Source organism: Epinephelus fuscoguttatus, linkage group LG18 (genome assembly GCF_011397635.1).
Source record: "Epinephelus fuscoguttatus linkage group LG18, E.fuscoguttatus.final_Chr_v1".
NCBI classification, from domain to species: Eukaryota; Metazoa; Chordata; class Actinopteri; order Perciformes; family Serranidae; genus Epinephelus; species Epinephelus fuscoguttatus.
This window is the reverse complement of record NC_064769.1, coordinates 40,928,138-41,000,226: the sequence shown is the minus strand read 5'-3', so window position 1 is coordinate 41,000,226 and position 72,089 is coordinate 40,928,138. Positions and strand designations below refer to the sequence as shown.

General features: G+C 42.1%; 4 protein-coding genes and 1 long non-coding RNA gene across 9 annotated transcripts; 3 read left to right on the top strand and 2 right to left on the bottom strand.

Annotated features, from left to right (window-relative positions):
* Window positions 1–4,128: 4,128 nt before the first annotated feature.
* Window positions 4,129–5,413, top strand: LOC125906312 (uncharacterized). The gene is made up of 2 exons (XM_049604906.1): window positions 4,129–5,072; window positions 5,121–5,413. Exons 1-2 carry the CDS (start codon window positions 4,525–4,527, stop codon window positions 5,392–5,394), a joined length of 822 nt encoding a protein of 273 aa, XP_049460863.1. The 5' UTR covers window positions 4,129–4,524; the 3' UTR covers window positions 5,395–5,413.
* A 17,059-nt stretch (window positions 5,414–22,472) lies between these two features.
* On the top strand, window positions 22,473–45,317 carry fer (fer (fps/fes related) tyrosine kinase). 2 transcript variants are annotated; one of them, XM_049604825.1, is made up of 20 exons: window positions 22,473–22,799; window positions 23,590–23,748; window positions 26,803–26,934; window positions 27,041–27,214; window positions 27,308–27,407; window positions 27,506–27,689; window positions 29,538–29,675; window positions 29,781–29,900; window positions 34,508–34,630; window positions 34,765–34,966; window positions 35,127–35,225; window positions 37,568–37,771; window positions 39,833–39,955; window positions 40,058–40,114; window positions 40,246–40,364; window positions 42,589–42,683; window positions 42,768–42,891; window positions 43,164–43,318; window positions 43,665–43,787; window positions 43,939–45,317. In XM_049604825.1, the coding sequence occupies exons 2-20, from the start codon at window positions 23,680–23,682 to the stop codon at window positions 44,073–44,075; spliced, it is 2,478 nt and encodes an 825-aa protein (XP_049460782.1). In that variant the 5' UTR covers window positions 22,473–22,799; window positions 23,590–23,679; the 3' UTR covers window positions 44,076–45,317. The 2 variants fall into 2 exon arrangements, with proteins under 2 accessions (XP_049460782.1, XP_049460781.1); XM_049604824.1 differs by having other exon boundaries at window positions 37,565–37,771.
* On the bottom strand, window positions 35,729–37,471 carry LOC125906323 (uncharacterized). Of its 2 annotated transcripts, XR_007451773.1 has the most exons (4): window positions 37,200–37,471; window positions 36,870–37,143; window positions 36,452–36,744; window positions 35,752–35,809 (listed from the first exon to the last, which is right to left on the bottom strand). It is a non-coding gene; the product is annotated as an uncharacterized LOC125906323 (long non-coding RNA). The 2 variants fall into 2 exon arrangements; XR_007451772.1 differs by lacking the exon at window positions 36,452–36,744 and having other exon boundaries at window positions 35,729–36,073; window positions 36,934–37,143.
* cdc26 (cell division cycle 26 homolog) lies at window positions 45,061–52,062 on the bottom strand. The gene is made up of 3 exons (XM_049604919.1): window positions 51,929–52,062; window positions 48,002–48,104; window positions 45,061–45,825 (listed from the first exon to the last, which is right to left on the bottom strand). The coding sequence occupies exons 2-3, from the start codon at window positions 48,080–48,082 to the stop codon at window positions 45,619–45,621; spliced, it is 288 nt and encodes a 95-aa protein (XP_049460876.1). The 5' UTR covers window positions 48,083–48,104; window positions 51,929–52,062; the 3' UTR covers window positions 45,061–45,618.
* On the top strand, window positions 51,988–70,349 carry prpf4 (PRP4 pre-mRNA processing factor 4 homolog (yeast)). 3 transcript variants are annotated; one of them, XM_049604838.1, is made up of 15 exons: window positions 51,988–52,096; window positions 53,221–53,424; window positions 55,951–56,137; window positions 56,238–56,325; window positions 56,964–57,043; window positions 57,158–57,251; window positions 59,516–59,610; window positions 59,711–59,769; window positions 59,969–60,092; window positions 60,204–60,293; window positions 60,457–60,579; window positions 67,222–67,329; window positions 69,337–69,455; window positions 69,914–70,020; window positions 70,110–70,349. In XM_049604838.1, the coding sequence occupies exons 2-15, from the start codon at window positions 53,265–53,267 to the stop codon at window positions 70,194–70,196; spliced, it is 1,521 nt and encodes a 506-aa protein (XP_049460795.1). In that variant the 5' UTR covers window positions 51,988–52,096; window positions 53,221–53,264; the 3' UTR covers window positions 70,197–70,349. The 3 variants fall into 3 exon arrangements, with proteins under 3 accessions (XP_049460795.1, XP_049460794.1, XP_049460797.1); XM_049604837.1 differs by having other exon boundaries at window positions 52,020–52,096; window positions 53,233–53,424; XM_049604840.1 differs by having other exon boundaries at window positions 52,036–52,096; window positions 53,230–53,424.
* Window positions 70,350–72,089: the final 1,740 nt, after the last annotated feature.

Below are 72,089 nucleotides of genomic sequence, written 5' to 3'. Positions count from 1 at the left end.
CCTCTTTGTTTAATTTTAGATTTAAATAATTTAGGTGGTCGGGGGACAGACACCGTTTGTATAAAACTATGAAGACTATGGCTGGGTAACTGAACTAGAAGCTCAGAGAAGCGTGTAGGACTGCGACTCTGAGTCCTGGTCTCAACTCTGGGTTGTCAGGGATTTAAATTACTAATAAAGTTTGCCAGGTTCCTAGAAATGAGAGCAGCTCCATCCAAAGTGGGATGAATGTTGTCTCTCCTAATAAGACCAGGTTTTCCCCAGAAAGTTTGCCAATTATTAACGAAACCCACATCGTTTGCTGGACACCACCTGGACAGCCAGCGATTAAATGATGACATGCGGCTAAACATGTCATCACTGGTCAGATTTGGGAGGGGTCCAGAGAAAACTATGGAGTCCGACATCGTTTTTGCATATTCACACACTGAGGCAATATTAATTTTAGTGACCTCCGATTGGCGTAACCGGGTGTCATTGCCGCCGACGTGAATAACAGTCTTACTGAATCTACATTTAGCTTTAGCCAGACGTTTTAAATTTGATTCTATGTCGCCCGCTCTCGCCCCAGGGATACATTTGACTATGGCCGCTGGTGTTGCTAACTTCACGTTTCTCAGAATAGAGCTGCCAATAACCAGAGTTTTATCCTCAGCGGGTGTGTCGCTGAGTGGGGAAAAGCGGTTGGAAACGTGAACAGGCTGGTGGTGAGCCGTGGGCTTCTTGGAGCTGTGCTTCTGGCGAATCAGAACCCAGCCTCCCGGCTGAACGGGAGTTACCGGAGGACAGTTAGCAGAGGCTAAGGCTAGGCTATGTGGCTCCGCACCGGCTACAGGGGGCTGGCTAACTACCGCAGCTACTGAATGGTTTTCCATGGTGCAAAGCCGCGCTTCTAATTCACTAAGCCTCGCCTCCAACGCAGCAAATAAGCTACACTTATTACAATTACCACTGTCGCTAAAGGAGGCAGAGGCATAACTGAACATTTGGCACACCGAGCAGGAAAGAGCAGAGGGAGAAGCCATCGCTAACTTTAAAGCTAATGGAGCTACCAAGGCTAGTAACGTGCAAACAACAGCTAAGAGCTTAGCGAGAAAGTCGTAGAAAGGAGGAGAGCTATAAGTGCTTAAACAGAACCAGTGTGGGTTAAGACTGGAAGTAGACGTTAAAGCAACTGAAGTGAGAAAACAGGCTACTAGAATTCACCAGAGCAGTACGGAGACGCTGTCACAGAAACACCGGAAATGACACAACTCGCTTACCGCAATATGTCAGCACGTCCTGTCGGAACAACTGAACACAACTGATCCATCAGCCACCTCCATCCGCCACCTTCATCAGCCACCTTCATCAGCCACCTCCATCAGCTGCCCCCATCAGCCACTTCCATCAGCTGCCCCCATCAGCCGCCCCCATCAACCACCTCTATCAGTTTTGTAATTGTTATTTGTAGAGTCTTGGCTTGCTCTGCTTTTATGTTTGTGTTGCTATGTTTACCTGTTACTATATTTTTATCTTATATCTTAAACTGCATGCAATGATATTGTTTTAAACTTCTAACTTTTTTATTACTTAGGCTGCCAACTCAGATCTGGCCAGGGACTGTGGATGAAAACTAGCCTTTTGGCTAATTCCGGTATATTTACAGTTCACTGTTCACTAATATGCATTGTCCCTGATAAATAAACAAATAAATAAAATCAGCTGCCCCATCAGCTGCCCACATCCCCCACCTCTATCTACTGCCTCCATCAGCCACCTCCATCAGCTGCCCCATCAGCTGCCCACATTCCCCACCTCCATCTACTGCCTCCATCAGCCACCTCCATGTACTGCCTCCACCAGCCACCTCCATCAGCCACCTCCATCAGCTGCCCCATCAGCTGCCCACATTCCTCACCTCCATCTACTGCCTCCATCAGCCACCATGTACTGCCTCCACCAGCCACCTCCATCAGCCGCCTCCATCAGCCACCTCCATCAGCTGCCCCATCAGCTGCCCACATCCCCCACCTCCATCTACTGCCTCCATCAGCCACCTCCATGTACTGCCTCCACCAGCCACCTCCATCAGCCACCTCCATGTAGTGCCTCCACCACCACCTCCATCATCCATCTCCATGTACTGCCTCCATCAGCCACCCACCTCCATCAGCCACCTCCATTAGTTAAAGAAGTGTAAGTATCCTAATTATATTGTATGCTTCACCACAGTTTGATTGTTTTTTTGTTTTTAGGTGAAAAAGATTAAAATGACATGTCAACGACCTGAAACGTCACTCTTTAATAATCTTCGTCTTTATTTCATCAACAAATGTTTTACACTTCCATATTTTCTGATTTTATTCGACATTGTTAAGATTTCATTTAGAACTCCGTCATACTCAACCCTTCAGAATAAAATACTTCCTGAAAATCAGAACAACTTTCTGTGAAGACGGAGAAACTGGATCAAATATAAAACATGTATTAAACACAGAAACGTGTCCGTCAGGTTCCTTTGATTATATTCAGACATGACGTCACCACCTGTCAATTGATCACAGATCAATCACATCTGTTCACACTCCTGTAATGTGTGATGTCACAAACCGCATCACAGCCTCTTGGCATTTTGTGTCGTTGTCATGAATAAAAGAGAAAGAAAAGTAAAAAACAAACATCACAGTTCAGCAGCGACAATTTTAATGTTTATAAACATTTATTAATATTCATTAATATTTCTACTGTTGGTCGTCACATGATACGACTGATGAAAACAACCCATAATAATGATAATAATCATCATCATCATTATAATTATTATTGTACTTCTAATACTTCTACTACTAATAATAATATTATTATTAATATATAATAACGAAAGCAATGACAATAATAATAATAAACATATTATAGTTATTGCATCTTTTTTCAGTGTTTTTTATAATTTTTTGCAAAAACGTGTAAAAAATAACGAAAAATACTTTGCATTTTATTTCTAGTAAATTTTTCTTTGATCCAATCATCAGCTCCTCCATGTTCCTCTTGTTGTTGTTGGCACAAAATGGCCGCCCTGAGGCTTCTTCAACTTTATTTCCATTCATGTATTTCTTCTTCTTCACTTCCTTCTCTGCTTCCTTGTGTCCTTCCTTGTTTCCTCAGTGAAAGGAAGGAAACATCAACGTGAGGTAACAGGAAGTAAAAGAAGCCAATCACAATGCTCCTGGCGTGGTGACATCACTTCCTCCTCCTGCAGCGGTAGCAGCAGGCCGCACACCTCCCCTGCCCCTCCTCCATCTCCCCTCCAGCCTCCTTCACCACGTACGGGGGGGGGGCGGAGCTCGACACGCCGTACGGGTTCCCGTTGTCACTGCTCAGAGCTCCCGGATTGGCTATCACCATGCCACCATCATCGGAGGTGTGGAGCTTAGCCCGGGGGATGGTCACCTGACCATACGGGTTGTCAGGGGAGACGTTGATGTTTGATGACATGGCGATGCGTCACAGCAGGGTGGAGCTAAAGATGATCAATTAACCAATCAAACAGCTGTCCAATCATAGACGAGCTCTGAAGAGAAGAGACAGAGAACTAAGTGTGAGGTCAATGCTGTCACAAAGAAAGATCAGATGCAGACTTTCTGTAAACATGACTCCGCCCCCTCTGCCTCGTTCAGAAAAATTCAGTCTCATTTTGAACGTGTCCTGATCGTCTGACCTCCATAACACCATAAAAACATGTTATCTCCGCAGCCATCTTGACCAGCCTTTACTGTGTACGATCAGTGCTGCTGGTCACCCGACAAACATCTGCACTGTACCTGTGGGTCAGCTTTACACAGGACTTACATCACACCCTACATCACATCCTACATCATAACCTATACCACACCTTACATCACACCCTACATCACATCCTACATCATAACCTATACCACACCTTACATCACACTCTACATCACAACCTACATCATAACCTACACCACACCTTACATCACATCCTACATCACACTCTACATCACATTCTACATCATAACCTATATCATAACCTACACCGCACCTTACATCACACCCTACATCACATCCTACATCATAACCTATACCACACCTTACATCACACCCTACATCACATCCTACATCATAACCTACACCACACCTTACATCACATCCTACATCACACTCTACATCACATCCTACATCATAACCTACACTGCACCTTACATCACATCCTACATCACACTCTACATCACATCCTACATCATAACCTACACTGCACCTTACATCACATCCTACATCATAACCTACACCACACCTTACATCACATCCTACATCATAACCTACACCACACCCTACATCACATCCTACATCATAACCTACACCACACCCTACATCATAACCTACACCACGCCTTACATCACATCCTACATCATAACCTACACCACACCTTACATCACATCCTACATCATAACCTACACCACACCTTACATCACACCCTACATCACATCCTACCTCATAACCTACACCACACCTTACATCACATACTACATGACAACCTACACCACATCCTACATCACACCCTACATCATAACCTACACCACACCTTACATCATAACCTACACCACACCTTACATCACACTCTACATCACACTCTACATCATAACCTACACCACACCTTACATCACATCCTACATCATAACCTACATCACACCTTACGTCACACCCTACATCATAACGTACACCACATCTTACATCATAACCTACACCACACCTTACATCATAACCTACACCACACCTTACATCACACCTTACATCACACTCTACATCATAACCTACACCACATCTTACATCACATCCTACATCATAACATACACCACACCTTACATCACACCCTACATCATAACCTACATCACACCTTACGTCACACCCTACATCATAACCTACACCACACCTTACATCACATCCTACATCATAACATACACCACACCTTACATCACACCCTACGTCACACCCTACATCATAACCTACACCACACCTTACATCACATCCTACATCATAACCTACGTCACACCTTACATCACATCCTACATCATAACTTACATCACACCCTACATCATAACCTACACCACACCTTACATCACATCCTACATCACACCCTACATCACACCCTACATCATAACCTACACCACACCTTACATCACATCCTACATCATAACATACACCACACCTTACATCACACCCTACATCATAACCTATACCACACCTTACATCACACCCTACATCACATCCTACACCACATCCTACATCACACCCTACATCATAACCTACACCACACCTTACATCATAACCTACACCACACCTTACATCACATCCTACATCATAACCTACGCATGCCTTACATCACATCCTACATCATAACCTACACCACACCCTACATCACACCCTACCACCCGGTTTAATTCACGTCAACCGGATAAACCATCAACGGCATGTCAAGGGACTATATTCAACTTATCTTGCATTGTAACATGCATTATGACAACTTAATAAGGTTTATGTTTGTTTATAAATGAAGTGGAGGAGCCTACAAGTGTTTTGTTTAGTTTGTCTCAGAGGCTGCAGAGGGAGTCCGCAGCTCCGCTCAGCTCAGCTGTCTGCTGCTGCTGCGAGAGATCAAATTTCATTGGGGGCGGGGAAAAGTACAAGGGAGTCAACAGTCATTCAGTTTGTTGCCCTAGCCAAAGATACTGGATTACTACTGTACTATACAGTATATACTATACTGTACTATTACTACTATTATTACTGGTTTATCCACCGTCTTTGCCCTAACATCTTGGGCCCAATTCCAATCCGGCCCCTAAAGACTCGAGCCCTGAATCCTCACTGACTTAACTGACGTCAGCTGTAAGTGATTGAGTGTGAGAGTCTGAAAGGGCTCCGGATGCTACAAATAGGAATGGGACAGCACTTATCCCCCTCTCTACAAAATGTTGTTGACACTGGCAACTCTGGGCGTGATCGTTTATCGGTTATTGTCAGCATATATTCCACACACAAAGAATATCTATAGATAGATAGATATTCTTTGTGTGTGGAATATAACCACTGGTATTCCTCTGACTTCGTGTGTGTTTATGTACCATCTTAAATCCTTGTTAATGTAATGTTTCATTGTTTATCTATCTGTTTTTTCGCTCTCCTTCCATAATGTTACCGTTTGCATATCTACCGAACGTGTTTTTTTTTTTTTATAACACTTCTGGTGTTCTGAGGGCAACCCCTGTATTTCACGTCACAACGCTTTGAACTGTGGGTAATTTCCTTACCGTAAGTCCGCATCGATGCTGACCTACGGTAAGGGGGCATAAAGGGCTCACTCACTGACTCACTGACTTGACGATTTGACAGTGGGACAGCCCTCACACACTCACGCACTTCACATGAACGCGCCTCTAAGTCAGTGAGTCTGTAAGGGATCGGATTGGAATTGGGCCCGCGTGTCCTTCTGCTTTTTCTTCTTCTTGTGTAACCTTGTGTGTATTGGCGGTTAATACAGCATTACCGCCACCTAGTGGATTGGAAGCGCATTACAGCCATAATGGGCTTATATATATATAACTTACATCAGAGTCTTTATCACAACTTACATCATAGTCTACGTCATAACTTACATCATAGCCTACATCACAACTTACATCAGAGCCTACATCATAACTTACATCAGAGCCTGCATCACAGCTTACATCAGAGTCTATATCACAACTTACATCAGAGCCTACATCATAACTTACATCAGAGTCTATATCACAACTTACATCAGAGCCTTCATCAGGTCCTACATCATAACTTACATCAGTCTACATCATAACTTACATCAGAGCCTACATCAGAGTCTATATCACAACTTACATCACAGCCTACGTCATAACTTACATCAGAGTCTATATCACAACTTACATCAGAGTCTATATCACAACTTACATCAGAGCCTACATCATAACTTACATCAGAGTCTATATCACAACTTACATCAGAGCCTACATCAGGTTCTACATCATAACTTACATCAGTCTACATCATAACTTACATCAGAGCCTACATCAGAGTCTATATCACAACTTACATCACAGCCTACGTCATAACTTACATCAGAGCCTGCATCATAACTTACATCAGAGTCTATATCACAACTTACATCAGAGCCTGCATCATAACTTACATCAGAGTCTATATCACAGCTTACATCAGAGCCTACATCATAAATTACATCAGAGCCTACATCATAACTTACATCAGAGCCTACATCATAACTTACATCAGAACCTACATCATAAATTACATCAGAGCCTACATCATAACTTACATCAGAACCTACATCATAAATTACATCAGAGCCTACATCATAACTTACATCAGAACCTACATCATAAATTACATCAGAGCCTACATCATAACTTACATCAGAGCCTGCATCATAAATTACATCAGAGCCTACATCATAACTTACATTAGAGCCTACATCATAACTTACATCAGAGCCTACATCACAACTTACATTAGAGCCTACATCATAACTTACATCAGAGCCTACATCACAACTTGCATCAGTCTATATCACAACTTACATCAGAGCCTGCATCATAACTTACATCAGAGTCTATATCACAACTTACATCAGAGCCTGCATCATAACTTACATCAGAGCCTACATCATAACTTACATCATAGCCTGCATCATAACTTACATTAGAGCCTACATCATAACTTACATCAGAGCCTACATCACAACTTGCATCAGTCTATATCACAACTTACATCAGAGCCTGCATCATAAATTACATCAGAGCCTACATCATAACTTACATCATAGCCTACATCATAACTTACATCAGAGCCTGCATCACAACTTACATCAGAGCCTGCATCATAACTTACATCAGAGTCTACATCATAAATTACATCAGAGCCTACATCAGGTCCTGACAGTGTTGATGTCACACCGCTGACATACACAGCTGAGACACACAACTTAGACACACACCTGAGACGTCACACCTGAGACATCACACCGCTGACGCACACAGCTGACACACACAACTGAGACACACACCTGAGACGTCACATGTCCAAACATGAAACTCAGACCTCAGATGATTCAGCCTCACGTTAATAGGAGCCTCAACCTATGACATCACACTCACTTCCTGATTCACCTGCTCTGACTGTCTCCTGTCTCCTGTCCCCTAACTCCTGTCTCGTATCTCATGTCTCCTGTCCCCAGTCTCCTCTCTCCTCTCTCATGTCTCCTGTCCCCCTAACTCCTGTCTCCTGTCCCCCTAACTCCTGTCCCTTGTCTCCTGTCCCCTGTCCCTTGTCCTCTGTCTTCTGTCTCCTGTCCCTTGTCTCCTCTCTCGTGTCCCCTGTCTCCCGTCCCTTGTGTCCTGTCTCCTGTCCTTTGTCCCCTGTCCCCTCTCTCCTGTCTCCTGTCCCCTGTGTCCTGTCCTCAGACTTTAAAATGGATTATAACTCTGATGTGTTTCAGGTGAGATCACCTGACTCTCCTGTTCACAGCTCCGCACTCCTCTTCCTCGTCTTCCTCAGTATCTCCTGTCTCGAAAGACAAACACAAATGTCCGCGTCCTCTGTCCTGGTCTTGGTCTGTCCTGGTCTTGGTCTGTCCCTGTTGAGACTTGCTGTTTAAATAAAGTCACAAACACAAATCTCTCTCTCTCTGTGAGAAGCTCACTCGACCGACTCGCCCAAACCTGTCTGACCTGCTGACACTCCCTCTCTCTCTGTTCACTCTCTGTCAGGCTCCGCCCCCCCGTATGTGTTTACTGCAGCAGAGTCACAGTGTGAGGAGACTCTGATCCACGTCAGGATGTTGAGTCCCATCACTGTGCCAGTTCCATCTTTGAATATATGAGACGTCTTGATCAGTGACTTCATCATGTGTCCAGGGAGATTCATTTCTCATTAACACTGACACACCTGCAGCTCTGTAAAATTCCTCTGTGATGATCCGCTCTGATTTATGTCCAGGGAAAACCACAACAAGGGTCCAAAGTCTTTTCAGAGCCAGAGACACTTTTCTTACGGGCCGACAAACCGCTGTCTCTCTGATGTGTTCAGTGTCTCTGATGTTATAAAGAAAAGAATCAAAGGACAATGCATAAAATGTGCTGTGATGATAATGTAAATCCAGGATGTGTAATATGTGATATATGTGGGTGGAACAGATTGTTAGATAAATGACAGAGTGTGAGGTCAAACAGTATCTTTCATACAGACACTCCTCCAGGGAGACATCCAAACAGGCTCTAATCACCTTCTCCTTACACAACAGCCTCTGAATACACTGGGCCTCAACCTCCACCACTTCTGTGGCGGTATTCAATACATTCCATCATGCTCTTATTTTGAAAGATTGGTAACAGGAAGCAGTTTGAGAGGAATCAATCAATCAATCAATCAATCAATCAATTTTATTTATAAAGCCCAATATCACAAATCACAATTTGCCTCACAGGGCTTTACAGCATACGACATCCCTCTGTCCTTATGACCCTCACAGCTGATCAGGAAAAACTCCTTTAATGGGGAAAAAACGGTAGAAACCTCAGGAAGAGCGACTGAGGAGGGATCCCTCCTGATCTACTTTTGGAGACTTTAGGGACCACGAGTAACCCTGCGTTCTCAGAGCGCAGTGTTCTGGTGGGATAATATGGCACTATGAGCTCTCTAAGATATGACGGAGCTTGACCATTTAGAGCTTTATAAGTTAACACTAGGATTTTAAATTCAATTCTGGATTTTACAGGGAGCCAGTGCAGAGAAGCTAAAACAGGAGAAATATGATCTCGTTTCTTAGTTCCTGTTAGTACACGTGCTGCTGCATTCTGAATTAGCTGGAGAGTTTTTAAGGACTTACTAGAGCTACCTGATAATAGAGAGTTACAGTAATCCAGCCTTGAGGTAACAAAAGCGTGGACCAATTTTTCTGCATCTTTTCGGGTCAGGATAGGCCTAATTTTCACAATATTACGCAGATGAAAAAATGCAGTCTGTGAGGTTTGTTTTAAATGAGAATTAAAAGACAAATCTTGATCAAATGTTACTCCGAGGTTTCTTACGGTAGTGCTAGTTTAGTTTAGTTTTGTTTAGTGGTTTAGTTGACAGGGACCATGTACAGAACAGGTTCTACACCAGAGTTAGCTGAATAGCTCATTTGCATCTGTGGTCCCTGGGCAGGAAATTAAAAGGACAATAAAGCACATTCAAACCTTACAGACAATATTAAAACCAAACAACAGCATCAACAACATTACAGAGTAAACATCGTACAAAATACATTTGGTGTTCTATATACAAAGATCAATGATCACATTATTGATTCTCTTTTAGCCATGTCTTCAGAGACTTTTTAAAACTGTTAAGACTTGCACAGTCTCTAATATGGAGTGAGATTGAGTTCCATTTTCCAGTTGCTTGGAATGAGAATGCTGATAGCCCAAAAGTGGTCTTCCTAAATTTGGTGAAACAATCGCCTCTCATTGAGGCCCTGGATACCCTTACATTGTCCCTGCAGAATGACACACATTGCTTGAGTGGTGGTGGTGCAATGTCATGTGCTAGAGGCCAGAGCAATGCCATCTAGAGAAACTATGTCATCAGATAAAGAGTCTCTGAGTTGTTTGGGGCCAAGAACAATAACTTCAGTTTTGTCTGAATTTAACATCAGGAAATTGGTGCTCATCCAAGTTTTTATGTCTTTAAGGCAGTTATGGAGTTTAGTTAATTGATTACTTTCTTCTGGCTTCATCGATAAATACAACTGTGTATCATCTGCATAACAATGGAAATTTATAGAGTGATTTCTAATGATGTTACCTAAAGGAAGCATATATAGAGTAAATAGGATTGGTCCGAGCACAGAACCTTGCGGAACTCCAAAACAAACTTCGGTACGTGAAGATGATTCATTATGAACGTGAACAAACTGAAAATGATCAGATAAATAAGATTTAAACCAGCTCAGTGCAGAACCTTTTAGGCCAATTAAGTGATCCAGTCTCTGCAGTAGAATTTGATGGTCAATTGTGTCAAACGCCGCACTAAGATCTAATAAAACAAGTACAGAGACAAGTCCTTTGTCCGAAGCAATCAGAAGATCATTTGTAATTTTAACTAGAGCTGTCTCAGTGCTATGATGCACTCTAAATCCTGACTGAAATTCCTCAAATAGATTATTATCATGGAGAAAATCACACAGCTGGTCTGCGTCTACTTTCTCAAGGATCTTTGACATAAAGGGAAGATTAGATATTGCTCTATAGTTGGCTAACACCTCTGGATCCAGGGTGGGCGTTTTTTAGTAGAGGTTTAATTACAGCTACCTTAAAAGACTGTGGTACATAGCCTGTTAATAAGGATATATTGATCATATCTAATATATGAGTGTTAACTAAAGGAAAGACCTCCTTAAGTAGCCTAGTTGGGATGGGGTCTAAGAGACACGTTGATGATTTGGATGAAGAAATCACTGCGGTCAATTCTTGAAGAGAAATTGGGGAGAAGCAATCTAAATATATATTAGGTCTTACAGCTGTGTTTGAGGTTAGACAGGTACTATCTGAGGACAGGAGGTCATGAATTTTGCCTCTAATAGTTAGAATTTTGTCATTAAAAAAGCTCATAAAATCATTACTGCTAAGGGCTAAAGGAATACAAGGCTCAATAGAGCTTTGACTCTCAGTCAGCCTGGCTACAGTGCTGAAAAGAAACCTGTGGTTGTTCTTATTGTCTTCTATTAATGCTGAGTAATAGTTTGCTCTGGCATTGCAGAGGCCCCTCTTATAAGTTTTGAGACTGTCTGTCCAGATTAAACGAGATTCTTCCAGTTTGGTTAATCGCCAAGTCCTTTCAAATTTTCACGATATTTGTTTTAACTTACGGGTTTGAGAGTTATACCAAGGAGTGAACTTTCTTTGCTTTGTTAACTTCATTTTAAGAGGAGCTACAGAGTCGAGTGTTGTTCGCAGCGAGCCTACAGCGCTATCGACAAAATGATCAAAGTCGGTACGGGAAACCTCTGTTACTGAGGGACTTGGTATTGAATTTAACAACGGAGTAATCTTTTCCTTAAATTTTGCGACAGCACTATCTGATAAACATCTAGTATAGTAACTGTTGCTGAGTGGCGTGTAATCAAGTAAAAAGAAATCAAAAGTAATCAGATAATGATCCGATAGCGAGGGATTCTGTGGAAAGACTGTTAGGTTATCAATTTCAATTCCATACGTCAGAACTAGATCGAGGGTATGGTTAAAACAGTGAGTGGGTTCGTGTACACCCTGACTGAAGCCAATGGAGTCTAATAATGAGATAAACGCGGTAGCCAGTCATTATCAACGTCGACATGAATGTTAAAATCGCCTACAATAATAACTTTATCTGATTTAAGAACTAAACTGGATAAAAACTCTGAGAATTCAGATACAAATTCAGAATACGGGCCAGGAGCACAGTACACTATAACAAATAAAAGTGGCTGCGAGGTTTTCCAGGTCGGATGTAAAAGACGAAGAACGAGGCTTTCAAATGAATTATAATCTAGTTTAGGTTTAGGGCTGATTAACAGGCTAGAGTTAAAAATGAAGCTCTGTATGGTGATCAGTAATAATGTGGTTCATTTACTAAAGTCCAATCCAATCCACTTTGTTTACGATTTTAACAAACACAAGGTTTCCAAAGTGCTGCACAGCAAGATAAAAACACAATAATAGAAGCACAATAAAACAATCAAGTACACAACAGGATAAAAGTAATAAACTAAGATAAAATAAAATAAAATAAATAAAATAAAATTCACATACACATAAAATCATAAAATCAACACGCTACATGGTGTCAAAAGCCAAAGAAAAGAGGTGGGTTTTAAGGAGAGCTTTAAAATGAGACAGTGAGGAGGCCTGTCTAATGTGCAGAGGCAATTCATTCCACAGTTTTGGAGCTGCAACAGCAAATGCTCGCTCCCCTCTGAGTTTAAGCCTAGCTTTCGGCACTGTCAGGAGCAGCTGGTCAGCTGACCTGAGAGAGCGGCTGGGAGTGTAGGGGTGCAGCAGCTCAGAGAGGTACGCTGGGGCAAGGCCATTCAAGGCTTTAAAAGCAAATAAAAGAATTTTAAAATGAATCCTAAAATGGACGGGCCGCCAGTGGAGTGAAGCTAAAATAGGAGAAATGTGCTTGTGCCAGTTAAAAGACGTGCAGCTGCATTTTGTACCAGTTGAAGACGAGCAATGGAGGACCCACTGACCCCCATATAAAGTGCATTACAGTAATCCAGCCGAGTGGTCACAAAGGCGTGGATTACCGTTTCAAAGTGTCGTCTCTGAAGGACTGGTTTAATTTTGCCAGCTGTCTCAACTGGAAAAAACTTGACTTCACCACTGCTTTAATCTGGCTGTCAAATTTAAGGTCTGTGTCCACTTTTACCCCCAGATTGTTCACAACTGGCTTGTGATACTGTGCCAAAGAACCCAGATCAACTAGTGGGGTCATAGAAGAGCCACCAAAGACCATGACTTCTGTTAGAGGACACGCCATGTCTCTACTTCCTGTCCCTCTGCCTGTCCCTCTGTCTTGGAATGTGTTTGATGATAGAATAACTTTAAAGTCTGATTGGCTCCTCTATAGGTATTGATGTCACTTCCTGTTCTGTGTGTGTGTGTGTGTGTGTGTGTGTGTGTGTGTGTGTGTGCAGGAACAGGTTCAACAGAAACTCCTGGTTCATTCCTCTGACAACAAGCCCGCCCACACTCTGCTCCTATTGGCTGGATCTGACAGGTAAGTTTATCAGACAGACAGACACACAGAGACAGAGACAGACAGACAGACAGACACACAGACACACAGAGACAGAGACAGACACACAGAGACAGAGACAGACAGACAGACAGACAGACACACAGAGACAGACAGACAGACAGACAGACACACAGAGACAGAGACAGATAGACAGACAGACAGAGACAGACAGACAGACACACACACACACAGACACACAGACACACAGAGACAGAGACAGACACACAGAGACAGAGACAGACAGACAGACAGACAGACACACAGAGACAGAGACAGACACACAGAGACAGACAGACAGACAGAGACAGACAGACAGACAGAGACAGACAGACAGAGACAGACAGACAGACAGACAGACAGAGACAGACAGAGACAGACACACAGAGACAGAGACAGACACACAGACAGACAGACAGACAGACAGAGACAGACAGACAGACAGACAGACAGACAGACAGAGACAGACAGACAGACACATAATATATATATATATTTATTTAATTTACATTTTTACTTTTTTTCAGTCTAAAATTGAACAAAACAAAAATAATAAACTTAATTTGTCTCAAATATCAAATACATGTTTCATCTTTAACTTCCTGTGTTTCATATTTACCTTTTGTTTTGTTTTGTTATTTTATTGTTGTTGACAACAACATTGGCAAGTGACAGTCAGTTCAAGTTGGCTCTTCAGCAGACGGAGCACAGAATAAAACAACATTACGACCTTATATCAGCCCAGTGAGGGCTGGGCACCTTTGGTGTATGACACTTGGAAATAAAAACTAACTAACTAACTAACTATATCAGACAAACAAGTAAATAAATCAAATTTAAAAAAAAGTATAGATAAATAAACAAAAATAGTTCAGGGGCGTCTTCTAATAGTTTGAGCTCATTAATGGTGTAAAGTTTTCTTTTTCATATGTTTCAGTGTTTCACAGTAAGACGTCAGATCTTTTATAAACACCAGGGTCAGGGGTCGTGTCTTAAAACATTTGCATTTGTGAATGAAGAATTTTCCTAAAATAAATGCTGTGTTTAAAAGGCAGTCCATTTCCTTATCCTCAGTTACCATTCCAAACATTATTCCATTTCTTGAAAACTGTGGGAGAGAAACAACTTTTGGTTGTAGCCAGTCACATGTCACAGCAGCAGAGAGTCTCACTGTACACACAGAGGAAAACAAGTGATCAGTCGTCTCTATTTCTTTGTCACAAAATGTGCCGTTATTTTGATCAAAGTTGAATCTTTGTCTGAGACATTCTCCTGAGGGTCATATATCTTTATATAGCATTAAATATTTTGAAATGAACTTCTTTTGCTTTTGGAGGTGAAAGTCATTTTAAGAATTGTGTGCACAATTATTTTAAAGTAGTCTGACAGAAACTACGAGAAGCCGAGTCTCTGCTGAACTGTGTAGGATATAAATCAGTTGTAAAGACACCACGAATCACTTTGTTTGGCAAGATCTCATTTGAGAGGTCCTGAGCATCAGTTATCAGAGGAGGATCCTGTCACTGAGAAATAAGGAGCTGTTTCTAACAAGAATAAATCTGCAGTTCCAGATGGGAACATCATGTGGTGACAAACTGTGTTTGGACACTAGTTTACAATATAATAACACTTGTGAATGGAATGAGGATAATTTGATCACAAGGTTTGGAACAAGAAAGTCACAGCGTAACAGAAACTCGGCACCACCCATCCTTTGGAAAATGTCCCTGGTAACACATGACCAAAAGCTGCTGTTATTTACTAGAGATGCTCCGAACCATGTGACCTTTAAGGTGCCGTTCATACAGTCAGTCTGTGGCCTGCACACCACCATGTACATCATCTGTATCTACAGCTGCCTTCTTTAAGTAATCAGACTTTCTTTTCCAGATGTAGTCAACATTTAATCTGTTGATAAACTTTGCGCTTTCTTTGATATAGAAAGAGAATAACTGGATAAATGCACCTTGAAAAACTTTCCATTCTGGTTATGTAAAAGACTTTATGTAGATACGACCCAAAAGAGAAAGATCTCTATTTAACCATCTGTCTGATCTCAGTGTGAACTGATCCACTGTGTTCCATAAGTTCATGTGTTCATGTGTTCATATGTTCCATATGTTCATGTGTTCATGTGTTCATACGTTTAATATGTTAATGTGTTCCATATATTCATGTGTTCATATGTTCCATATATTCATGTGTTCATATGTTCCATATGTTCATGTGTTCATATGTTCCATATGTTCATGTGTCCATACGTTTAATATGTTAATGTGTTCCATATATTCATGTGTTCATATGTTCCATATATTCATGTGTTCATGTGTTCCATATATTCATGTGTTCATGTGTTCATACGTTTAATATGTTAATGTGTTCCATATATTCATGTGTTCATATGTTCCATATATTCATGTGTTCATGTGTTCCATATATTCATGTGTTCATGTGTTCATACGTTTAATATGTTAATGTGTTCCATATATTCATGTGTTCATATGTTCCATATATTCATGTGTTCATGTGTTCATACGTTTAATATGTTCATGTGTTCCATATATTCATGTGTTCATATGTTCCATATGTTCATGTGTTCATGTGTTCATATGTTCCATATGTTCATGTGTCCATACGTTTAATATGTTAATGTGTTCCATATATTCATATGTTCATATGTTCCATATATTCATGTGTTCATATGTTCCATATGTTCAAAGTCTCACTCAATTTATCATCTTTTCCAAGACACACACCTAAACATGTACCACATGTTGCCACAAGATGGCGGTCATGAATGGCTAATAGTTCACATTTTTTTCAAGTTCAGTTGTAAACCAGATGCTTTGGAAAATAAATATATTATCTGAACTGCTTTTGGGACCTGCTCCACATTTTTTAAAAACAGTTGACTTATGACCATTTGGTTATCAATGACACTCAATTGCTCAGTATCTGTGTTTTGAATGGCCAACATTTCAATTATGAACAGAGACAGTGAGATTGGACATCCCTGTTTAATCCCTTTGTTGAAAACGAGGGGAGGTACAGCTTGACAAAGACACTGAGCTATTAGTGTCGTGATAAAAGAATTTTATTACATTCCTAAATTTTTCTCCAAAACCACACAGTGCTAGTGCCTTAGAAATAAAAGGGTGTTCTGTTGTATCAAAGCCTTATAAAAATCAAGAAAGAGAATAAATCCATCATCATTGATATAATCATCATAATCATATTTTTGCAAGCTGAACTTTAGTATAGTGAGCTCGATGTAGGATCTGACATTGCATGAAACTGTGTCTAGCGCATACTGAAGACCTGTGAACCCTCTTTAAGACCTCCTCCCAAACATCATCTGAGATCAACACTCCCAACTCCGTCTCCCATACAGTTTTAAGCACAGAAGAAGAACCAGAAAGGTTACAAATACTTGAATATATAGCAGAAATCGCCCCTCTCATTGAAAGGAGAGGTCTCAGGAAGATCTCATAGTCAGAGGGACTAGGAAGAGCAGAAAATCCTGGAAATGAGCTGCAGACGAAATGTCGAGCTTGTAGGTACCTGAAAAAATGTGCTTTAGAAAGCGAAAATTTATTAACTAATTGTTGAAAAGAGGCAAAAGAAGAATCGACATACAGGTCTCTTAAGGCTCTTATACCCAGCTTTGCCCATATACCGACCGACCGGTGGCACTGACGTCACATATCATGAAGACCCTGGAGAGACTCGTCCTTGAGCAGCTCAGGCCTATGGTCAGGCCGCACCTGGATCCCCTCCAGTTCGCCTACCAGCCCCGGATTGGAGTTGAGGATGCCCTCATTTACCTGCTGAACCGCATCTACGCCCACCTGGACAAGCCGGGGAGCACTGTGAGGGTCACGTTCTTTGACTTCTCCAGTGGGTGACAAGCTGACGGCGATGCTGGTGAATCCCCCCCTTGTGTCCTGGATTGTGGATTACCTCACTGGCCGACCACAGTACGTGCGCTTACGGCACTGTGTGTCAGACACAGTGGTCAGCAACACCAGGGCCCCACAAGGTACTGTCCTCTCTCCTTTCCTCTTCACCTTTTACACCACGGACTTCAGCTACCAGACAGAGTCTTGTCATCTTTAGAAGTTTTCTGATGACTCTGCTATAGTTGGATGTATCAGCAAGGGTGAGGAGGCTGAATACAGGGCTGTGGTGAATAACTTTGTCTCATGGTGTGAGCTGAACCACCTGCAGCTCAACACAACAAAGACAAAGAGCTGGTGGTGGATCTGAGGAGAACGAGGACACCAGTGACCCCAGTTTCCATCCTGGGGCATAACGTGGACATTGTAGAACACTACAAGTACCTGGGTGTGTTCATAGACAATAATCTGGACTGGACTAAGAACACTGAAGTCCTTTACAAGAAGGGACAGAGCCGCCTCTATTTTCTGAGGAGGCTCCGCTCCTTTAACATCTGCCGGACTATGCTGAGGATGTTTTATGAGTCTGTGGTGGCCAGTGCTATTCTGTTTGCTGTGGTGTGCTGGGGCAGCAGACTGAGAGTAGCCGATGCCAACAGACTCAACAAGCTGATCAGAAAGGCCAGTGACGTTGTGGGGGTGGAGCTGGACCCTTTGACAGCAGTGTCAGACAGGAGGATGCTGTCGAAGGTGTGGGCGATACTTCAGCATGGCTCTCACCCTCTCCACAACGCTCTGGTCGAACAGAGGAGCACCTTCAGCCAGAGACTGATTGCCACTAAATGCACCACTGAGTGCCACAGGAAGTCATTCTTACCTGTGGCCATTAAACTGTACAACTCCTCCCTTTGATTATCGGACTCATTTGGCTATTTATAAAACAAAACACACAATATAATTACTCATTCTTATTTCATTTATAACGCTACAACCATTTCATTGTATATTGTATATATTTCAGATTGTCTACTCTACTATTTTTATTATTTATTTTACTTTATTGTCTACTTTAATATTTTATTTTATTCTAATGTCTACTTTAATATTTTATTTTATGTTAATGTCTACTTTAATATTTTATTTTATTCTATTTTATTCTAATGTCTACTTTAATATTTATTTTATTTATTTCATTGTCTATTTTAGTATCTTATTTATATCTTCATCTTTATCTCTTGTTTCCATTCATGCGGTATTTCTATTTTTACTTTGCACGGAGCATTGGAACAAAAACAATTTCCCCCCGGGGATTAATAAAGTATTCTGAATCTGAATCTGAATCTGAATATAGAGAAAGTATTATTTGATAAAGATGGAGGAAAGATATGATTTGCTGCAAGGGGAGCCCCAACAGAGTGTGTTTGTAGGCCAAAATGACGTCTAAATTGAACCCAGGTTTTAAGGCAGGAGGCCACTATCACATCTTTAGTATAACTAGAAGTAGAAGAGTAAAGAGGTGAATACAGTAAGGCCTTCAATTTGCCTCCACGACCAACCACGCTGGAGGGGACTCCATATCGTCACATCGGATCCAATAATTCAGGTTCCATATATTCGTTCGTAATACAAGAGGTTAGGTGGTGCCATTCCACCCGAAGCTCTGGGTCTCTGTAAAACTTGGCGGCGCAACCTAGGAGGCTTCTTGTTCCAGATAAAATCCAAAATAAGACTATCTACCTTACGGAAGAAAGCAAGAGGGAGGAAGATAGGAAAGCATTGAAATAAATATAAAAAGCGCGGGAATATTTTCATTTTAACAGTATTAATCCCAGCAGCCACGGAAAGATTTAGGAGGGACCATCGCTCAGTGTGAATTCTATAAAGATTTTAGTGAGATATTAGCTCCATTTTTAGTTGCTGTATTTGAAGACGCCATAGAAAAAGAAGAACTTCTGCCAACTCTTTGTCAAGGTCTTATTAAATTTATCTCTAAACCAAAAAAAGATAAACTGAGTACTGAGAACTGGAGACCAATTAGCCTGTTAAATAACGATGCAAAGATTTTTGCCATGGTCTTTGCTAGAACATTAAAATCAGGATTAGATGATATTATTGAAGAAGAACAATCTGGTTTTATGCCTGGAAGAAATATATGTAATAATGTATGATTAATACTAGATATGACTGATTATAATGAATATATACTGGATGATAGTTTGATTTTATTTGTTGATTTTTACAAAGCATTTGATACGATAAGTCACCAATTTATGTTTAAAACTATTAAATGTTTTGAAACCATTTTTGAAGGCAGTTAAAACACTGTATAATGGGTGTAACAGCTCTGTTAAGCTAGCTGACAGTACGACCCCGAGATTTGACATCCTGCGGGGAATAAGACATGGATGTCCCCTGAGTACTTTTTTATTCCTTCTTGTGACTCAAATTATTAAAAAAGGTTTATTTCAAGGTATAACGGCCTCAGATAGAGAATTTAAATCAGTCCAACTGGCCGATGACACCACTGTTTCCTTGTCTACTATGAGGTGATCAAAGCTTGAACAAATCTGTGTAATGACCACTAAAGCAAAGTGAATGTTTTCCCTGTGAAGAATACGGTGACATATTTAGGTGTTGTTACGTCACAGTAACTTAAACTTGGACCCTGCAGTGGAACAAATAACAAACCAGTTCAATCTGTGTCCGATGAGAGAGCTCTCACTGAATGGTAGAGTTTTACTGTCTGAAGCTGAGGCGACATCTCGAGCTGTCTGTGTGTCCTTAGCACCTGAAATACCTGCTGCAGTATACGACACATTAGATCAGACTTTATTCAGCTGTATTTGGAGGAACAGATAGATAATATTATAATGTTTTATGTAACATAAGAAGAGATAGTGGTCTTCAGGTGCTAAGTTATGAAACATTACATAATTCTTTCAAAGTAAAATGGTTAACTAATTTGGTTACAGAAAAAGACAATATTTGGAATACTTTCCCTAAACATATATTGAACTCAATCAGGGGTCTTAGACTTCTGTTAACATGAGATTATAAGACTGAAAAATTACCTGTAAAATTAGCACATTTCCATAAACAAGCGCTGCTGTCCTGGAAAATGTGCACAAACATAATTTTTCGCCAACTAGTTATTACATCTGGAATAACAAGAGTATTCAATATAGAAACAAATCATTGTATTATTAAAAATGGGTTGAAAATGGTATTGTATTAGTTAAACAACTTGTGAATGCTGAGGGACAGTTACTAACGTATGATGAATTCCTCTCTAAGTTCAGGCTGCAAATTACACCAAAGGAATATGCAGTGGTCTGTGATGCTGCACTGAGGAGTGCACTGCAGCTGCTTAGAGGATCAACTGTTGAGGTCTCTACGACTGTTCCACTCAGCAGTGTTTGTTCCTCGGAGTAAATGACATTACTAAGAATAAATGTTTGAATAAATTCATCAGGAATCATATGCATACTGTATCTGTGCCCTCAGCAAAATTCTTTTGGACCTCGCTTTATGGAGAAGTTGATTGGAAGAAATTTTGGCTAGTTGGAGATAAATTCTGTCTGAATAATAAAGTTAAAGAGGTCTCTTTTAAAATAATACATAAAATATATCCAGCAGAGAAAACTTTAAAACTTTAAAATTGATATTGAATATTCTTGTATTTTCTGTGGAAGAGAGGAAGAAACAATCTGTCATATGTTTGATCACTGTGTATAGCTATACTAGCATGTTCTGGATGGATGAACAGAATTACATCAACAGAAAAACTGGACAAACAATCCATTTACAAGAAAAAGACATTTTTATTTGTTTTGAAGACAAGGAGAAAGAGAAAGACTTTATTGTTTTGTACAGCTACTTCTTTTTCTAGGAAAATTTCACATTCACAAGAAGACCTGGACAGACTCCAAACCCATCTTTGAACATTTTCTGCAACAACTGAAGCAACATTGCTTCACTGTTAAAGGTCTTAAGAGCTCAAAGCTGATTCTGTTTTTGATAAATATATGATATTTTACTCATATTTTGCTTATTGTTCATGTCTTTAAATGAAAAACTGATTTTCTCAGGTGTCAAAGGTCAAAACGGAGTTGATCCAGACTGTAAAGAGTTAAGGACAATTATTCATTCATTCATCTTCTAACCGCTTCATCCTCTTGAGGGTCGCGGGGGGGTGGAGCCTATCCCAGCTGACACTGGGTGAGAGGCAGGGTTCACCCTGGACAGGTCACCAGACTATCGCAGGACTGACACATAGAGACAGACAACCATTCACACTCACATTCACACCTACGGACAATTTAGAGTCACCAATTAACCTGCATGTCTTTGGACTGTGGGAGGAAGCCGGAGTGCCCGGAGAGAACCCACGCTGACACAGGGAGAACATGCAAACTCCACACAGAAGGGCTCCCACGCCCGGGATCGAACCGGCAACCCTCTTGCTGTGAGGCGACAGTGCTAACCACCACACCACCGTGCCGGCCAGGACAATTATTATTATTTTTTATTTTCTTTCAAAACAGATTTCATGATTCTCCCCACAATATATATATGGAAATATAGTTATACTTACGTATGTATTAATTTGTCTTATTATTTTGGTTATTGTTATTATTATTGTTGTTATAGCTCATTAACTCTGTGTTTGTCCCTCAGTGTCGCATACATATACCCCCCTCCCCTTTCCCCCTTTTCCATTTCCGGCGGAAGCCCCTCCCTGTTAGCTCTTAGCCGTTAGCCCTGCAGCCGGACGACCGGAGGAGTATCCGGGGAACCGGAGGAGAAAAACCCAGAGAAGAGGAGGGAATGAGTCCGGCGGAGGACGGCAGAGGACCGCGGTGACAGGACAGCGAGTGTGCCGCCGAACAGAGACCGTTTCCCGGTGTGTTAGTGCGGCTGGAAGAAGTGGAAAAACAGCGAACCTCCTCCCGACTGTCCCACCGCTGCTCCTCCTCCTCCTCCTCCTCCTCAGTCTGCTGCCTTCATCTTTTCTTTACTCACCGGAGAAACGAGCAGAAAAACACCGACACATTAACGGAGGTTTGTTTTTGTCCGTTTGTTTACTTGTTTGTTTGTTTGTTTAGATAAAGTTTATCAGCCGCTGTTAGCCTGTTAGCTTCCTCGCAGCAGCCGTTATCCTGTTAGCCTGTTAGCTTCCTCTCAGCAGCCGTTATCCTGTTAGCCTGTTAGCTTCAGCTCCCATTTCTTTTAAAGAGAAGAAGCTAGCGGCTAGCGTTAGCCTAGCTTCAGTTTTACTCCAGTGGGTTTGGACCCAAAGTGAACCGGACTGCCAGTATTTGGACGCGGTTCCGGGACTCAGACGGGCTGTGGGAGATGTTGGGTGTCCCTCGGGGTCAGGGGATGTTTCTGAGGTGTCTGTGAAGAAGTTTAAGAAGTGTTAGTAAGTTGTGACAGAGGTCAGAAGGAGGATGTCTGAGTGGAGCTGTACAGGAATCTGAGAGGTATTTTTAATCAGGATCATGAATCATTCACCTTCTCTCTGGGCAGACTTATATTTATTATATCTATATATATCTTTATTATTGAAACAGATGAGTTTGGAAAGTTTGGTAGTCAGTCAAGAAGTTGGAGAATTGTAAGGAATTAACCCTTTATAACACCAAAGTTACACAGTAACACAGACACACTAACTGATGGAGGCAGCAGCAGACCAGCAGCTCCGTGTCCACTGATGTTAAATCACTGGTTTTGTCAGTGGGCTCTGAAGACAAAATAAAGCAGCTTTATTTTCCTAAAGTCCAAATTATTATGAGCTGCTTCATGTATTAATATGTGTGTTACTCCAATAATCTCTGTTCTGTCTCCACAGACAACCATGAAATCATTCCCTGCTCGCCCTCGCCGTTAGACAGAGAGAGAGAGAGTGTGTGTGTGTGTGTGTGCGTGTGTGTGATCCAGGATGGGGTTCGGTCGGGATCTGAGGAATTCCCATGAGGGATTATTGAAGCTGCAGGACTGGGAGTTAAAGGTACAGTACAGGGACAGATCTGCACTGTGAGCCACTTTCTGTGTCCTCTGAGAGAATAAACTCACATCGCTCTGAGTCCGTCTCTGTAGATGGAGACAGCATTTCTACACAGCCAATCACATCTTGCATGAAGCAGTTATTTAGCCGTTGTGTCATAGGCAGAGCAGAAAGCAGCTACACAAGTAAAGACTGAAAAACCTGAAGGACCTTCATTCTGCAACGCAAATGTCAGTTAGCAGGCTAGTAAGGTCGTTAGCTGCTCAGCTGCAGAACATGTAGATTTCACTTTGGTCTGGACAGACGCTCTCAAGTTCTCTGTGATGTAACGCAGACGCTCTCTAGTTCTGTACGATGTAATGCAGACGCTCTGTAGGTCTGTACCCTGTAATGCAGATGCCCTCTAGTTCTGTACGATGTAATGCAGACGCTCTCTAGTTCTGTACCCTATAATGCAGATGCCCTCTAGTTCTGTACGATGTAATGCAGATGCTCTGTAGGTCTGTACCCTATAATGCAGATGCCCTCTAGTTCTGTACGATGTAATGCAGACGCTCTCTAGTTCTGTACGATGTAATGCAGACGCTCTGTAGGTCTGTACCCTGTAATGCAAATGCTCTCTAGTTCTGTACGATGTAACGCAGACGCTCTCTAGTTCTGTACGATGTAATGCAGACGCTCTGTAGGTCTGTACCCTGTAATGCAAATGCTCTCTAGTTCTGTACGATGTAACGCAGACGCTCTCTAGTTCTGTACGATGTAACGCAGACACTCTGTAGGTCTGTACCCTGTAATGCAAATGCTCTCTAGTTCTGTACGATGTAACGCAGACGCTCTCTAGTTCTGTACCCTGTAATGCAAATGCCCTCTAGTTCTGTACGATGTAATGCAGACGCTCTCTAGTTCTATATGATGTAATGCAGACACTCTCTAGTTCTATATGATGTAATGCAGACACTCTCTAGTTCTATATGATGTAATGCAGACACTCTCTAGTTCTGTACGATGTAATGCAGACGCTCTCTAGTTCTATATGATGTAATGCAGACGCTCTCTAGTTCTGTACGATGTAATGCAGACGCTCTCTAGTTCTGTACGATGTAATGCAGACGCTCTCTAGTTCTGTACGATGTAATGCAGACGCTCTCTAGTTCTGTACGATGTAATGCAGACGCTCTCTAGTTCTATATGATGTAATTCAGACGCTCTCTAGTTCTGTACGATGTAATGCAGACGCTCTCTAGTTCTGTACGATGTAATGCAGACACTCTCTAGTTCTGTACGATGTAATGCAGACACTCTCTAGTTCTGTACGATGTAATGCAGACGCTCTCTAGTTCTATATGATGTAATTCAGACGCTCTCTAGTTCTGTACGATGTAATGCAGACGCTCTCTAGTTCTATATGATGTAATGCAGACACTCTCTAGTTCTGTACGATGGAATGCAGACACTCTCTAGTTCTATATGATGTAATGCAGACACTCTCTAGTTCTGTACGATGTAATGCAGACGCTCTCTAGTTCTGTACGATGTAATTCAGACGCTCTCTAGTTCTGTACGATGTAATGCAGACGCTCTCTAGTTCTGTACGATGTAATTCAGACGCTCTCTAGTTCTGTACGATGTAATGCAGACGCTCTCTAGTTCTGTACGATGTAATGCTGACGCTCTTTAGTTCTGTACGATGTAATTCAGACGCTCTCTAGTTCTGTACGATGTAATGCTGACGCTCTCTAGTTCTGTACGATGTAATTCAGACGCTCTCTAGTTCTGTACGATGTAATGCAGACGCTCTCTAGTTCTGTACGATGTAACGCAGACGCTCTCTAGTTCTGTACGATGTAATGCAGACGCTCTCTAGTTCTATATGATGTAATGCAGACGCTCTCTAGTTCTGTATGCGATGTAATGCAGACGCTCTCTAGTTCTGTAGGATGTAATGCAGACACTCTCTAGTTCTGTACGATGTAATGCAGACAGCTCTCTAGTTCTGTGCGATGTAATGCAGACGCTCTCTAGTTCTGTACGATGTAACGCAGACGCTCTCTAGTTCTGTACGATGTAATGCTGACGCTCTCTAGTTCTGTACGATGTAACGCAGACGCTCTCTAGTTCTGTACGATGTAATGCAGACGCTCTCTAGTTCTGTACGATGTAATGCAGACGCTCTCTAGTTCTGTACGATGTAATGCAGACGCTCTCTAGTTCTGTACGATGTAATGCAGACGCTCTCTAGTTCTGTATGATGTAACGCAGACGCTCTCTAGTTCTGTACGATGTAATGCAGACGCTCTCTAGTTCTGTACGATGTAATGCAGACGCTCTCTAGTTCTGTACGATGTAATGCAGACGCTCTCTAGTTCTATATGATGTAATGCAGACACTCTCTAGTTCTGTACGATGTAATGCTGACGCTCTCTAGTTCTGTACGATGTAATTCAGACGCTCTCTAGTTCTGTACGATGTAATGCAGACGCTCTCTAGTTCTGTACGATGTAATGCAGACGCTCTCTAATTCTGTACGATGTAATGCTGACGCTCTCTAGTTCTGTACGATGTAATTCAGACGCTCTCTAGTTCTGTACGATGTAATGCAGACGCTCTCTAGTTCTGTACGATGTAATGCTGACGCTCTCTAGTTCTGTACGATGTAATTCAGACGCTCTCTAGTTCTATATGATGTAATTCAGACGCTCTCTAGTTCTGTACGATGTAATGCAGACGCTCTCTAATTCTGTACGATGTAATGCTGACGCTCTCTAGTTCTGTACGATGTAATTCAGACGCTCTCTAGTTCTGTACGATGTAATGCAGACGCTCTCTAGTTCTGTACGATGTAATTCAGACGCTCTCTAGTTCTGTATGATGTAATGCAGACGCTCTCTAGTTCTGTACGATGTAATTCAGACGCTCTCTAGTTCTGTACGATGTAACGCAGACGCTCTCTAGTTAGTGTAGCGTCACAATAAGGTACCATCTGTGAATAGTTGTATTGCTGTCCTTCGTGTCCTCCATGTGACGCTGTGTGAACATGTCTCTGTGTCGCCCCTCTAGCTGCTGGAGACGGTGAAGCGTTTCATGACTCTGCGAGTGAAGAGCGATAAAGAATACGCTGCTCTGCTGCTCAGCATGACTCAGCAAACTGAGAAACAGGAAGCTGCTGATTACGTCAGCACTGTGAGCAAGGTGAAATCACTCTGTCCCACTTTCTGTCTCTGTCCCACTGTCTGTCCTGGTCTCAGTGTCCGTCCTGGTCTCAGTGTCTCACCCAGTGTCTCTGTGTCTCCGTCAGTCGTGGTCTCAGGTGGTCCGTCAGACGGAGGCATTGGGTCGCATCATGAGGAGTCACGCTGATGATCTGAACTCGGGTCCTCTGCACCGCCTGGCCACACTGATCAGAGACAAGCAGCAGGTGAAGAAGAGCTACCAGAGTCTTCATCAGCAGCTGGAGAGCCACAACTACAAGGTGTGTGCGTGTGCGTGTGGAGACAGTGGACGAGCTGAAGTGTCAGGTATTGTTCTGCAGCTGGACAGTGTCCCTTTGTTTTGTTGTTGCCAGGTAACCAGGAGTGACCTGGACAAGCTGAAGGCGACGTATCGTCAGCTGAGTCGTGACGCCAACAACGCCAAAGAGAAGTACCGAGAGGCACTGGCTAAAGGTTTATGAAATGTTTCCTCATGTGATCAGGACACGTGACATGTTGCTGCTGATGTTTCTTTATGATCCGTTCCTCAAATGTTTCCTGTCCAATCACAGGCCGGGAGGCGGAGCGTGCCCGGGAGCGATACGACAAAGCCACGGCGAAGCTCCACAACCTTCACAACCAGTATGTGTTGGCAGTGTGCGGTGCTCGCACACAGCAGGACGAACACCGCCGCCACGCCGCACCTGCACTGCTCGATGCTCTGCAGAGGATGCAGGAGGACATGACGCTCGCACTGTGAGTCACATGACCACCAAAACACCACCACACCACAGAGCAAAGTATACTGTAGATATATGTGTGTGTTACTGCAGTAAGAGTATCCTGGAGGAGTGCTGTAGATATATGTGTGTGTTACTGCAGTAAGAGTATCCTGGAGGAGTGCTGTAGATATATCTGTGTTACTGCAGTAAGAGTATCCTGGAGGAGTGCTGTAGATATATGTGTGTGTTACTGCAGTAAGAGTATCCTGGAGGAGTGCTGTAGATATATGTGTGTGTTACTGCAGTAAGAGTATCCTGGAGGAGTGCTGTAGATATATGTGTGTTACTGCAGTAAGAGTATCCTGGAGGAGTGCTGTAGATATATCTGTGTTACTGCAGTAAGAGTATCCTGGAGGAGTGCTGTAGATATATCTGTGTTACTGCAGTAAGAGTATCCTGGAGGAGTGCTGTAGATATATATGTGTATTACTGCAGTAAGAGTATCCTGGAGGAGTGCTGTAGATATATGTGTGTGTTACTGCAGTAAGAGTATCCTGGAGGAGTGCTGTAGATATATGTGTGTGTTACTGCAGTAAGAGTATCCTGGAGGAGTGCTGTAGATATATGTGTGTGTGTTACTGCAGTAAGAGTATCCTGGAGGAGTGCTGTAGATATATCTGTGTTACTGCAGTAAGAGTATCCTGGAGGAGTGCTGTAGATATATCTGTGTTACTGCAGTAAGAGTATCCTGGAGGAGTGCTGTAGATATATATGTGTATTACTGCAGTAAGAGTATCCTGGAGGAGTGCTGTAGATATATCTGTGTTACTGCAGTAAGAGTATCCTGGAGGAGTGCTGTAGATATATCTGTGTTACTGCAGTAAGAGTATCCTGGAGGAGTGCTGTAGATATATCTGTGTTACTGCAGTAAGAGTATCCTGGAGGAGTGCTGTAGATATATCTGTGTTACTGCAGTAAGAGTATCCTGGAGGAGTGCTGTAGATATATATGTGTATTACTGCAGTAAGAGTATCCTGGAGGAGTGCTGTAGATATATCTGTGTGTTACTGCAGTAAGAGTATCCTGGAGGAGTGCTGTAGATATATCTGTGTTACTGCAGTAAGAGTATCCTGGAGGAGTGCTGTAGATATATCTGTGTTACTGCAGTAAGAGTATCCTGGAGGAGTGCTGTAGATATATCTGTGTGTTACTGCAGTAAGAGTATCCTGGAGGAGTGCTGTAGATATATCTGTGTGTTACTGCAGTAAGAGTATCCTGGAGGAGTGCTGTAGATATATCTGTGTTACTGCAGTAAGAGTATCCTGGAGGAGTGCTGTAGATATATCTGTGTTACTGCAGTAAGAGTATCCTGGAGGAGTGCTGTAGATATATCTGTGTGTTACTGCAGTAAGAGTATCCTGGAGGAGTGCTGTAGATATATCTGTGTTACTGCAGTAAGAGTATCCTGGAGGAGTGCTGTAGATATATCTGTGTTACTGCAGTAAGAGTATCCTGGAGGAGTGCTGTAGATATATCTGTATTACTGCAGTAAGAGTATCCTGGAGGAGTGCTGTAGATATATGTGTGTGTTACTGCAGTAAGAGTATCCTGGAGGAGTGCTGTAGATATATCTGTGTTACTGCAGTAAGAGTATCCTGGAGGAGTGCTGTAGATATATCTGTGTTACTGCAGTAAGAGTATCCTGGAGGAGTGCTGTAGATATATCTGTGTTACTGCAGTAAGAGTATCCTGGAGGAGTGCTGTAGATATATCTGTGTTACTGCAGTAAGAGTATCCTGGAGGAGTGCTGTAGATATATCTGTGTGTTACTGCAGTAAGAGTATCCTGGAGGAGTGCTGTAGATATATCTGTGTTACTGCAGTAAGAGTATCCTGGAGGAGTACTGTGAGATCAGCAGTCTTCTGACGGAGGAGATCGTGAAGGTTCATCAGGAGATTTCAGCGGCGGTGGAGCAGATCGACCCGTTGGCAGAGTACCAACACTTCATCGATGCCTACAGGTCAGAAAATCACATCACATCAAACCAATCACATGGTGGTTACCGTGGTAATAGTTTGTGCCGCTCATAGTTACTGTAGTAACATCGCCCCCCCCCCTCCCCCAGGTCTCCGGAGACTCCAGAGGCGAGCGTGGAGTTCGATGCGTCTCTGTTGGACGAAACGGACAACCTGCCAGCCAATGAGATCCTGTGGAACACGCTGACGGCAGACAGCCTGCAGGCCATGTGAGCTCCTTCAAAATAAAAGAGTCACCACTGTTTCCTGTTGTCTGCCAAATTAAAAGTCTCTACTACCTGTTTTCACAAAGCTTCATCATACAGAGTTTCAGACCACATCCTGTTACTCACTGTCCTCACTGTCCTGATGTCCTCACTGTGTCATATCCTCACTGTCTCATGTTCTCACTGTCTTATGTCCTCACTGTCTCATGTCCTCACTGTCCTCACTGTCTTATGTCCTCACTGTCCTCACTGTCTCATGTCCTCACTGTCCTCACTGTCCTCATGTGCTCACTGTCTCATGTCAGGGATGCAAACAGCGTCCCGAAAAGCGCAACTCGCTTTTATCGTGGCCATTTGGGTGACTTGTGTGAATCGTTCAGGTCTGGGGGGGGGGGGTAATCCTGTCCATCCTCACTGAGGGCGAATATCTGCGCGGATTATTCTCGTGAAAAAATATGAAAATTGATTTCATTCGTTCTTATGGAAGTTTGCACATCGGGGCGGAACTTTCGTGCGGTGAAAAAAGACTTTGACCACCCACAGAATTCGCCGGCAGAACTACACAGCTGGGCCAATGAAATTGTTTGTTTATAGTCGCGCAGACCCGGGAGAGTCCGAAATCCAGTCAGGCAGGACAGTATGGGAGAAAGATTGATAAACCTTGTTTCACAGCACCCCGTCCTTTTTGATAACAGATGGGATGATTTTATGAACAGTTAATTCAAGGACAACGTCTGGCAGTCCATTGTCCAGCTTGGTGGCTGCAGTGAGAGTGGTAAGTGCTAAAGAAAGTTGATGCTGACTCTTGTTAAACGTTAGCTTGCTAGCTCGCTGCTGCTGCTACTCTCGTCCATGTTCACCCACACCTGTTCACGCAGCGCGGACTTGGAACACAACAACACGAAATTCCGCACCGTGTCCGTACCGCGCCTGTGTGTATGGTTTGAGCGCGGAAAAGCGCTGCGTGAGTATTCCGCAAGTTCGTCCCGCATTTCCGCATCGTGGCAGTGAGAATGAACCTCACTCGTATGAGTGAACTGCACTGAGCAAAACAAATCTACAACTGAAAAAAACCAACTGTCAGCAGCATCTGTCGCGAGGGCACATCATGTGCTGATGATGTGTATCATTTAAGCGCTATGATTGGTCATTGGTAAGGCATCCACGGCTTCAATAGAGCTGCGCGATGACGCAGCTGAAACAATTTGATGACTGATGACTGATGACTGATGTTGAGATCATCTGAGGTAAAAACATTGTTTTTTTCGTTGGCTGGCTCTTGTTTAACACATAGAAGTTTTCCTTGTTAAATACATTACCATGCTGTTCAAAGTAAAAGAAAGATCCACCAATTACCAGTACATTTCATTTTTTGGAAAGTGCAACGAATTATCATGATACAGGAAACGTTGCAGGATCAATGTCAATGTAAATGTTGCCCCCTTGTGGCACTTCAATTTTCCAATTTTCCCCTGCCAATATTGGAGGCAGGCCTGTAGGCCTATTTGCTAATTGAATCCAGAGGAAATATTGGCCGGTATGACCTCACTAGGCAGACTGAGGATGTTTTTTTTCAGTATTGAGGAAGAGGACATTGTACATTTAAGGACACAATTTACAACTTAACCTCTGTCTCTTATTGAGTAGGCCCCTCAGTTGTCTTAGAATAGAAGTTTCTCTCGTCAGCACTGCTTCCTTACTATCTGTAGGGCTAGGGTTAGGTCTGGGGTTAGGTCTGATGCTGAAACTGACTATATATGCACCCTTTAAAGCTGATATTTCAAAAAATTTCTTCACGGGAGAGCATGCCCCCGGACCACCCTAGGGGGTTCGTATCCTTCTCTCTTTTTTCACCATTTGCTGTTTGCATCCCTGTCATGTCCTCACTGTCTCATGTCCTTATGTCCTCACTGTCCTGATGTCCTCACTGTCTCATGTCCTTATGTCCTCACTGTCTCATGTCCTCATGTCCACACTGTCCTCATTATAGTTATTAACGTCACATTATAGTTATTAACATCACATTACAGTTGTTATTAACGTCATGTTATAGTTGTTAATAATGTCACGTTATAGTTGTTATTAACGTCACATTACAGTTGTTATTAACATCACGTTATAGTTGTTAATAATGTCATGTTATAGTTGTTATTAACATCACATTACAGTTATTAACGTCACGTTATAGTTGTTAATAATGTCACGTTATAGTTGTTATTAACATCACGTTATAGTTGTTAATAATGTCACGTTACAGTTGTTATTAACATCACGTTATAGTTGTTAATGTCACGTTATAGTTGTTATTAACGTCACATTACAGTTGTTATTAACATCATGTTATAGTTGTTATTAACGTCACATTACAGTTGTTATTAACGTCACGTTATAGTTGTTAATAATGTCATGTTATAGTTGTTATTAACGTCACATTACAGTTGTTATTAACGTCACGTTATAGTTGTTAATAATGTCACGTTACAGTTGTTATTAACATCACGTTATAGTTGTTAATGTCACGTTATAGTTGTTATTAACGTCACATTACAGTTGTTATTAACATCATGTTATAGTTGTTATTAACGTCACATTACAGTTGTTATTAACGTCACGTTATAGTTGTTAATAATGTCATGTTATAGTTGTTAATGTCACGTTATAGTTGTTAACGTCACGTTATAGTTGTTATTAACATCACGTTATAGTTGTTATTAACGTTACGTTATAGTTGTTAATAATGTCACGTTATAGTTGTTATTAACGTCACATTATAGTTGTTATTAACATCACATTATAGTTGCTATTAACGTCACATTACAGTTGTTATTAACATCACGTTATAGTTGTTAATAATGTCACGTTATAGTTGTTATTAACGTCACATTACAGTTGTTATTAACATCACATTATAGTTGCTATTAACGTCACATTACAGTTGTTATTAACATCACGTTATAGTTGTTAATAATGTCACGTTATAGTTGTTATTAACGTCACATTACAGTTGTTATTAACATCACATTATAGTTGCTATTAACGTCACATTACAGTTGTTATTAACATCACGTTATAGTTGCTATTAACATCACATTACAGTTGTTATTAACGTCACATTACAGTTGTTATTAACGTCACGTTATAGTTGTTAATAATGTCATGTTATAGTTGTTAATGTCACGTTATAGTTGTTAACGTCACGTTATAGTTGTTAATAATGTCACGTTATAGTTGTTATTAACATCACGTTATAGTTGTTATTAACGTCACGTTATAGTTGTTAATAATGTCACGTTATAGTTGTTATTAACGTCACATTACAGTTGTTATTAACATCACATTATAGTTGCTATTAATGTCACATTACAGTTGTTATTAACATCACATTATAGTTGTTAATAATGTCACGTTATAGTTGTTATTAACGTCACATTACAGTTGTTATTAACGTCACATTATAGTTGCTATTAACGTCACATTACAGTTGCTATTAACGTCACATTACAGTTGTTATTAACATCACGTTATAGTTGTTATTAACGTCACATTACAGTTGCTATTAACATCACATTATAGTTGCTATTAACATCACATTATAGTTGCTATTAACGTCACATTACAGTTGTTATTAACATCACGTTATAGTTAATAATGTCACATTACAGTTGTTATTAACATCACGTTATAGTTGTTAATAATGTCACGTTACAGTTGTTATTAACATCACGTTATAGTTGTTAATAATGTCACATTACAGTTGTTATTAATGTCACATTATAGTTGTTAATAACGTCACATTACAGTTGTTATTAATGTCACATTACAGTTGTTATTAACGTCACGTTATAGTTGTTAATAATGTCACATTACAGTTGTTATTAACGTCACATTACAGTTGTTATTAACATCACGTTATAGTTGTTAATAATGTCACATTACAGTTGTTATTAATGTCACATTACAGTTGTTATTAACGTCACATTACAGTTGTTATTAACATCACGTTATAGTTGTTAATAATGTCACATTACAGTTGTTATTAACGTCACATTACAGTTGTTATTAACATCACGTTATAGTTGTTAATAATGTCACATTACAGTTGTTATTAACGTCACATTACAGTTGTTATTAATGTCACATTATAGTCATTCTACCAGTGCGCCCCACTTTGAAGTCAATACAACATATAAACACTTTAATTATCTGCCTTTCAACGTGCTACCTCAACTACTAATGTACAGTTTTAGCCCACTAACTATCCCACTATTGGCAATGGTACTACTGTACTTTCAATAAAGCAATCGTACTGTCAAACTCACAAACACTCTGTCTGAATACATTGCTCTTCTTCATGGGTTCAGTTGACTATTTAATCTGCGATTTCCTATGACCTGTATCCCAAACACACACCATGTGAAACTGTACGTGGGCAACTGTGCACTCAGTGGGTATGGACTAGTTTACACTATTTTAGTACAAACAGTAAAAGTTAAAGATGGTAAAACTTTGTGAAACTTGTGGGAAGGATTTTAAACTTTTAATAAAAATTTGTCCTCTCTGTGTTGCCGTACGAGCCTCACAGATTTTCTTATCGTCTGTTGTTTGTCCAGGTTGTCGTCGGCAACGGAGGAGCTGTCCCTGACTCAGCAGAATCTACGGACGAAGGAGGCGCTGGCCGACGACCTCGACACCAAAATCCAGACGAGTCAGCAGAGCACTGAGAGGAAGAGCGAGTGAGTCAGCCAACGACCAATCAGATCGAAGACCAACCTCCCTGTCCTCTCTGTCTCTATCTCTGTGTCTTTGTGTCTGTCTCTGTCTGTCTCTGGGTGTCTCTGTCCTGATTGTTGGTGTCTCTCGTCCTCAGCTGTGTCCTGCTGCTCAGTCAGAAACTGTCTCTCCTGGAGCTTCATCATGCCGTCCAATCACTCCGCGGCTCCGAGGCCCGCCTCGCCTCCCAGAAGGCCCTGCTGGATGCCAAGATGGCTGCCGCCGCCGCCTCCCCACCCCCACCGCCGCCTCCCCCTGCACTGCCTTATGAGGACGACGCCCGCTCAGTGGGATCCACGGTAAATATGCAGTTAATGATTGATGGATGATCTGAGGTGATGTCTGTACAAGAAGTACAGCGTTCAGCTGACAGGAAGTGCTGCCCTTTCAAAATAATGTCACCATTCAAAACTGTGTCCAGTGTGTCACTTCCTGTTTGATGTGTCTGTGTCGGACCAGGACAAATCCAAGGAGAGAAGTTCTCGCTTCGACACACTGCGTCACTCTCTGGCTGGAATGATCCGCTCCCCCAAAACCATGCTGGGCTCCTCCACCTCGGTCTGTCTCACCTGTCTGTCTGTCTGTCTGTCCCACCTGTATCTGTCTGTCCCACCTGTCTGTTGGTCTGTCCCACCTGTCAGTCTGTCTCACCTGTCTGTCTGTCTGTCTATCCCACCTGTCTGTCGGTCTGTCTCACCTGTCTTTCTGTCCCACCTGTCTGTCTGTCTCTATCTGTCTGTCCCACCTGTCTGTCTGTCTGTCTGTCCCACCTGTCTGTCTATCTCAACTCTCTGTCTCACCTGTCTGTCTGTCTCACCTGTCTGTCTGTCTGTCCCACCTGTCTGTCTGTCTCACCTCTCTGTCTTACATCTCTGTCCCACCTGTCTGTCTGTCTGTCTGTCTCACCTATCTGTCTGTCCCACCTGTCTGTCTATCTCACCTCTCTGTCTTACATCTCTGTCTCACCTGACTGCCTGTCTGTCTGTCTGTCCCACCTGTCTGTCTGTCTGTCTGTCCCACCTGTCTGTCTGTCTGTCTGTCTGTCCCACCTGTCTGTCTGTCTGTCTCACCTGTCTGTCTGTCCCACCTGTCTGTCTGTCTGTCTCACCTGTCTGTCTGTCCCACCTGTCTTTCTATCCCACCTGTCTGTCTGTCTGTCTGTCCCACCTGTCTGTCGGTCTGTCCCACCTGTCTGTCTATCTCACCTCTCTGTCTCACCTGTCTGTCTGTCTGTCTCACCTGTCTGTCTGTCCCACCTGTCTGCCTCACCTGTCTGTCTCTGTCTGTCCCACCTGTCTGTCTATCTCAACTCTCTGTCTCACCTGTCTGTCTGTCTGTCTGACTCACCTGTCTGTCTGTTTCTCTCACCTGTCTGTCTGTCTCACCTGTCTGTCTGTCCTACCTGTCTGTCTGTCTGTCTCACCTGTCTGCCTCACCTGTCTGTCCCACCTGTCTGCCTCACCTGTCTGTCTGCCTCACCTGTCTGTCTGTCCTACCTGTCTGACTCACCTGTATGTCTGTCCCTCCTGTCTGTCCCACCTGTCTGTCTGTCCTACCTGTCTGCCTCATCTGTCTGTCTATCTCACCTCTCTGTCTTACATCTCTGTCTCACCTGACTGCCTGTCTGTCTGTCTGTCCTACCTACCTACCTGTCTGTCTGTCTGTCCCACCTGTCTGTCTGTCCCACCTGTCTGTCTGTCTGTCTGTCTCACCTGTCTGTCTGTCCCACCTGTCTGTCTGTCTGTCTCACCTGTCTGTGTGTCCCACCTGTCTGTCTGTCCCACCTGTCTGTCTGTCTGTCCCACCTGTCTGTCGGTCTGTCCCACCTGTCTGTCTATCTCACCTCTCTGTCTCACCTGTCTGTCTGTCTGTCTCACCTGTCTGTCTGTCCCACCTGTCTGCCTCACCTGTCTGTCTCTGTCTGTCCCACCTGTCTGTCTATCTCAACTCTCTGTCCCACCTGTCTGTCTCTGTCTGTCTCTGTCTGTCCCACCTGTCTGTCTATCTCAACTCTCTGTCTCACCTGTCTGTCTGTCTGTCTGTCTGTCTGACTCACCTGTCTGTCTGTTTCTCTCACCTGTCTGTCTGTCCCACCTGTCTGTCTGTCCCACCTGTCTGTCTCTGTCTGTCCCACCTGTCTGTCTATCTCAACTCTCTGTCTCACCTGTCTGTCTGTCTGACTCACCTGTCTGTTTCTCTCACCTGTCTGTCTGTCTCACCTGTCTGTCTCACCTGTCTGTCTGTCCCACCTGTCTGTCTGTCCTACCTGTCTGTCTGTCTGTCTCACCTGTCTGCCTCACCTGTCTGTCCCACCTGTCTGCCTCACCTGTCTGTCTGCCTCACCTGTCTGTCTGTCCTACCTGTCTGACTCACCTGTATGTCTGTCCCTCCTGTCTGTCCCACCTGTCTGTCTGTCCTACCTGTCTGCCTCACCTGTCTGTCCTACCTGTCTGCCTCACCTGTCTGTCTGTCCCACCTGTCTGCCTCACCTGTCTGTCCCACCTGTCTGCCTCACCTGTCTGTCTGTCCCACCTGTCTGCCTCTCCTGTATGTCTGTCTGTCCTACCTATCTGCCCCACCTGTCTGCCTCACCTGTCGGTCTGTCCTACCTGTCTGCCTCACTCGTCTGTCTGTCCCACCTGTCTGCCTCTCCTGTATGTCTGTCTGTCCTACCTATCTGCCCCACCTGTCTGCCTCACCTGTCTGTCTGTCCCACCTGTTTGCCTGCCTCACCTGTCTGTCTGTCTGTCTGTCTGTCTGTCCCACCTGTCCGTCTGTCCCATCTCTCTCTCACCTGTCTGTCTGTCTCACCTGTCTGTCCCACCTGTCTGTCTCCATGCAGTGATACTTGTTGTTAATAAAGTTTAAGCTCTGACAGAGTGTCTTCCTCCCTGCAGCAGTTCTTTGATGTCATCCCGACATCAGAGCGCCCTCTGGCGGAGCAGGAGTGGTATCACGGCGCCATCCCCCGCACAGAGGCTCAGGAGTTACTACGGCAACAGGGAGACTTCCTGGTCAGGGAGAGCCACGGCAAACCGGGCGAATACGTCCTGTCAGTGTTTTCTGACGAGCAGAGACGACACTTCATCATCCAGTACGCTGACGTACGTATCTAAACAAACCTGTTGTTTATCTCGTAAACAGTCACCTGTTGTTTATGTCGTAACCACAACACCTGAGGGGTAATTTATGCACATCAGTCATTTCTTTGGACATCAGCTTTTGTCTTTACATTCAAATATTACACAGCGAGAATTCACCCTCAGCTCAGAATCAAACCTCTGTCCTTTTTATATTTATTATTTTTATAACACTGTGCACAAGGATCAGACTGTCAGTCTGTCAGAGCAGCTCCCACATGTTTATTGCACATAATGTGTAGGTCTAATTATTTAAATGTTAAAATGGGTATGAAGCTTTAGACACGTAGTATCAGTGACTAATGATCTCTATCACTGATGTCACTGGTCGCACTGATGGAACATAACTCCTATAGCCTAATATTGGGGATTATATGTTCATATTTCTGAGTGAGCAATGGTGCAGCATTTCACTGTCTTTACATTTACTACATTTGTAGCTGAAATAAAGTCACTGAATGCTGTTGAGTCAAGATACAAATAGATGTGCAACATTTTCAAATCTACTGTATTTTAACCTCAACGTCTTTTCAGGTGCAAATCACCAAACATATTATTACTGGGTCAGACTGTGAGTTTACAGTCATGTCTTTATGTCTTTGATCTATAGCCTAGCCTATATGTTTGAAATCTTCTGCCTCCTGTGTTTTTCCCCATCAGATTAAATCTGAACAAATATATTATGATATATTATTAATATAATGTAATGTATCTACAGTCTGATACACAGTCAGATTCCACCACTTTATCTTCATTAAGGAAATGTAAGTCTGATAAATGATGAATAAACTTTTTTATTAACTTTATGGTTAACTTATTGACACTTTCCTCGCTCTGACTCAGGCTCTTCTTTTAAAGATAAACGTGCACCGTCTGCTACACATGCATTAATATCTCTACATCCACTGGATTAAAATGGAGGCGCTGTCTTTTATTGACCTGTTGCCATGGTGAATCGTGGAGTCGGAGCTCCATTGATGATGGCTTTTTATTGTCGGCTTAACTCAGAGTGAACATACTCAGAGTTGACTGAACTAACTCAGATCAGCTGTTCTGGAACCGTTCTGGAATCATTTATCTAACAATCTGTTCCACCCACATATATCACATATTACACATCCTGGATTTACATTATCATCACAGCACATTTTATGCATTGTCCTTTGATTCTTTTCTTTATAACATCAGAGACACTGAACACATCAGAGAGACAGCGGTTTGTCGGCCCGTAAGAAAAGTGTCTCTGGCTCTGAAAAGACTTTGGACCCTTGTTGTGGTTTTCCCTGGACATAAATCACAATCCATTATTAAAGTAATTACCACGGAGCATCGGTGGCTCAGTGGATGGAGCGGACGCCCCGTGATCAGACGCAGCGGCCGCGGGTTCAAACCCAGCCTGCTGTCCTGTGCTACATGTCGTTCCCTCTCTCCCCATAACATTATGCTGTCCTGACATTAAAGGCAACAAAAGCCCAAAAATAATGTTTAAAAAAAGAACTGCAGGTTTGTCAGTGTTGATGAGAAATGAATCTACGTGGATACATGATGCAGTGATTCATGAATACTTTTCATATATTCAGAGACTCCGCGGTGTAACTGGCTCACTGATGGGACTCAACATCCCATAATAGCTCCATGTGAGAATGAAGGGGATTACATGAAGTCATTTCACAGCAGTTAAATGAACCTCAGCCTAATATTGACAGAATGAAGTCAGTAGAAACAAAACTTTTACCAGTCTGTTTAATATCTGTGTGTTTGATGTTGAGTTTGTGCCCAGTGTGTCTGGGCTCCATCACGTTACTCCACTGATGATGTCTTTCAGTGCTCGTCGTGAACGCGCCTCTCTCAGGCTGGTTGAACTGATTCTGATCAGCTGTTCTGTTTCTCAGCTCAGGCTCAGTCAGGTCAGAGATCAGGCTCAGGCTCAGAGTTTGTTGAGCCTGCTTTCTGAAATAGGGCGCTGTTGTTTATGACATAAAGATAAACTTTTTGTAAAAGATGATGCGTCTGTGTCCCTTACAGAGTCAGTACCGTTTCGAGGGGACGGGCTTCGCCACCATCCCTCAGCTCATCGAGCATCATTTCTCCACCAAACAGGTCATCACCAAGAAGTCTGGAGTCGTGTTGCTCAACCCAGTCGTCAAGGCAACCAGCATTTCTAAGTCTCAGTGTATATGCATGTTACTGTGACTGCTGACATACACATACACACACATCAACATGTGACAGGTCTCTGTCTGTCTGTAGGATAAGAAATGGATCCTGAACCATGAGGATGTGGTGCTGGGAGACCTGCTGGGAAAGGTGACCTCACTTCCTGTTTCCACACCATAGTTCTGTAGCGTTTTTATTTCTTTGGTTGATAACGTTTGGCTCTCATCATGTTTCTCTCTGCCTCCATGTCCCATCATGCCCTGCTCTCTGCGGGCTGTCAGGGTAACTTTGGTGAGGTATTTAAAGGGACGCTGCAGCGAGACAAAACGCCAGTTGCCGTCAAAACATGCAAAGAAGATTTACCTCCAGAGCTGAAGATCAGGTTCCTCTCTGAGGCCAGGTCAGTCTCTATCAATACATCAATACATCCATCAATACATCAATACATCCATCAATACACCAATACATCCATCAATACACCAATACATCCATCAATACACCAATACATCCATCAATACATCCATCAATACATCAATACATCCATCAATACACCAATACATCCATCAATACATCCATCAATACATCAATACATCCATCAATACACCAATACATCCATCAATACATCCATCAATACACCAATACATCCATCAATACATCCATCAATACACCAATACATCCATCAATACATCAATACATCCATCAATACACCAATACATCCATCAATACATCCATCAATACATCAATACACCAATACATCCATCAATACATCAATACATCAATACATCCATCAGTACATCAATACATTCATCAATACATCAATACATCCATCAATACATCAATACATCCATCAATACACCACTACATCCATCAATACATCAATACATCCATCAATACATCAATACATCCATCAGTACATCAATACATTCATCAATACATCAATACATCCATCAATACATCAATACATTCATCAATACATCAATACATTTATCAATACATCAATACATTCATCAATACATCCATCAATACATCAATACATCCATCAGTACATCAATACATCCATCAATACATCAATACATCCATCAATACATCAATACATCCATCAGTACATCAATACATCCATCAATACATCAATACATCCATCAATACATCAATACATCCATCAATACATCAATACATCCATCAATACACCAATACATCCATCAATACATCAATACATCCATCAATACACCAATACATCCATCAATACATCCATCAATACATCAATACACCAATACATCCATCAATACATCAATACATCAATACATCCATCAGTACATCAATACATTCATCAATACATCAATACATCCATCAATACATCAATACATCCATCAATACACCACTACATCCATCAATACATCAATACATCCATCAATACATCAATACATCCATCAGTACATCAATACATTCATCAATACATCAATACATCCATCAATACATCAATACATCAATACATTTATCAATACATCAATACATTCATCAATACATCCATCAATACATCAATACATCCATCAGTACATCAATACATCCATCAATACATCAATACATCCATCAATACATCAATACATCCATCAGTACATCAATACATCCATCAATACACCAATACATCCATCAATACATCAATACATCAATACATCCATCAGTACATCAATACATTCATCAATACATCAATACATCCATCAATACATCAATACATCCATCAATACACCACTACATCCATCAATACATCAATACATCCATCAATACATCAATACATCCATCAGTACATCAATACATTCATCAATACATCAATACATCCATCAATACATCAATACATTCATCAATACATCAATACATTTATCAATACATCAATACATTCATCAATACATCCATCAATACATCAATACATCCATCAGTACATCAATACATCCATCAATACATCAATACATCCATCAATACATCAATACATCCATCAGTACATCAATACATCCATCAATACATCAATACATCCATCAATACATCAATACATCAATACATCCATCAGTACACCAATACATCCATCAATACATCAATACATCCATCAGTACATCAATACATCCATCAATACATCAATACATCCATCAATACATCAATACATTTATCAATACACCAATACATCCATCAGTACATCAATACATCTATCAGTGCATCAATACTGTTACTGGTGTCTGATGACGCCTGTCTGTGATTGGCTGGTGTCTGATGATGCCTGTCTGTGATTGGCTGGTGTCTGATGACGTTTGTCTGTGATTGGCTGGTGTCTGATGATGCCTGTCTGTGATTGGCTGGTGTCTGATGACGTTTGTCTGTGATTGGCTGGTGTCTGATGATGCCTGTCTGTGATTGGCTGGTGTCTGATGATGCCTGTCTGAGATTGGCTGGTGTCTGATGACGCTTGTCTGTGATTGGCTGGTGTCTGATGATGCCTGTCTGTGATTGGCTGGTGTCTGATGACGCTTGTCTGTGATTGGCTGGTGTCTGATGACGCTTGTCTGTGATTGGCTGGTGTCTGGTGATGCCTGTCTGTGATTGGCTGGTGTCTGATGATGCCTGTCTGTGATTGGCTGTAGGATCCTGAAGCAGTACGATCACCCAAACATCGTGAAGCTGATTGGTGTTTGTACCCAGCGCCAACCGATCTACATCGTCATGGAGCTGGTTCCTGGTGGGTGGAGCTTCGTCCCTGCTGAGGTTGTTTCTGATTGGTCACTGTAGCAGCTGTAGGTTTGACTCTCGCTGCATCTGTCAGGTGGAGACTTCCTGTCCTTCCTGAGGAAGAAGAAGGACGAGTTGAAGACGAAGCAGCTGGTCCGGTTCTCAGTGGACGCCGCTGCCGGCATGGCGTACCTGGAGAGTAAGAACTGTATCCACAGGTGAGTCACAGAGAAACGGCATTAAACTCATGGCGTCATCATTTCATTAAATTATGATGTTGTCCATGGGATGTGGACGCTGACGTCCACAGTGTCCGTCCACTAAGAATAGAGAGAGTCCGTCCTTCTTTATCAACATCCCAGAGAACGTCCTCATCACACCTGACTGATCCAAACACACTGTGTCTCTATGTCTCTGTCTGTCTGTGTCTCTGTCCCTGTCTGTCTCTGTCCTCTGTCTGTCCCATCTGTCTCTGTCCGTCCCCTGTCAGGGACCTGGCAGCGCGGAACTGTCTGGTTGGAGAGGGCAGCGTGTTGAAGATCAGTGACTTTGGGATGAGTCGTCAGGAGGATGATGGGATTTATTCTTCATCTGGACTCAAACAGATTCCCATCAAATGGACGGCGCCAGAGGCTCTCAACTACGGTACGTCACTGCTGACACGTCCTGTCAGTCCTCTGTCATGTGTGTCACTGATGTGTCACTGATGTTAGTGGTGTGTCACTGATGTGACAGCAGTGTGTCACTGATGTGTCACTGATGTTAGTGGTGTGTCAGTGATATGTCAGCAGTGTCACTGATGTGACAGCAGTGTGTCACTGATGTGTCACTGATGTTAGTGGTGTGTCAGTGATATGTCAGCAGTGTGTCACCGATGTGACAGCAGTGTGTCACTGATGTGTCACTGACGTTAGTGGTGTGTCACTGATGTGACAGCAGTGTGTCACCCATGTGTCACTGATGTGTCGTGCTCTCTGATTGGCTGTCGCAGGCCGTTACAGCTCTGACAGTGACGTGTGGAGTTATGGGATTCTGTTGTGGGAGACGTTCAGTCTGGGGGTGTGTCCTTATCCTGGGATGACCAATCAGCAGGCCCGAGAGCAGGTGGAGAAAGGTAACCAGCTGCTCTTCATCATCGTCATCGAAAGTAGAGACTTATGTTTAATGAATACTCACGCTCTTCGTCACTCATTGGTCTTTAAGTCATTCTGTGTGTTACTATGGAAACACTGACTCTTCCCCCTCCCTCCTCTCCTGGTTGCTAGGTTACAGGATGGCATGTCCTCAGCGTTGCCCTGATGATGTGTACAAAGTGATGCAGCGCTGCTGGCAGTACAACCCTGAGGACCGCCCCAAGTTCTCAGAGTTGCAGAGAGACCTCGCTGCCATAAAGAAAAAGTGATGACATCATCGTCACATGACCTCACCGCCATCAAGAAGTGATGACATCAGTCACATGACCTCACCGCCATCAAGAAGTGATGACATCGTCACATGACCTCGCCGCTATCAGGAAGTGATGACAGCATCATCACATGACCTCGTCGCCATCAAGAAGTGATGACATCATAACATGACCGTGCCACCTTCAAGAAGTGATGACACTAGATACAGAGGAAGGAAGTTCCTGTACAGCAGAGCGCCACCAGCACACTTTATTTTAGTTTGGGGTGGGCGTGGTCAGTGTGTGGGCGTGGCCAGCAGGTGGAGGTGATGAACCTTTAGAAACACTACAAACAGGAAAGACACTTAGCATTTAGCTGCTAATGTTTGAGACGACTAAACAATACTGACATCAGCATACGTGTAGCTAATCATGTTAGCATCTGTAAACACGTTAACGTCTCAAGTGGTTATTCTGTCGTCAAACAGGAAGTGCAGTCTGGTGTTACGGAGCTAACAGCTTAGCATGAGTTTAGCCAGAGATGTTAGCATGTTAAAACATACTAACATGTTGAAACTTGAATCAGAAGTTATTAACGCTAATGCTCGTTTACAACAAAACTTTATTTAAACAATCAAAAATCAAATGTTTGCTTTTTTTGTGAAAAACCTTCAGTTTCCTGTGTTTTATTTCAAAATAAGCTAAAATTATCCAGCGAGGTCATCAGGTGATATCAGACACTAAACCACGCCCCCAGAATACCACCTTTCACTACTGTAACCATGGCAACAGCGTGAACACTAAAAGCTTCTGAGGACCAATCAGCTGTCGCCACTAAACACTGTCTTTTATAAATCTTTTATTCTGAAAATCCACCTTTTAGTGAACACACAGGCCACGCCCACTCCAACATGTGTTTCCTCCGACCAACCCATGATTCAAATTCTTTATTTAAAACATTTTATTTTTTAACTGATATTTTTATTATTTTAAACCAAAGTTTAAAAAAAAAAAAAAAAAAAAAGCAGCTCCAAAACACATCATCAGCACTTCCTTTTTTTTCTCCAGGTTGTCATGGCAACTGAAATAATGACGGACCACCTTGTTATAAGAAAAGAAGATAAAGTTTAATATAAATATGTATAAACTACAAATAAGAAGACACGTATCACTTCCTGGACTGCGTCAGGGCGGAGCCTTACTGTTAGTGATGTCGAGCGCCGCCTACTGTTTGTGTAAATAAATTGTTTGTTTCTGACAGTTTTCAACACTAATCATTTGTTTGTTTTTTACATTTGTTTATCAAAATACTATCGTAGCATTTATTATGAAAATAAAACAAATCATACGAACATGCCTGACGAGTGATGTCATTCCTAACCTGTCTCCTTATTGGTCCAACAAACCGCATGGAGAGTGGCATCATCTCCGTCACTCCTCTGAAGTTTAAACTTTATTCAAACACAGTAACTTTATCGACACACTGTCTGCGGTACGAGTCGTTTTCAGTTGCGAATAAAAAACGAAACTTTATTTTTTCACCATCTTTATTTCGTCATTATTAAAACTGTAAACTTCCAAATAAGGTCGGCAGTGTGGCAGGTTTTGGGTGGGGCTTGTAGCCGATTCGCTCGTTGATAAGGTCCGCCCTTGATGCTGTTGTAGAGGAAGAAGCTGAGGCTCCGCCCCCAATGACGTCAACACTGATAACAGAAGCCCCGCCCGCTCCTCCTCCAGACTCCGCCTCCTCCCGCTGACGTTTCCTGGCCTAACAAAAACAAACAAAAGTCAAAGTCTCAGTGGCACACTCAGTCGTGTGGCAACACGACTCTGAGTCTCCGCCCACTGCTGCTGCCATCATCAGTCCGTCCTCAGGTGTTGATGTCACTGCACCATGTGACTAATTGACTGATCAATGAAACAGAACCTGACCAGAGGACGGCTGAAGATCAATAACATACAACCATCCATCAATTAATCGATCAATCAGCACTCACGGTGAGTGTCACAAGACAGGACTGATTGATATAGTGAGTATTGATAGGTATTGACCAGTGCTGACAGAATCGATTAGTGTTGACAGTACTGATCGGTGTTGACCATATTGATCGGTGTTGACAGTATTGATCAGTGCTGACCATATTGATCGGTATTGACAGTATCGATTGGTGTTGACAATATTGATCAGTGCTGACCATATTGATCAGTGTTGACAGTATTGATCAGTGCTGACCATATTGATCGGTGTTGGCAGTATTGATCAGTTCTGACAGTATTGATTGGTGTTGACACTATTGATCAGTGTTGGCAGTATTGATCAATGCTGACAATATTGATCAGTATGGATAGTATTGATCAGTGCTGACCATATTGATGGGTAGTGACAGTATTGATAAGTGCTGACAGTATTGATCGGTATTGACAGTATTGATAGTATTGAGCGGTGTTGTGCTGGTTACTGAAATAGTAACTAGTTACCATTACTACTTACTTCATTAAAAAGTAACTCAGTTACTTAAACCAAAAAATAATGCATTACTCTGACCAATATTGATCAGTGCTGACAGTATTGATCGGTGACGACAGTATTGGTCAGTAATGACAGTATTGATTGACAATATTGATCGGTGTTGACAGTATTGATCAGTAATGACCAGTGTTGTGCTAGTTACTGAAATCGTAACTAGTTACCATTACTACTTACTTCATTAAAAAGTAACTCAGTTAGTAACTCAGTTACTTAAACCACAAAGTAATGCGTTACTGAGAAAAGTAACTTTTTAGTTACTTCCCTTCCCGAAAAAAACTTGACTTAGGACTCTCGACTTGTCTCGCCAATATGCCATGACCTTGACACACGTGCACTAGTGTCATCTATACTCTGAGTACGTCCTGGCTGTAGATGACTGAGTGGGGTCACTAGAGGGCGCCAGGTGCTTTTCTTTTTTGCAGTGTAGTTTTTCTAAGTCACAAAGAAGACAGCGTTGCTAAGAAGGATCATGTTTTGGGAAACTCAGCCCTGCAGCCCAAAACATTTCCTAAATTTATTGACTTGTAGCTTCATCGCCTAAGAGACAGAGGATGGAGTTTAACCAAGGGACTGTTAGACTTCAACTTGACAAAACTATTGAATGGTACAGGAAACATGCAACATGTCTTCTACAGTGGAGTCACTCACTGTCAGGCAACAACTACGGTACTTGGATACAAGATACATACGTGATAGTGTCGAGTCTGTCGCTCACCGCAGACATTGTCCACAACAAAAGCTTCCTCGGGATAACAATGGATATCACGTCACTGGGACTAAAGATCTAAAGAAGCGCTATGGCTTAATGTAACGTTACAGCACTGTGGTGAGGCCAGCAGGTCGACAGTGACTTGAGAGATGGTGAGAGACATGTTTCATTAAGATGCTCTGGTAAGAACTGTTCATATACCTCTATCTGACTTGACTATCTTTTATTGTTCAGGGCTAAAATGTTTTAGTGAAAGGGAACTTCAGTTTGTGAAGGAATACTGCATGCTGTGCGCCGTTTTAAAACCTGGCCAAAAATAACGGAGTAACGCACCGTTTGGTAACGGTAACTGAGTTACTGAATTTAAAAACTAACCCGTTAGAGTATCAGTTACTGCGTTACTAATAACGCATTACTGCCCAACACTGGTAATGACAGTATTGACAGTATTGTTATTATTATTATTTTTTTTTCCAAAGATATTTTTTGGGGCATTTTTAAGCCTTTAATCGATAGGACAGATGATCATGAAGGGGGAGAGAGAGAGGGAGTGACATGCAGCAAAGGGCCACAGGCTGGAGTCGAACCCAAGCCACTGCGGCAACAGCCTTGTACACAGGACGCCTGCTCTACCACTAAGCCACCGACGCCCCCAGTATTGACAGTATTGATGGGTGTTGACAGGAACATAGAAGTGGTTCAAACCTCAAGCTCCTTCTTGACACTCTCGAACTCCTCTGTGTCGTCGATCTTCAGCTCCAGACGAGTCGGTTTCCTCCTCAACATCTTTACCTGGTATCAGAGGAGCCTTCACAAACAAACAAACACAAACATCACTGTCAGTGATTCTCGTCAGTCCGGCGGCCTCAGAAATCAGTGTCAGTGAGGACAGTCTGCGATCACAGGACGCTTTGACGGGGCGAGAACATGAGTCAATGTACGTGAGCGTGCACGTGAGCATTACTGTGAGTCTCAGTGAGGTGAACCACGGCAGAGAAACGGGAAACAGTGAGGCGGGTCAGCTGTTGCTGTTTTCAGGTGATCTCCACCTGTAACGTGACCACTTCCTGCTGTGTCTGACATGTGACCGCTTCCTGTGGTGTACCTGACTCTCACCTGTTCAGGGTCGATTCTGCAAAATTAGAAGCAACTCCAGACGCTTGATTCATTTCACATCGTACAGCGTCATGTGACGGCTTCAGACATTCACAGGCTGACAGCTGTCTCTGTTTTTATTTACAGACCCGACACATGGAACCGTTCTCTTTACGAAAAGTCTGACGGGCAGTTGAGACGGAAAAGAGACAAACACACACAGCGCCCTATTTCAGGCTCAGGCTCAACAAACTCTGAGCCTGAGCTGAGAAACAGAACAGCTGATCAGCATCAGTTCAATCAACTCTGAGTATGTTCAGCCTGAGAGAGGTGCGTTCATGATGAGCACTGACAGACATCATCAGTGGAGTAACGTGATGGAGCCCAGACACACTGGGCACAAACTCAGCATCAAACACACAGATATTAAACAGACTGGTAAAAGTTTTGTTTCTACTGACTTCACTCTGTCAATATTAGGCTGAGGTTCATTTAACTGCTGTGAAATGACTTCATGTAATCTCCTTTATTCTCACATGGAGCTATTATGGGATGTTGAGTCCCATCAGTGAGCCAGTTACACCGCAGAGTCTCTGAATATATGAAAAGTATTCATGAATCACTGCATCATGTATCCACGTAGATTCATTTCTCATCAACACTGACAAACCTGCAGTTCTTTTTTTAAACATTATTTTTGGGCTTTTGTTGCCTTTAATGTCCGGACAGCATAACGTTATGGGGAGAGAGGGAACGACATGTAGCACAGGACAGCAGGCTGGGTTTGAACCCGCGGCCGCTGCGTCTGATCACAGGGTGTCCGCTCCATCCACTGAGCCACCGATGCTCCGTGGTAATTACTTTAATAATGGATTGTGATTTATGTCCAGGGAAAACCACAACAAGGGTCCAAAGTCTTTTCAGAGCCAGAGACACTTTTCTTACGGGCCGACAAACCGCTGTCTCTCTGATGTGTTCAGTGTCTCTGATGTTATAAAGAAAAGAATCAAAGGACAATGCATAAAATGTGCTGTGATGATAATGTAAATCCAGGATGTGTAATATGTGATATATGTGGGTGGAACAGATTGTTAGATAAATGATAGAGTGTGAGGTCAAACAGTATCTTTCATACAGACACTCCTCCAGGGAGACATCCAAACAGGCTCTAATCACCTTCTCCTTACACAACAGCCTCTGAATACACTGGGCCTCAACCTCCACCACTTCATTCACTAAAGGACACGCCATGTTTCTACTTCCTGCTACACGCTCAGCCTCAGGCTGACATGAAGCAAACCTGTGACTCAGCAGGGGCCTGTATCACGAAGCGAGATCAACCTTTCCTGGGTTACCCAGACCTATCCTGGGTTGACTAACCCTAACAATGGCAATCAGGATAATCGGTATCACGACGCTGGATATCAACTCGGTAACTCAACCCAGGGTTGCTTTATCAAGAGCCGTGAACGCGCACGCAGCGGACCAATCACAATCATGAGAGAAGCGCAGCGTCACTGAGCGTCACTGAGCGTCCTCACAGAGCGCCGTATGTGAGGGGAAAAAGTATTTCTCATGTGAGGATCAGAGATTAATTCTACTAAAATATGAGGAGGAGAAAAGCAACATTAGAGAAAAGGCCAACACCGTGGCAGCTGCAGGAGGAGGAAACATGCGTGGCAACGCATAACGGGATGAATAATGTTTAGTTTTAGTTTAGATTAGTTTATTTGCACATAATGTTAAAAACAGACAGTATAACATTTACAAGATTAAAAAAAGAAAAGTGCCGGAGAGGTTAGAAGCCACTAAAAGCTTATCAAAGAAATTCCCCTGTGAAAACATCAATGAAATCACATAACAGAGAAGAAAAAGAAACGGGTGAGGAAAGAAGAAATAGAGGAGGAGAGAGGGAAAAATCAAGACAACACAAGGCAGCAAATAAAATGACGTGTAGGTTAAATGACTCATCACTGGTTCAAGTAGCTGCAGTACCTGTACCTGTACATCTGACACTGATCACACCCTTGAATCCCATGAAATCAATGCTGCGCAGATGAACTGCGTGTATTACAATTATCGTCTAACATCATTGCGTCTGATAAACTGGTCTTCTTTGTCATAACGTTATATATGCTACAATAAAGCTTAAAGCTGACGCCACAATTAAATCATATCAACACCAAACTGATAGTCTGAATAAAATCATCCTGATATTGAGCTGTGTTAGAAATTAACAGCTGTGCAGAAATATACCTAGTGTCCCTCTTTAAGAAACAAAAAGGAAAATCCCTCAAACACCATGAAGTGTAGACATGATAGGCTACTTTCCACATTTCCAGCAGCAAAGCTGTCAGTTAGGCCCATTATCTTTAACAGGGATCATTTCCTCCAACAAAACAAAATGTTGGCACTAATTAATGGTGCTATTAAGTGTCCGCTAATGATCAGTTTCTTTCTTATGAAGGGGTGGGATGAAAGTTCCACTTCTTTCCACTCCTTTTTGAACAATCTTTTCATTCTGTTGTTGTTGCTTTCTTTTCTTTTTTAATGTTCAAAATAAACTTTCAAATCAAAATCAATCAAATGAATTAAACTTCCCGTCATGACTGGGCTGCATTTCTGTCAGCCATCAACAGCTGATTGGCCAGTGGGTGGTGCTTTTTATAGGATCAGATTCAACCCTGAACTTACCCTGCTCCGGAGCAGGATAGCCGTTCAGAGTAAGTTACCATGGTGATCTACCCCGATAAGAACTGAACCGGCTTCGTGAGACCGAAAACCCAGGGTTAACCCTGAAGTTACCTCGCTGAGACATTAATCCTGCTTCGTGATACAGGCCCCTGGGGACGTTCTCTGTTCAGGCTCCTTGTTTGTAAACAAACAATCAGAGTGTCTGAATTGAAGTGATGGTTCATGTCCCAGCTGAACCATCAGGATGATCAATAACGATCTGCCCACCGATCACTGACGGCACAGCCACCAAGACAGGAAGAAGAAGAAGAAGAAGAAGAAGAAGAAGAAGAAGAAGAAGAAGAGCTGAGTATGTCTTTTTATTTTCTTCTGATCTTCACAGATTTGATATCATCGCGTCTGGATTTTTAAAAACCACAGAAGAAGAACGTTTCACAATAAATGTGATAATAAACTTTATTGATAATGTAACTTTAACAACGAAATAAAAACAAAAAAACCCTTCCTGTGGTTGTTTTCTTCATATTTCCATCTTCACGTCTGTCATTGATCCGTCTGTCTGATTAACATGAAGAGCTACAATCAGCTGATCGATCGGTCCATCTCCTGTCAGTTTATCTGATACACTTTTAATAAGTGATCATCTGTTTTCAACCAATCTGAATGATTTTTACAGGAAGTACCGGGACCGTTGTTGTCTCGGTGTGAACGGTAAACAGATGCTAAGCTAACAGGCTAACGTCTATTCCAACATATAAAAACATTTGCTGAAACCGGAAACGGTCAAACGGTCCTCGCTCACGTTCTCTGCTTTAACAGTGTAATAACCGTGAGTACAGTTACCTGACAGGTGAGCTGTGGCGGTATTTTCCCGGGTTTTCCCTCTTCTCGTGTTTGTTTGCTGCCGCGCCGTCAACCGGAAGAAGAACGTTTGACCCGGCAGCTGATGACGTGTGTACGTCCGTGTGACGCCGCTGAGATCCGCCGGCCGCTCCGTTCTTTCTCTCGCAGGTGAGTCTGTAAAATGTCAAAGTGTCCAGGTGTTTGTTGACGTGTCGCAGGTGTCACTCACACCTGCCGTGTGTCGGCTCACGTGCGGCCGACATGACTTGTTACGCAGTCTGTTTCTCTCCTGTCTGTGTGCTAATGCTAATGCTAATGCAAATGCTAACGCTAACATTAGCTGCCCGCACCGCGTCGTTGGTGTTTGTTCCAGACTCCGTCAGAAAAAGGTCTGATTTTAGTTTGGTTCATTCTCTGAGAACCTTTGTGACGTTTCAGCATCGAATGTGACGTCACATCTGTCACTGTGAGGTTCCCTCTGTCATTCGGCTGTAATAATAATAATGATAATCTTCATCATCTTCATCATCAAGAACATACAGGGTTCACATGGTTCTCCTCCAGACTCCTCTCTGCAGAGAACCAGATCGATGTATCGATCAGTTATTGATGAGTAAATGTTGGTTCTACTGATGGTCAGATCCCTGGGTGAGGAAGAACCCTTGTCCAACAGAACCAGGACACAGAGACAGTCAGGAGACATTCAATATTCAAACTGAGAAACTTTATTGTTCTTTGTAAATGAACACTCAGCTTCTAATAAAGGTTTCACAGGAGCCTGTTTCCTGTCACTGTGTGACATCATCACCTCACTCAGTGTTTGGGAACTGAGGACACGAACAGTCCCATGATGCACCTCTCCGTGGTCGACACTTCTTCATGTCCCACACATGTCCAGTAGGAGACAGGTCGGTCTGGTACCTGAACTCTGTCACCACGGAAACACGCTGTTGGAACATGTGTCTCATTGCCTCGTCCACCCCGAACCAACGCTCCAAGAATACAGCATCTAAATGTGGCGGCAGAAGCTTTAGTGGTGGCGCGTCGCCACAGATACCCGAACGTGTGTGAAACTCTGCACATACAGAGAACGCCATGTTTGTACAGTAGCTCAGAAGGGACAAACCACACATTAGCTCAGATAGGAACATTCATGTATTCATTTTCAGCCTCGGTAGTTTCACACAGTCTGCAGCTTATTCTTCCTGTCCTCTTCTTCCTGTTTCCTGTGATGTCATTTTATTTAGTGACATCGCAGACACATGTTTCAGTGTAACATGGTTAATGTGCAGTTTTCCCAGCAGCCTCTGGGGGTCGACAGCAGAAGAGAGGAGACATGTCAGACGAGGAGGATTTGGCTCCGGCCGTCAAGAAGAGTCGTGTTTTCTATGGAAGCCTGGAGGAAAAAGAGCGCGAGCGTCTGAGCTCAGAGACGGCCAAAGGAAGTGATGCAGTGAAGGCTGGGATCGAGGCGGGAAACATCAACATCTCGTCAGGTGGGTGTGGCCTGGTGAACTACTGGCGGGTGTAAGCATGTGTGACGTGTAGAGTTGGGCAGTATCCAAATGGTGTTACCGTTTATCCTTCCTCATATTTTCCCGGGGTATACGGCATTACGTGACTAATTAAAAATCACCTTGAAGGGCTCAGAGGGAGTCGCCAAAATGTCAGCTTGTGCCTATACAGTTCAGAAACAGAATAGCAAACATTACATAGGCCTTAGAATATTGAAAAATAACAACAAAACATATAACATTAAATTGCAAATTAAATTGCAAATACAGCAGTCAACCAAACAGAATGGAGGAACAACAAATTGTCTGTTGGCTAATAGTCCACTTCCAAAAAAGTAGCAATAAATCACGGCTGTAACGAAAATGTGTGCTACACAGCGTATCCTCAGACCGCAACGGGTACTGTCTGATGGTTTATTTTTAGAACCTATCAAGAGAAATCAAATAAATTAAAGCACAGCTCTACAGCATCCAGTACTAGGGCTCTTCAAATAAGAAAAACAGAACAATAAACAACAAGGCATGACTGAAAATAGGGCTGGGCGATATGGCCTAAAAAAAAAATCTCAGATTTTTTCACAAGAAATCAGATTCACGATTTAAATCGATTTTCCCCCTCTTAAAATCAGTTTTCAGAAAAATATTTGCGGCCTGGTAGCACGCACCTGGGCTCCAAAACTTTCAGCATGTGAATAAACCCCAGCTTTTCCACGGTAAATATGGGCACCACATCTCTTGCAAGATACATCGTGACTGCATCCCTGATCGCTTTCCACCGGACCCCTTTCTCATCGCACGGCAGTGTTTCCCCTACCATTATATTGAAAATCAAGTTAGTTTTATTTAATTTTATTTTCTATATAGCTCCAGATCACAACAGAAGTCATCTAAGTCATCTGGCTCCATCACATTTCCACCAGAGAAGGAGGTCTCCGTCTCCCTGAATAACAGGCTGGCAACAACAGGCCGTTATCTCTGCTCCTGCTCGCTCCTGTATGGTGCCGACCGGACCTGCCACCGCATCGGCTCTTCTTTGAAAGAGACGGTCCACGGTCATCTGTTTTTCGGTGGTTCGGGTTGCACTTCTCCCTCCTCCATTCTGATGGCCACTGGACCTGCTGCTGCTGCTGCTGCTTGCAGTAGTTGTGAAGTTGTGGTCTTTTTTGCAACCAACTGGCTTGATGCGCGGCTTGCCATCTCTTCTTTTTCACGTTGGAGCTGTCACATGATGACGTCACATCCTAAAACTTTACCAAATGTCATCTCCCGACAACAGTTAACCCTATGGGCCCGAACGATGCATAGTGCGTCCAAATTCACCCCTGTTCTTCTCTGGGGATTTTCTCTGCGACCGTGCGTCATAGCGAGAAGCCAAGACCAAGCACTTGTCGGTAGTCCAATGTTTTCACAGCGAAAAAAAATTATAAAATTACACTAAAATCATGAATAACAGAGCTTTCATACAGCTCTGCACACACATTACTCTTGGATGGATTACTCGCGAACGCAGGCTCGTACAGAAATGCCACGCATATCACATGAAAGCACAGGAGCAGAGCTTTCCAGTGATGCCACACACATCATTGTGCTGTCATCCCATCACACTATAAATACAGATTTATTGTCTATCAAATAAAAACCTGACGAATTTCTTTACAATCCATTATACAGATCTTGTTATCAGTCACTTCATGTAGTGAGGAATAATAATATTACTATTTTTCTATGATCTTAGATGTAAATATTGCATGTTTCTTTCAGATAAAACACATGACTTGACTTGTGAATGAGTCAATGGAATTTCTTGCAATAATAAAAAAATACTGGGAATCATGTCCGCCTGGCACAAACCACATGTTTTGGACAGCTGTGAAGTGACAGAATGTCCCACCGTCATGGTTCTTATATTGCCAGATTCCAGAGAGTCTCCCCTCTTCATATATGGCAGAATATGTCTTCTTCCAACTTGCTATGCTGAGATACATGTAAAAATGTAAGAATTTAGGCACCCGGATTTGTTTTTTCATTGATATAAAAATTATATAAGATACAAGCACATAGAAGGACATGAAATGATGGCAAATCTGGTTAGCCCAGATTGTCCTGAAAAAAAACAAAACAAGATATAGCATGTGTATGTAGCCTTTATAATGACTGTGATATGAGCTTAAAAGTAAAGGCAGTAAAAATACCCCAAAAAGGCTTAGGGCCCATAGGGTTAAGGGCAGTTATAAGAGAAACATTATAGCCTACTATTAGTTATAAATTATATTAAATTTGAGAACTCAACCACACATACATAGGTGCTGGACAAGCACTCATTGTTTAGGCATTAAATAAATTATATTTAATATAGTATTTGGCCACTATAGGCCTATATGCACGGCAGATTTTTTTAATGACGGTAATGAAACTGATACGGTTGCTATTTTTAGATACCGCGGGATACCTTATTACCGTATTATCTAGACGTGTGAGTGAGACTCTGTTTCCCATGATGCCCTGCAGGAGAGACTCTGGACCTGGAGGAGCGGGTCAGCGAGCGGCAGCAGGAAGCGCTTGCTGCATTCGAGCGGCGGCGGCGAGCACGACAGATCACCGTCTCCACGGACGATGCTGAGGTGAAGGCCGGCCTTCGAGCGCTTGGAGAGCCAATCACGTTGTTCGGAGAAGGACCAGCTGACCGCCGGGAGAGGTAAAAAAAAATCAAACAACAAAACTTCATTTGTTCAGTGAGACGCTGTGAGCTGACTAAACATTTGTTTGTTTGTTTGTTTGTTTGTTTGTGTGGTCAGGCTGCGCAGTGTTCTGTCTGTCGTCGGTCCCGACGCACTGAAAAAGTCCAGGAGAGACGAAGAGAGAGCCAAGAGATCACAGGACGAGGTGACATCACACACAACATGCCAGGGCCACGCCCACACCGACAGAAAAGGAGTTTAATTTGACAGCGACAGTTCCATGTGTCATACCACATGTCCACCAGAATGTTTTTAATTCTTCAAATGTTCCTCAGAAAAGGTTCCTAAGAAAACATTCCTGATAAAACATTCCTGATAAAGTGTTTCTAAGAAAACATTCCTCAGAAAACGTTCCTCAGAAAAAGTGGCTCATAAAACGTTCCTGAGAAAACATTCCTGAAAAAATGTTCCTGAGAAAACGTTCCTGAAAAAATGTTCCTGAGAAAACCTTCCTCAGAAAATGTTCCTGAGAAAAAGTTCCTCAGAAAACATACTTGAGAAAATGTTCCTGAGAAAGTGTTCTTAAGAAAACGTTCCTGAGAAAACGTTCCCTAAGAAAATGTTCCTCAGAAATGTAATAAAAATGCCAAACGTTCTCTGCTCTCGGTGCATCGTTAGCTGCTGGCGTGCCCTTGACTGCTTACATGTGAGGAAGAGAAGGTTATGGTGGGCGGAGCCTTTCAGGAAGGATCTTTATATATAACATGTACCTGAGATCACACTGCTGAGAAGGAACATTTGAACCTAAAATTGAAACCTGTTCATGTCCCTGATCAATCACAGTGCCAGCAGACATGGTACCACGAAGGCTCTGCCTCCCTGAAGGACGCTCGCCTCTGGTTGGCCAAATACTCTCTGCCACGGTGAGTTTGCATCAAAGTGACCAATCAGAGACGGAGGAGTCGTCAGCGTGTGTGTTTGTTGAGAGCTGAAATCTGATTGGCTGTGACTAACAACCTGCCACTCTGATTGATCAGGGCGATGAGGCGTCTGGAGGCCGCACGCTGTCAAAAGGATGTTCCCGAGGCAACCAGGGCGATCCGGCAACAAGAGCTGCACAAGAGCCTGAGGGTGAGGACATGTAGGACACGTTTGCCATGTAGGACACATGTAGAACATGTAGAGTAGAGCACATGTGAACATGTAGGAGGCATGTAGGACACATAGGACACATGTAGAACATGTAGGTAGTGATGGTGAAATCGGATCTTCATGAAGCAGTGAACCACTTTGACACACCTGTTTCAAGAATGACACACACAAGCATTTCATACAGTTACAAGAGTGACATCTGCTGGCTGTGTGTCCGAACTGCATCTAAGTGGAAGACCATTGGGACTACCTGTAACGAGGCCTCGCTCCCGAAGGTCACGTGATTGTGGACGTGCCGAAGCAGGGATCGAAACACTGCCTCGGAACACTTGCACTTCAAAAGATCAACGGTGTTGAGCAAACTGGCTCGAGCATAACATCACTACATGTAGGACATGTAGGACACATGGAATATGTAGGATATAGAGAATATATCCGTGTTATCCCTAGCTCCTATGATCCCTTGTGAGATGTATGTGCACGACTTCCGGCGTTGAACCGAAACTGGTGATTTCCAGTGGTGGCAGTTTGTTTACAGTTCGTTTACAGTTTGTTTGCAGTTCTCTATTCTTCTTTCCAAGAGAGAAATAAAAGGTGGAACACACCACCTGTTGCAGTAGCTCAAAAAGGATCACATGATCATACCTCTGCCATCTCTGACAGACATCTCAAAGCAACCGAGCACGCTAACAGTTACCATGCTAACTGTTATCAGGCCATGCTCTGTTAAAATATTGTTAAATTTAACGTGTCCTGAGCAGCTTCAAGGGAAATTTCGGTTTATTTCAACCTGTCTCCTATCGTCCTAAATTTGTTTCAAGTGACTAGTGACATACAGATAATAGTTAGCATGTTAGCCGTTAGCCTAGATACAGCCGGGGCGCATAGTAGCGTCAGACCTGTTAAAACGTAAGTGAACGGGCAACCTTCAAGTGCAAAGTTAGTCCACTAAACAAGCTTTTTTTCCACAAAGACCGCCTCATATCGTTAGGATAAATGTCAGAGAACATATAAAAAATGACATGTAAACATGTTGTCTTACCTTACCGGTTTGCTGCCATGTTTGTTTCCCATTTAGCTCTGCTTTCCAAAGCGCGGCCGAAATATATCTGGCGAGAACAAGCAGCGATCTCATAGCGTGCCTGAACAAGCAGCGATCTCATAGCGTGCCTGAAATCTCGCAAGCTCTAGATAAAGCCCAGACTGTACTGATGCTGAGTGACGCACCTGTCAGTCTACGTGTCATTCTCTGCTGATAATACTGATTTAAACTCTTATGGTTTTATTTCTCATATCAGTGGTAACCATGGCAACAGGAACAATCCCTGTTTGTCCTGGTCACATGTTCAACACACAGTTGCTGAAGACAAACATGTTCAATTCAATTTCAATTTTATTTATAAAGCCCAATATCACAAATCACAATTTGCCTCACAGGGCTTTACAGCATACGACATCCCTCTGTCCTTATGACCCTCACAGCTGATCAGGAAAAACTCCCCAAAAAACCCTTTAACGGGGAAAAAACGGTAGAAACCTCAGGAAGAGCAACTGAGGAGGGATCCCTCTTCCAGGACGGACAGACGTGCAATAGATGTCGTACAGAACAGATCAGCATGATAAATTAACAGTAATCCACATGACACAATGAGACAGAGAGAGAGAGAGAGAGAGAGACAGAGAGAGAGAGAAGGAGAGAAGGGGCCCGGTGTATTATAGGGGGGTCCTCCGGCAGACTAGGCCTAAGTCAGCCTAACTAAGGGCTGGTACAGGACAAGCCTGAGCCAGCCCTAACTATAAGCTTTATCAAAGAGGAAAGTCTTAAGTCTAGTCTTAAATGTGGAGACGGTGTCTGCCTCCCGGACCGTAACAGGAAGATGATTCCACAGGAGCTCAGACTGGTTGTTGGTCGTTGTTGGTCGTCACAGACATGGACAGTGCAACAGGTACCAGAGCTCCACAGAGACATTTTAGAAAATGCTGAGTTAACATTAGTTAAATATTTGTTAATAATAAACTGAAGGCAAATTAGTTTGGAAAAGAGCCAGCGTTGGCAGTTAGCCACCAAGAGTAGCCACTGGGACTAACCACAGACAGTCTATGGGACTAACTAGCTTAATGCTACTTCCTCTGTCTCACAGGAAGTTGCTCCCAAAATCACCACAGAAACGATAGCTAACAATGGTTGTGTTAAAGATTCAAATTCAGTTCTCTGTCGTCTTCTTCTTCTCCCTCTTCTTTAGAATCTCAACAACTTCTGCAGTCAAATTGGTGATGATCGACCAATCAGCTTCTGCCACTTCAGCCCCGACTCCAAAATGCTGGCCACCGCCTCCTGGTAACAAGCCGTGCCCACTTAAGCATTACTTATGAAAACAGCCGTATGTTCTGATGATGCTAATGCTAACATGCTAACAACGCCCCTCCCCCTTCTACAGGAGCGGTCTGTGTAAGCTGTGGTCCGTCCCTGACTGCAACCTGATTCGTACACTCAGAGGTGGGCGGAGCTTCATGAACATGTGTCAGAGCACTGCTGGTGTCTGAGACATGTTTGTGCTAACTGTTGGAGGTGGTGCAACAGGAAGTGTCTCAGCTCACCACTGATTTAACAGCAGTATGAGTATTATGTCATTTTATTGTGATCTGAGTAACTGAGACTCCGCCCCCTCCCTATCCTGCTCTCTGATTGGCTGAAGGACACAACACCAACGTGGGTGCAGTTGTATTCCGCCCGCAGGCCGGAATCTCTCTCGACCAATCAGATGTCAGCTTGGCCTCATGCGCTGCTGACGGGTCTGTAAAGCTGTGGAACCTTGAGAGGTAGGAGACAAGGACACAAGGAGATAAGGGTGCGAGGAACCTTTACATGGTCAATAGAGCGTGTCCGTCTGTGTGTGTGTGTGTGTGTGTGTGTGTGTGTGGTTGCCATAGTGACGAGCCGGTGGCAGACATCGAGGGTCACAATGAGCGTGTGTCGCGTGTATCCTGGCATCCTTCAGGAAGGTTCCTAGGAACGACCAGGTAAACAGGTCCTATCACCAGGAAGTGATGTAGTCATACACAATGTACAACACAATAACACACATGTATATTTATATATCTATATACCCACAACAGACATCAGAGTGTTTCTGTGTACTAGTACACACACCTGTAGTATTAACCTGTGTGTGGGTGTGTGCAGTTATGATAACTCGTGGCGTCTGTGGGATCTGGAGGTTCAGGAGGAAATCCTCCACCAAGAAGGTCACAGCAAAGGAGTCCACGACCTCCACTTCCACCCTGACGGCTCTCTGGCTGCCACTGGGTAAAATGCACACTCTACCAAAAACTCTACTACACACTCTACTACACACTCGAATACAGACTTTACTACACACTTTAAGACAGACTCTACTACACACTTTAATACACACACTACTACACACTTTAAGACAGACTCTACTACACACTTTAATACACACACTACTACACACGCTAATACACACTCGACTACACACTCTACTACACACTCTAATACAGACTCTACTACACACTCTAATACAGACTCTACTACACACTCTAATACACACTTTAATACAGACTCTAATACAGACTCTACTACACACTCTAATACAGACTCTAATACAGACTCTACTACACACTCTAATACACACTTTAATACAGACTCTAATACAGACTCTAATACAGACTCTACTACACACTCTAATACAGACTCTAATACAGACTCTACTACACACTCTAATACAGACTCTAATACACACTCTACTACACACTCTAATACACACTCTAATACAGACTCTAATACAGACTCTAATACACACTCTACTACACACTCTAATACACACTTTAATACAGACTCTACTACACACTCTAATACAGACTCTAATACACACTCTAATACAGACTCTACTACACACTTTAATACACACTCTAATACAGACTCTAATACACACTTTAATACAGACTCTACTACACACTCTAATACAGACTCTAATACACACTCTAATACACACTCTAATACAGACTCTAATACACACTCTAATACAGACTCTAATACACACTCTAATACAGACTCTAATACAGACTCTACTACACACTCTAATACAGACTCTAATACACACTCTAATACAGACTCTACTACACACTTTAATACACACTCTAATACAGACTCTAATACACACTTTAATACAGACTCTACTACACACTTTAATACAGACTCTAATACAGACTCTACTACACACTTTAATACAGACTCTAATACAGACTCTACTACACACTCTACTACACACTTTAATACAGACTCTACTACACACTCTAATACAGACTCTACTACACACTCTAATACAGACTCTAATACACACTTTAATACAGACTCTACTACACACTCTAATACACACTCTAATACAGACTCTACTACACACTCTAATACACACTCAAATACAGACTCTACTACACACTTTAATACAGACTCTACTACACACTTTAATACAGACTCTAATACAGACTCTACTACACACTCTAATACAGACTCTAATACAGACTCTACTACACACTTTAATACACACTCTAATACAGACTCTAATACACACTTTAATACAGACTCTACTACACACACTAATACAGACTCTAATACAGACTCTACTACACACTCTACTACACACTCTAATACACACTTTAATACAGACTCTAATACAGACTCTACTACACACTCTAATACAGACTCTAATACACACTCTACTACACACTCTAATACAGACTCTAATACAGACTCTAATACACACTCTACTACACACTCTAATACACACTTTAATACAGACTCTAATACAGACTCTACTACACACTCTAATACAGACTCTAATACAGACTCTACTACACACTTTAATACAGACTCTACTACACACTCTAATACAGACTCTACTACACACTTTAATACAGACTCTACTACACACTTTAATACAGACTCTAATACAGACTCTACTACACACTTTAATACAGACTCTACTACACACTCTAATACACACTCTAATACAGACTCTACTACACACTTTAATACAGACTCTACTACACACTTTAATACACACTCTAATACAGACTCTAATACACACTTTAATACAGACTCTACTACACACTCTAATACACACTCAAATACAGACTCTACTACACACTTTAATACAGACTCTACTACACACTCTAATACACACTTTAATACAGACTCTAATACAGACTCTACTACACACTCTAATACAGACTCTAATACAGACTCTACTACACACTTTAATACAGACTCTAATACAGACTCTACTACACACTTTAATACAGACTCTAATACAGACTCTACTACACACTTTAATACAGACTCTACTACACACTCTAATACAGACTCTACTACACACTCTAATACAGACTCTAATACACACTTTAATACAGACTCTACTACACACTCTAATACACACTCTAATACAGACTCTACTACACACTCTAATACACACTCATACAGACTCTACTACACACTTTAATACAGACTCTAATACACACTTTAATACAGACTCTACTACACACTTTAATACAGACTCTAATACACACTCTAATACAGACTCTACTACACACTCTAATACAGACTAATACAGACTCTACTACACACTTTAATACACACTCTAATACAGACTCTAATACACACTCTAATACAGACTCTAATACACACTTTAATACAGACTCTACTACACACTTTAATACAGACTCTAATACACACTCTAATACAGACTCTACTACACACTCTAATACACACTTTAATACAGACTCTACTACACACTTTAATACAGACTCTAATACAGACTCTACTACACACTCTAATACAGACTCTAATACACACTTTAATACAGACTCTAATACAGACTCTACTACACACTCTAATACAGACTCTAATACACACTTTAATACAGACTCTAATACAGACTCTACTACACACTTTAATACACACTCTAATACAGACTCTAATACACACTTTAATACAGACTCTACTACACACTTTAATACAGACTCTAATACACACTCTAATACAGACTCTACTACACACTCTAATACAGACTCTAATACACACTTTAATACAGACTCTAATACAGACTCTACTACACACTCTAATACAGACTCTAATACACACTCTAATACAGACTCTACTACACACTTTAATACACACTCTAATACAGACTCTAATACACACTTTAATACAGACTCTACTACACACTTTAATACAGACTCTACTACACACTCTAATACAGACTCTACTACACACTCTAATACAGACTCTAATACACACTTTAATACAGACTCTAATACAGACTCTACTACACACTCTAATACAGACTCTACTACACACTTTAATACAGACTCTAATACAGACTCTGAGAGGAGGGGGGCTAGCGTCGGTATTCAAATCCAGCTTTCAATGCCAACAATCGTTACCTGGCCCCTTTTCTTCTTTTGAACTGCAGACATTTGTGTTAAACTTAACATTTCCAATTCTGTGTGTGCTGGTCTATCGCCCACCTCACCTCAATAAGGATTTCATACAAGACTTTGGTGATTTTCTGGCAGAAACAACATTGAGATATGATCGGGTTTTAATTGTTGGTGATTTTAACATACATGTCTGCTGTGAATCAAAACCTCTGGCCAGGGAATTCATGAATCTTATTGACTCGTTTAATCTCACCCAGTCAGTGGTTGGGCCAACGCATGAAAAAGGACACACACTGGACCTTGTGCTGTCACTTGGTTTAAACTTAAACATTACTGAGATTTGTAATACTCATATCTCTGATCACTTCGCTGTTTTATTTACTGTTACTGTGCCTTCTTCCCACGTTAAACCGTGCGCTCCTGCGCGTCGTGCGCGCACTATTAACTCTTTGACAGCGCCTCAGTTTTCTGAATCGTTTAATGCCTCTGGGCTCCTCGCCAGCGAAGGGCGCTGTAATCTTAGTACCGAAAAGTTTACAGCTCTTTTAAATTCTACATGTACTGACTTAATGGACTTGGTGGCGCCTTTTAGGATGAAACGCGCTAAACCACTGACTGAACCATGGCTGAATGACACCACCCGCACTCTCAGGCGTGCTGAGAGAAAGTGGAAGAGAGATCGTCTTCAAATCTCTCTAGATATTTTAAGAAATAGTTTATCTGAATATCAGAGAGCTGTTAAAGCTGCAAAAACTAATTTCTTCTCAAACCTTGTGTCAAATAACAGCCATAAACCTCAGTTTCTTTTTAATACTCTTAATTTGCTTTTAAATAGGTCTACCTGTAATTCTACCTCCATTGTATCTTCTCCTGCACTATGTGAAAAATTTCTTAAATTTTTCAATGACAAGATTTCTGCCATCAGGTCCATTCCCTCTCCTCTGGCCTCTGACCCTGTTGCTTCCTCCGTAGCCCCAGTTATTTTTGAGGCTGTTGTGCAAGTGTCTCTTCCATCTTTAACTAACATAGTTCAGCAGCTACGGCCATCCTACTGCCCCCTAGACAGCATTCCACCCGCTTCTTCAAGGATGTTTTTATCACGCTGGGGCCTTGTATTGTCGACCTTATAAATTCTTCCTTGATGTCTGGCTGTGTCCCCGCTGCTTTCAAACATGCTGTGGTGCAGCCCCTCATCAAGAAGAATAATCTTGACCCTTCAGTTTTGTCTAACTACAGACCTATTTCTAAGCTCCCTTTTTGTCCAAAGTCTTAGAAAAGGTAGTATATGAACAACTGCAGTCGATCTGGACTTAAATGGCATTTCTGAAAAGTTCCAGTCGGGCTTTAAAGCACGCCATAGCACAGAAACAGCGCTAAGAGTCTTTAATGATCTGCTTTAATTAATTGTTGGTTTCTGGTGCTCTTAGACTTGACTGCAGCTTTAATACAGATCATAAGATTCTTTTATCACGTCTTGACCTGTGTGTAGGTATTAAAGGTACAGCGCTCAAATGGTTTGAATCCTATTTATCAGAAAGGAGTTTCTCTGTTCACATGGGCCAGTATAGATCTGCTGCATCCTCACTTAATTGTGGGGTGCCTCAAGGTTCCATCTTGGGCCCCATTCTCTTCTCCATTTATATGCTTCCCCTGGGTGCTATATTTAGAAAGTACAATATAACATTTCATTGCTTTGCAGATGACTTACAGATCTACCTTCCTCTTCAAACAAACAGCTCTGCCTCCATTCAAGCTCTGCGGAACTGTCTCAATGATGTTCACACATGGATGGCTTCAAATTTCTTGAACCTAAACAAATCCAAAACTGAAATTATTTTATTTGGCCAGTCTGACCTTTTAGATGGCTATGACAGTGCCATTGGTCCATTAGCTTCCTACTGTCACCCTGCTGCAAGGAACCTAGGAGTAATTTTTGACTGTGCCTTTAAATTTAAAAAACAGATTAGTTCAGTAGTCAAATCAAGCTTCTTTCAATTAAGGCTACTTAGTAAGGCAAAGCCCTACCTCCCCCCACTTGATTTTGAGAGGGCAGTTCACGCTTTCATTACCTGTCATCTGGACTATTGTAATTCTCTTTATGCTGGATTGACCAGCAGTCACTGAAACGCCTGCAGGCTGTCCAGAATGCAGCAGCCAGACTGCTGACAGGAAAGAAAAGACGTGATCATATCACCCCAATACTGGCCTCCTTGCACTGGCTCCCTGTCCAGTTTAGAGTTCAATTTAAAATTTTATTATTTGTTTTTAAAAGCCTGAATGGCTTAGCTCCATCATATCTATCTGAGCTTGTTCAGCTTCACACGACAGCCAGAGCACTGAGATCAAGCAACCAGCTGCTGCTGGCCTGTCCCAGAACTAAACTTAAAAGCAAAGGTGACAGAGCCTTTTCCGTTGTGGCGCCAAATTTATGGAATACTTTACCATTCCATATAAGGGCAGCCCGAACTTTGGAACACTTTAAATCTCTTTTAAAAACCTACCTCTTTTCGCTTGCTTTCACCTCTAGTTGAGACAGATATGTCTTTTACAGCTTTTATTTGTATTTAACCTGTACTCTAGTGTTGATGTTTTATTGTCTAAGCCTATTGTTGATCTTATTGATAATTTTTGTGATTTTTGCTATTCACTCACTCTTTGGATGAACTGTACAGCACTTTGGTCAACCAAGGTTGTTTTTAAATGTGCTATATAAATAAATTTTGACTTGACTTGACTTGACTTGACTAATACACACTCTAATGCACACTTTAATACAGACTCTACTACACACTCTAATACACACTCTAATGCACACTTTAATACAGACTCTACTACACACTCTAATACACACTTTAATACACACTTTAATACAGACTCTACTACACACTCTAATACACACTCTAATGCACACTTTAATACAGACTCTACTACACACTCTAATACACACTCTAATGCACACTTTAATACAGACTCTACTACACACTCTAATACACACTCTAATGCACACTTTAATACAGACTCTACTACACACTCTAATACACACTTTAATACACACTTTAATACAGACTCTACTACACACTCTAATACACACTTTAATACACACTCTAATGCACACTTTAATACAGACTCTACTACACACTCTAATACACACTCTAATGCACACTTTAATACAGACTCTACTACACACTCTAATACACACTTTAATACACACACTAATACACACTCTAATGCACACTTTAATACAGACTCTACTACACACTCTAATACACACTTTAATACACACTCTAATGCACACTTTAATACAGACTCTACTACACACTCTAATACACACTCTACTACATTAGCTGTAACAGGAAGTGATGTCATCGGAATCAGTTTTCTTCATCATCATCATCATTCCTCTTCTTCTCCTCATGAATGACTGTCTCTGTACCAATCATTTCCATGTCTCTGTCTGTTGCCCCGCCTCTTTCTGCTCTGGTCCTATCAGAGGGCTTGATGCGTTCGGCAGGGTGTGGGACCTTCGGACGGGACGCTGCGTCGTTTTCCTGGAGGGACACCTGAAGGAGATCTACAGCGTGCACTTCTCTCCCAACGGGTCAGCCAATCAATTCAATTTTTTTTTTTTTTTTTATTTGTAAAGCCCAATATCACAAATCACAATTTGCCTCACAGGGCTTTACAGCATACGACATCCCTCTGTCCTTAGGACCCTCACAGCTGATCAGGAAAAACTCCCCAAAAAACCCTTTAACGGGGAAAAAACGGTAGAAACCTCAGGAAGAGCAACTGAGGAGGGATCCCTCTTCCAGGACGGACAGACGTGCAATAGATGTCGTACAGAACAGATCAGCATGATAAATTAACAGTAATCCGTATGACACAATGAGACAGAGAGAGAGAGAGACAGAGAGAGACAGAGAGAGAGAGAGAGAGAGAGAGAGAGATGCAGGTAATGACAGTAGCTTACAACAACAGTAATGAAAGTAATAATATTATAGTTATAGTTCTGGCTACTGCGGTACAATATGTTGAAAGTATGTATTAATATCTGGCAGTATACATGTGTGACAATAGTCATATGTGTATAATAACAGTAGAAGTATGACTAATGACTAATGATGGCAGCAGCAGCAGGAGGCATCTGGCAGGACCACGGCAGCAGCACAACCACACACGTCACGCTGTCCAGGCACCGCTGTGATATGAGTTAATCTGAGAGACAGTGGAGCACAAAGGCTCCGGAGAAGAAGCCGAGTTAGTGACATCCAGAATGGCCGGGTTAGCAAGATGCAGTAATAGGATACGAGAGAGAGAGAGAGAGAGAGAGAGAGAGAAGGAGAGAAGGTGCCCGGTGTATTATAGGGGGGTCCTCCGGCAGACTAGGCCTAATCCAAGATGGCGCCGCCTGAATGGCAGCTGGTTACACTTGCTCCAACCCCTTTCTGTCCTTGAAGTGTGTTTTTTGTGATCTTTTTTCTTTGCACCTCAAACACACAGCCAATCAGAGACAAGCACCTTTAAAGGGAAATTTCGGTTTATTTCAACCTGTCTCCTATCGTCCTAAATTTCAGTTTCAAGTGACTAGTGACATACAGATAATAGTTAGCATGTTAGCCGTTAGCCTAGATACAGCCGGGGCGCATAGTAGCGTCAGACCTGTTAAAGCCTAAGTGAACGGGCAACCTTCAAGTGCAAAGTTAGTCCACTAAACAAGCTTTTTTTCCACAAAGACCGCCTCATATCGTTAGGATAAATGTCAGAGAACATATAGAAAACCACATGTAAACGTGTTGTCTTACCTTACCGGTGTGCTGCCATGTTTGTTTACCATCTAGCTCTGCTTTCCAAAGCGCGGCCGAAATATATCTCCTGAGCTCTAGATAAAGCCCAGCTGGATACTACTCCAGGTGGAGGTGTCTCGTCCTCGGTCACATCCAGACCTTGAAAATAAGGCTGCAACCGGTCCCATTCATTGCAACAGAGGCATTCCTCTTCTGTGGGCACTGGGGCACAGCATTCACAGGTACACCACCAATCTCTCGTCCTCTACCTGTTGCGCCTCTCTCTCTCCTCCTCCTCCATTCAGGCAACCGTCTGGTTCTGCCTTCCAGCTGTTGCTGCTTGTTCAGGCATGGTATGAGATCGCTGCTTGTTCTCGCCAGATATATTTCGGGCGCGCTTTGGAAAGCAGAGCTAAATGGTAAACAAACATGGCAGCACACCGGTAAGGTAAGACAACACGTTTACATGTCATTTTCTATATGTTCTCTGACATTTATCCTAACGATATGAGGCGGTCTTTGTGGAAAAAAAGCTTGTTTAGTGGACTAACTTTGCACTTGAAGGTTGCCCGTTCACTTACGTTTTAACAGGTCTGACGCTACTATGCGCCCCGGCTGTATCTAGGCTAACGGCTAACATGCTAACTATTATCTGTATGTCACTAGTCACTTGAAACAAATTTAGGACGATAGGAGACAGGTTGAAATAAACCGAAATTTCCCTTCAACACACAGCCAATCAGAGACCAGCACGTTGAACAGACTTCCTGTTTTTGTGATGTAAACTTCCTGATGGTGTTTTTGTTTGTGGCTTCTCTCAGGTATCACCTGGCGACAGGAAGTGGTGATAACACCTGTAAGGTTTGGGAGCTGAGGAACAGGAAGTGTCTTTACACAGTCCCCGCCCATCAGAACCTGCTGTCGGCCGTCCGATTCCAACGTAAATTTATTGACATCTATTATATCTGTTTTTTTAATTTGATTTTTGATTTTGTTTATTTTGAATTTTATATCCTTTTTTTACATACTTATGTTTGTTTTTTTACGACTTGACGTCTTTGACTTTATTGTGCAAATTTTATTTTCATTTTGTTTTACAACTAAATTAAATGTTTGTTTTGTTGAAGTTTCTTTGCTAAATTTATTAAATGTTTTTGTCTTGTTTTATTTGTGTTTATTATTTGTCATCTAATGTTTTTCTCTTTTAAAACTTTTATAAATAAACATTAATATTTTTAAAACTTCTATTTTTGTTAACTTTTTTTCTTTTATTTTCTGATTTTTCTTATTTCATTTAATTTTGTTTGTCACTCTTTCTTTGGTTAACAACTTTTTTCTGTTGAACTTGTTCTCTGTTTCCTGTTTATGTCTCTGACCTCATTTACTGTTTTCCTGTAGCCACGGATGGTCACTTCCTGTTGACTGGAGCGTATGACAACACAGCCAAGGTTTGGAGTCATCCAGGCTGGACGCCACTGAAGACTCTCGCCGGGCACGAGGGGAAGGTATCAACACTTGGTCCACTCAGATGCTGCTGCTGATTGGTGGAGACACCTTGGGTATTTTAACGTGTCACACCTGTTTTCATTTCCAGGTAATGGGTGTCGACGTGTCGCCCGACGGAAAACTGATCGCAACCAGCTCCTATGACCGAACCTTCAAACTCTGGCTGTCTGAGTGATGTCATGATAATGTCAGGACTGATCTCATGGCAGCAGCACAACACATGACAGAAAGTTTTTGTTTTGTTTTTGTTTTGTTTTTTGAAATAAAGAAAAGACTTCATGTTTCAGTGTTTTTATATCAAATGAAATAAAAGTTCATGTTTTGGAAACGCGTCCCTTTTTCATCATCACCATCTATTTAACTTCTGACGCTCTCTGGATGTTTGTTTTCATTTTTTTCTCAAAAATCATGAAAAAAATTAGTAGTATAGTAAAGCATACCAAAACTCATGGACAAAACGCCATAGTATAGCATGTCAAAAATCATGAAAAAATTTATAGTGTAGCATGTCGTAAAAAAAAATTATGAAAAAAAGGTCGTAGTATAGTCGGGCTGTCAACAAATATTCTCAATTCGAATTTGAAAAAAAAAATGGACCTTTGAATGTAAAAATTGATATTTGATTGTGGAGAAAAAAAACACCACTGCAGCTGTCCTCTTTGCAAGTGGGAGGTGGGAGCAGCCACGGAGCTGCGCGGTGCAGCGCAGCCGGTGTGGATGACACAATCGGTTAACATGGCGCTGAAAGGAAACTGGCTTCGCTTCTCGGCGTTTCGAGGCTATTCGCAGCGTTTCCGCGGGCGGTGTGGCCTGACGGGTCAGAGAGGGGGGACGAGCGAGAGGTCCACAGTTGTTTGTAACGTAATGATATAGATAATTGTTTTAATGCGTAGGTATGTAAATGTTTTCAAAGACGTTTGTTGAAATAAAAATACCTACAAGTAGTTATGTTTCCTTGTATTAATACATACAGAAGTATATTTCCTTGTATTAGTTTGCCCTCTTGTGTACATAATGTGAAAAAAAAAAATTCAAATGGTTCAAACCTGAATTATTTTTAGAACGAATGTTTTAACGTCATTTTTGAGCAATTTTGACAGCCCTATAGGATAGTATGTTGTCCAAAATAAAGAAAAAACGTCATAGTTTAGCATGTCGTCCAAAATCATGAAAAAATGTCATACTATAGTATGTCGTCAAAAATCATGAAAAAAGTCATAGCATAGCATGTCATCAAAAAACATAAAGAAAACGTCGTAGTATAGTATGTCGTCAAAAATCATGAAATAAACGTCATAGTATAGTACTGTGACGAGCAGCAGTTTGAAGTTAGTCAACACCGGATTTCTTAAAACTCAAAGCTCCCTTTTATTGGTCGTTCCTGAACATCAACAGAGCGTGGCATCCTGCAACTGACGTGAAGCCGTCTTAACGCATACCCCGAGACTCAAGGGAACAAAACTCTTCTGCATGAGACTCACACACAGGCAGATTGAACACTAAAAAAAAAAACATGCCTCTCCGAGCGCACGAAACAACAACAACAAACACTTCTCCTGAACACTGTGCATTCTGGGTAGAGCCCTTAATGGGACCATTCAACATTTTACAGTTCATTTATCACAGTCACAGCCCCAGTCACTACAGTATGTTGTCCAAAATCATGACAAAACGTCATACTATAGTATGTCGTAAAAAATTACGAATAAACGTCATATGTCGTCCAAAATCATAAAGAAAAGTCATGGTATAATACGTTGTCCAAAATCATGAAAAAACAGTATATCATGTCGTCCAAAATCTTGACAAAACATCATAGTATAGCATGTCATCAAAAAACATGAAGAAAACGTCATAGTATAAGATGTCAAAAATCATGAAAAAAAACGTCGTACAATATGTCCTCAAAAATCATGAAACAAAGGTCGTAGTATAGTATGTGGTCAAAAATCATCACAAAACATCATAGTATAACATGTCCTCAAAAATCATGAAAAAAAGGTAGTAGTATAGTATGTCGTCAAAAATTATGACAAAACGTCATAATATAATATTTCATCAAAAATCA

Coding starts and splice junctions, on each gene's coding strand:
- LOC125906312 (XM_049604906.1), top strand. CDS start 4,525: ATGACAACCTACACCACATCCTACATCACACCCTACATCATAACCTAC. Junction 5,073..5,120: donor ATCACATCCTACATCATAAC/TTACATCACACC, acceptor TTACATCACATC/CTACATCACACCCTACATCA.
- fer (XM_049604824.1), top strand. CDS start 23,680: ATGGGGTTCGGTCGGGATCTGAGGAATTCCCATGAGGGATTATTGAAG. Junction 42,684..42,767: donor CGTCATGGAGCTGGTTCCTG/GTGGGTGGAGCT, acceptor TGCATCTGTCAG/GTGGAGACTTCCTGTCCTTC. Junction 42,892..43,163: donor AGTAAGAACTGTATCCACAG/GTGAGTCACAGA, acceptor GTCCCCTGTCAG/GGACCTGGCAGCGCGGAACT.
- cdc26 (XM_049604919.1), bottom strand. CDS start 48,082: ATGTTGAGGAGGAAACCGACTCGTCTGGAGCTGAAGATCGACGACACA. Junction 45,826..48,001: donor GTGTCAAGAAGGAGCTTGAG/GTTTGAACCACT, acceptor TGTTTTTGTTAG/GCCAGGAAACGTCAGCGGGA.
- prpf4 (XM_049604838.1), top strand. CDS start 53,265: ATGTCAGACGAGGAGGATTTGGCTCCGGCCGTCAAGAAGAGTCGTGTT. Junction 60,294..60,456: donor AGGTTCCTAGGAACGACCAG/GTAAACAGGTCC, acceptor GGGTGTGTGCAG/TTATGATAACTCGTGGCGTC. Junction 69,456..69,913: donor GTCGGCCGTCCGATTCCAAC/GTAAATTTATTG, acceptor GTTTTCCTGTAG/CCACGGATGGTCACTTCCTG.